Source organism: Lygodium microphyllum, chromosome 5, assembly GCF_053477565.2.
Source record: "Lygodium microphyllum isolate KBCC chromosome 5, Lygodium_microphyllum_v1.1.10, whole genome shotgun sequence".
Taxonomy (NCBI): Eukaryota; Viridiplantae; Streptophyta; class Polypodiopsida; order Schizaeales; family Lygodiaceae; genus Lygodium; species Lygodium microphyllum.
The window spans coordinates 18,344,706-18,406,752 of record NC_141139.1 but is presented as its reverse complement, the minus strand read 5'-3'; the positions used below and the strand labels follow the sequence as shown (position 1 = coordinate 18,406,752).

Sequence of the window (62,047 nt, the reverse complement as noted above, 5' to 3'; positions counted from 1 at the left end):
GCCTTTGCAGTTGGTGTTGTGGCACGCTATATGGCTACACCTTGCAGGAAACATTGGGATGTCGTGAAGGGCACAACAGATATGTGTATTTGCTATGGCAACCAAGATACAGGGGTTGTGGGATACACTGACTATGCAAATAGTAGGAAGTCCACTTCTGGCTATGTATTCACCTATGTTGGAGGTGCTATCTCTTGGATGTCCCGGGTTCAAAAGTGTACGACTTTGTCTACCCACTGAGGCCAAGTATGTTGCAGCCACTGAGGCTTGTAAGGAGGCCATATGGCTAGGCCGTCTAGTTGCTAACCTTGGGATTGATGCTATACCTACACTGCATTCGGATTCTATGAGTGCCATTCAGTTGGCTAAGAATCCGGTCTTCCATGCGAAGACGAAACACATTGAGATGAGGTATCACTTCATACGTGGTGTCATGGAGGACAAGTCTGTTGACCCTGTCAAGATCTCCACTGACGAGAATCCTGCAGATCTGCTCACGAAAAGCCTCACTACTGAGCGCTTTGCCTTCCTCAGGCGATTGATGGTCGTTGGATGCAATGTTGCCTTTCCTCATCCCTTGTACCTATGTACAGTTGTACTGTCTTTTTTTCTTTCCTTTTCTCTCTCACTGGGGCAGATTCGCCTTTAAGTGGGAGGTTGTTGAAGTAAAGACACCTCCGCCGTGCCGCCCCGTGTATTATTACACTGATAGTACCCGCCACTGCACACTGCATGTGGCGAGCGCCCGTCACGTCACTTTATTCTTTACATTCATTTTAGTGACTAGTAAATAACGGCAGGCCCGATCACACATTGTGACTGTTGGAGTTCCTATTTCTTGTCTCTCTCTTTCTTGCTCTTGCTCTCCCGCCATAGCTCGTGTGCAAGCTTCGATCATTCTCACCTTTCAATTACAGTAATCAATCTTTGTGAAAATAAGCTAATCAAGCTCTAAACAATCCAAACAGCATCCAAAAGCATAAACATAACATCTAGACATCAAAATACCATCACTGAAGAGTTAAACTTGCATTATGAAACTCACTATTTATTGTCCAAACTCTGTACAATAGTTTGCCCTAAACTATAAAGCAATTGCTGAGCCATAGCTCTTCAATTGATGCCAAGAACAAAGACAGAGGATGTTAGAGGGACCCCCAAAAACTAGGCAAAGCATTGGGCAAGAGAACCAAAGGAAAATACAGGAAGGGGAGCAATAGGGCAATCCCCTAAAAATGTACTAAATTTTGGAGGGGAGGATGTCTTGGGGCTTTAGCTGGTACAACTAAGCATAAGGCTCACTTTCAAGAGCTAAAATGATGAGGGCGTAATGCTTGGAACAATGTGGAATAGGCTTGAATAAGCTAAATATCAATAGGACTGATACATACCTGGGGGTGTGGCTGCCATGAAAGCTTGAAGTTGAAGCTTTGAATCTAGGCTCAAGAAAATGATGAAGAAGCACCTTGAATGGTAAGCTCTAATACCAATTGAAGGGTGAAGCTCGAGTGGAAGCACAAGAAAATAGAAACAAGAGAGATGTGAGCTATGGTAGGGAGGATGGAGCAAGAAAGCAAGAGAGAGAGAGAGACACATACACACAAGATGTGGGAACTCCAACTCTCACAATGTGTGATCGGCCTTCCCTTATTTAATAGGCACTGAAAGAATAAAGAATAAAGGATGGATGCTTACCACCTATAGTGTGCAATTGCTTTAAAATGTGGATATAGAATATACAACAGTGGAGCAATAATCAAATGATAGAAAAGAAATAAAGGCTTCATAGAGATGTTGCATTCTTACATGGAGAAACACAAAGATATTATTTCTTTTCTTTTTTTGAGTTTATAAATACGTTTTTTTCCCTTTTAACAATTAGATTGTATAACTAGATGAGATTCCTCAATACCAGAATTGTTACATACTACAAGTTTGCTTTTCATGTAAGTTGGGATTTTGAGATCATTATAGCTACATTGCATGACTTCAAAGACAAAATCTTTGCTCGTGTGATGTGCAAGTATGATGACGCATGATTACATCTATGCCCTCCAAGGCTTGATTTGTATACTATTTTGACTAAACACAAAGTCAACTTTACACACAATTATTCTCAAAGGAGATGGAAAATCCAAGCCATTACTTATAGACTCACAAGGACGTCCTCCAAAAAGGAAATGGTACATGATCCTATTGAGAATAGCAAATGATACTTGTCCATAGAGGCTAGATGTATGCCTTGAAGAGGCTAGAAGATAGACAAATGATGTAAGCTCTAGAAAGACGTGCTCAAATCCCATAAGCACAATGAAGGAGAGTGGTACTATCCAAAAGCTATATAATTATATACTTGACACTCATTTCAATGGAATAGTACTATCATTTTGTGTCACTCAAGATTGTGTCTACGAGTCCAAGTTAATTTATCTTGGAACCTAATTCACTTGAGTTACAATTATTTATGTCAATCATGTTTTATGTTTATACCCTCCATCCACCATAGCTAGCATATGCTCTAGATCCGTGTTTCTCAACATGGTATCAGAGCCATGGTGAGCTATGACTAGCTTCATTAGAGAAGAGTCCTTCGTTAGCCCTATTTTACTATGAATGGATAGTAAGAGTTGAACCTACCTCAAGGCCCTGTGCCATATCGATACCTTAGGCTTACTCTTCATGTGATATCCTTCTCTTCACTTAAAATCCACCCGCCTCCACCCTCAAAGGAACCACAATATTAGGGACCCAAACCAAGCCGGTAGCAGAGGAGGCAGAGCTGCTTTGACTAACTCCGAAAGGACGAGATCGTCATCCACCTTCTCGGTCACATGTTTTAAGGGCGGCAGTAACAGAGCTAGAGTGAAGGCATTTGCCCCTCTGGGTAGGGTGCCGACACCACGGTCATCACTCAAAAGGATAAACCAAGATGTCCCCAGACCTTTGAATGTGGTAAATAGGGATGCAGCTTGCATGAATTTGCAGAAGCAAATGACAGTCAATATGGAGGTATCCTATGCCACTTTCAGGAACATCGCAGCGGACAAAGGACATATTCCTGTAAAGGCTCTATTCGCTACGAAGAGCACAAAATTTAATGCCCATCATCAGCAGACTCAGGTGAAAGCAAGTAGTGGGTCTAAACCCAAGACTCCAACCAGAGTAGTAGATGGCGGAGTACAGAGTACAATCAGGCAAGGAGATAAGACGGCTGCACACACAAGTTGCCCTTCCAAGGAGAGAGAAACTATGCTTCGAGCCACACAAGCCTTGTTCCTCCAGCAACTGCTCTGCACGAAATTGATTATGCTTACAGTGGTGGTAGAAATGATGGTGTTGACGTTAAGAATGAAGTGGCCCATGGCATAGAGAACTTGTCTAATGCTTTGTAGGCCAAGCTGATCCTCCTTCAAGGCAAGCCAAATCGGTTAGTTGAAGAGCTCGGCCAAACTAAGCAAACAATGAATATGAATCATCCAACAGGCCTTCTATGTGATATCCAAAACAAAACCACAAGCATAGAAAGAGTTGAGAAGTATGGAGATAGAACTGCACTTGAATCAACAGTCATAACTCACGGGTAGCTTATGGAGCTTCACCACAGCAAGCACCATAATACTTACATCACCAACTTCAATGCTGCCTTGAGTGGAAGAAGATCTCAAAAGCTATCTTTCTGCGTTGTTGATCCCCTTCAGCCTTCATGATCTGCGCGACAAGGAAAACAGTTCCGCCTAAAGCTATAGCTTGACATTATTCTTCATTTCATTTTTTTTCCTAAAGGCTAATACTAAGGTTAAAGCCCTAGCCCTTAAAGGCCATTCACACTATCTCATCCTCTCTCTCTCTCTCTCTCTCTCTCTCTCTCTCTCTCTCTCTCTTGCACTTACTTATTCACACCTATACTTCTCCAAAACCAATCCATTCACACCTTCTCGCATTCGAAAAGAGTTGTTTGCACCACACTCAAACGATCAATACCCATGTAATGATGAGCCATGAGCCCAAGCCAAATAAATCCCACAAATCATGTTTTCCAAAATCTATGTCATGTGTGTCAAAAGAGAGCTTGTCAAGCCAAAGTAATCATAAAAGAATAAAGCAAAAAGATCGTGTCACAAAGACTAAAAGAGAAGTACCATGCATCAACAAAAGGGGCGATGGCATGAAAACAAAGAAGAAGGTAAAGAAATTTCTACTGCTAACAAACTAAGAATTTTTCTTAGTGGATCGTGTTTTTCCCATAGTGGATCTCTATTTCCCATAGTTGATCTTGTTTCCCATAATGGATGTAAAAACCCTTACCAAGATGTAAAGTTTCAAGCCTTAACTTGACTAGCTTGCCAAAGAGCTAGTCTCCGTTACGTCATCATGTAGGGGGGACAAAAGCCAGCAAGGGTAGAGACTCATCATTTGAGGGGGAGTGTTGAGAATAGCAAATGATACTTGCCCATAGAGGCTAGATGTATGCCCTGAAGAGGCTAGAAGATAGACAAATGATGTATGCTCTAGGAAGGGGTGTTCAAAATCCCATAAACAGAATGAGGAAGAGTGGTACTATCCAAAAGCTATATACGCATGTACTTGACACTCATTTTAAATGGAATAGTACTATCATTTTGTGTCACTCAAGATTGTGTTTATGAGTCCAAGTTAATCTATCTTAGAACCTAATTTACTTGAGTTACAATTCTTTATCGCAATCATGTTTTTAGTTTATAACCTTCGTCCACCATAACTAGCATAGCTCTAGATCCGTGTTTCTCAACACATCCAAAGTAAGCATCGCTCAATCAGTTTGTGTTCTCTACTAAGGTGGGAAGCCCAATCCATTAATCTCCCTTAATAACCATGAAGACAATGAAAATATATTAATAAGTTTAAACTTGTTATGCTAGGGTTTAAGGAGTTACATTATTATAGTGAATAAGAAGAAAATCAATGTGAAACCTTTATTAGATTAACAATATAGTGGAAAGCTTTGGTTTGTAGATCCTTTTATTAGAAAAAATATGGATGATGAAAAAATATGTTTTCAATTGTCCTTTTTTTAAAAACTAATATGCAACTATTCATAGACTGCTCTTATAGCCATTGCAAAGGTATGTCCATGCTTAACAACTTTAGAAGAAGAATATACTAGGAGAAGCTATTTTAAGATAAGAAAGAAAATAGAGGAACATATTTCGTAGAAGATTAGACTGTCTTACTAGTTAAGAGCTTAGGCAGACAACACTTGTTGCCAAATGGCATATAAAATATCTTACTCTCAAGTTATGGATGAGTAAGTCTCAACTTGTAATACTTTCAATAAAAATAACAAGCTTATGCAAAGCCAACATAGAGTCTCTAAATTGAAAAGATATTAATAGATTTTGTAACAATATAATAGAAGCCCAAAGATTGGAAAATTTAAGTGGAAAGTTTGCTCTCTAGAACTTTTTACAAGATATACATATACTTGTGGTATAGTCAAAGAAAGATCACCCACTTTACATATGGTACAGTCAAAGAAAGACCAACACCCACTTTATATCTAGCATACATCAATATATCTTCAATGCCATTGCTAAAATACATCAAAATGAGAAAGAAAAACATGCCATCATAGGAAATGTTCTCTTTACTTTGATAAAAAATATGACAACCATAAAGATAAAAATAAGATAAATGTGCAACATTTGCTATTTTGACTCATTAAAAATATTCACAATCAACTTTTAGATTGTATAACATTTACTATTTTTATTGTAGTTGGAACCCTAAAGATCATAATCTTGTTGGATTATTTGACAAATACAAGTTTTCATACCATCAGTGTGAAACTTCATACATGATTAAAGTTGGAGAAGGAAAAGCGGGTTATGATTTGATTGATGATGCATTTGAGACTTGTATCATTTTTGGTGGTTATGCAAGAGTCTTTGGTGCAAATTCTCTTCATGAAGAGCTTTCATACATAGTTGTGGTTACTCATTGCACTTGCAATTGATTTGATGGAAGTTTTTTTCACAAACAATGAACTAAAATGCTGGCATTGTGGGATGAGAAGCTCAAACAAGAAGTAGGTCCTATTATTGGATATGATTGATGAAAATAATCGACAAAGAAAATTAACGTTAGCCAATTATGTCAATAAGCATGGCGTCAAATACAAGATCAGATAGGATGGATGGCCTCTTTCAACTAAGTTATCACACGGAGAAGTTTTGGGCATGTATGATCAATATTTTATACACAATGGAAAAAAGTAAGTATATTTTTGACAAACCAAAGTATCAATTCGCTCTTGATGATGTTTGGGGTACTTCGAATTATATTACCATTATTTATGATTCTTTTCTAATTGATAAGCATGCACTTAAAGAAGGAGATATTAGACAAGATTATCGTGAAATTTCAGTTGCAAAGCACAAAGGATATTTAGTGGGCAAGTCCAATTGAACTTGGGGGAGCTAGCAAACAATGAAAAACATAGAAAAGAGTGGGGCATGGTAGAAACATAAGCTTATCTCAAATTTGTTGGAGACTACATTGATATTTTCTTGTTCCCACACTTAAGCTTGGTAAAGAGATTCCGTTTAGCAACAAAATGACACTCTTTTTCTAAATTTATGGATTATTAAGCATGCCTCGTATACACCATCAAAGAATTTTATGTGTAAGGGAACATTCTTAGATGTGCACCTCTTGTACCACTTTGTTGTACTCCTCATAATATATTTTAGAGACTTTAATCCAAATAGCATGCTTCCAATACATCTCACTCAACTTAATGTGATTGAAATCTTTTTTAGCAAGGTTAGCAGTATAATTGGGCAAGAGCACACTTATGACTTGATGGACATGTTGCACAAAATAGGGATCTTGATTAAGCTTTCACATTTTGAATGCAAGGAGGATGGTGTAAAATTTATGTGGACCCATAAAAAGCAAGAACATATATAGAGAGTTAAATCTCAAAAGAGAACATGAAAGAAACATATTTTAAGTGATTATAAATGTGTTTCAACTAATAGGACCATCAATGCCTTGAAAAGAAGATTACAAAGTGCTTAACAAATTTATAAGGGTTTACAAATAAAGATAGAAGGTAAAGAGGATGGTTGGAGCCTTTTTGCAAAGGCTTTTTGAGGCTTAAGCCATTTCAAATCTATAAGATTCTGATATAAGCAAGGAATCTTTAGTTCGTGCAAATGATAGAGTGGATTTAGATCATGTGGTGGATCATATGTTGGATGAAAAATATAAAATGAGTCCAACAATGGAGCTTGAGAATAGTAGATTTCTTTTCAAGTCTACATTGATAAGCCAACTCAATGGCAATTCCACATTGTCCAAAGATAGACTTACAAGGATGAGATAAGGAGTATATTACAATAAGGAGAAGTATCAAACTCAAACAAACAATAATTTATTTGACATTGGTTTAGATTGTGTTCTCTTCTTCTAAGAAAAGAATACCAATAAAATGACCACAAGGTCATCAAAGACAAGCTCTCCAAGAAGAACAAAAAAGAGACAAAAAGCCAAAGTTTATGGTACTTTGGACGAGCTTAGAAGACAAGAAAAAAGTTGATGATGCATATGTGGAGTACAAGAGAGGGTTTAGCCTCTTAGATAGGCCATTAAGGATAAGTATTCAACTTGGATAGTATCAAAGATCGAAGTGACCAATGAGTTTTACATGTGATTTGATAAACCTTAATATAATAAATATTGAAAGTATTATCACCCTCACAAATCTCATATATAATTATAACAATAACAAATATGAACTTGATGAAAATTATCAAAAATTCTTCAATGAATTTGTAAAGAAACATTGAGAATAGATTTAAAAACATTATTTTTATCTCCTCCAATATTGCTTGCTATATAAAATGACTTTTAAAAAAATCTTGTCCAACTGTTTTTTTACATTTTTCTTTATCTTAATTGCTTGTATTTTTGTTTGCTTCAACAACATGACTAATGGCTTATTGTGATACATCTACAATGTAAGAATGAGGATGAACTCCATTTTGACAATGTTACAATAACGAGTAAAACGCATTTTCAAGCTAGATGAAAATTTTGTATGTTCACCTTTTTTGTGCAACTATATCTACCTTACTAAAGAAAACAATATAAGTATTGTATAGATGCAAACATAAAAAATTATGGTTCTAATTACATCATTGTAATAATTCTAAAATTCAACGATGGGCCACTGAAAGATAATACATTCTTACCTTTAATATGACTACCTTCTACTACTACAAATCAAGCTCACATTCATTGTTCTTTGTTATGGTTTGATTAAGATTTCAAGAAAAGAAAGATTTTGAGAATTTATTTTGTTCTCTAAAATGTACACGTGTGTGTGTGTGTGTGTGTGTGTGTGTGTGTGTGTGTGTGTGTGTTATACACGTGATATGCTCCATTCATGCTTTGTAGACATGGTGGAGAAATTCATTTAAGATGAATTGGATACAAAAGATACAATGATATAGTCCACTACGATCACAATATAACACCAAGACCAATATTACAATTACACAAGCATTAAGATAATAGTGGAATTGTCAAAATGTAAATTGTTGCAATCTAATTCAATTTTTATGTTTAAAGATTCATATTGGCCTACTCTAAAGTAGGCCTCAACAACTAGCTTACTAGCATGCGTGCATCATAACTTGTGCACGCACGCACACAAAAAAGTACAAGACCAACCCTGTTCTTGTGTGTGTGCATGTGCTTGTGCTTGTGCATGTGCATGTGCTTGTGCATGTGCATGTGCATGTGCGTGTGCGTGTGCGTGTGCATGTACGTGTGCATGTGCGAACCATTAGCATATTGCAAAGTATAAGGTGATAAGCTTGTAATTACCTTCTTACTCCATTTTGTTAAATGGAAAACCAACTATTTTGGTAGGCCTAAATTATCAAATTTATTTTTATTGTATTTAATTTTTGAGATTCTCTTTTTAAAAATTAAGTTCTTTCAAACACATACTTTTAAATGCCAAATAGCAATGTCCTCGACATTCCTTTCCAAGCCATCTATAATGAGTTTCATATTTTTGAGTGTACATTTTAGTGCACACTTCTTCTAAGGAGATTTAGAGCCCATAGATAGGCTTTGGCTTTGCATGCTCATCTAAAATATAATCTCATTAATCACACATACTCAATACAAGTCCCAATAGAGATTATATCTATACTAAAAGAAACTGATAGGAGTACAATCAATTGCTATCCTTGCTAGGCCAAACAAACTCTTATCCATTGATAAGTTATGCACACTTACACTACTTCAGGGAGATATTAAAAGTTGATGGTATTAGTAAACATAGATTTTAAACTTTTCCAAACACTCCAAGAAAATCGGAGACCACTTATGAGACACAGTAAAAACTTACATGATTTTAGAAGAGCCTCATGAAAATGGTAGTGGCACAAAACACAAGATTCTATTGATATAATCATGTAAGACTTGATGAGGACGAGATTTTAGGGTTCCTAACTAAGACTGAAATTTAGTCTAGCCAATATAGATAAGTAGACAGCCAATCAACCATTGGATCGATTGAAAAGAAAGAATGAACAGGGAGGTATGCACCCAATGTCTTGACCTACCCCTCTTTAATAATAAGCATGTCATATGATGTATGTATGCAATTAAGCAATATGGATCACTATTATGGACACTACTACATCATTGATATAAATATAAAAGCATAATCTAATCGTGACTCTTAATTCGATCAGTGATCATGCATCTTGTTCTCACTGCAGCCTTGGTCAAATTTGGCCCAGAAATCTGCACGAGTCAACTTCTACTGTTTGGATTGAACACTGAAATTGACAAGGTTGCAAACTGTACACCCACTTTGACACAGGCCCTGGGGAATATTTAAAAGCAAAATAATACATTCCAATAGCTTCTCTTTCAAAATGGAATATGTTACAGAAGGCACATGCAGAAAACATGTGGAGCTGCAACCGCCTTTATTTTTACAATAGAGGTAGATGATCTCAGGTCAAGGGGATTGGGCACCTACAAAAGAATCAGTGTTTCCACCTCCATCAGCTGAGCAGGATTCCCCAGGCATTGCTTGATACATGAAGAAATTTTACAGAATCAAATTCTGCAAAGTGTACGGCAGGACAGCAGGATCCTTTGGCATTGAACACATGAAAACTTCATTGCCTCATCTTGCAAATCTACGAGTTGGGTTTAGCTAAGTGTCTTTCCTTGTGAACCAGCTGAAACCCATAGCTTGTTGCATGAGATGTTTGAATGGACCTGCTTTTTTGAAGACCCAGTCAATGGAAGGTTTGCCGTTTGATGCCAATATAACCAATGGGTTCCTACCAGCAGCCACTACCAAAAAAACCTGTGAAGTTAAACACCACAGATGAAGCAAATCGTAAACTGGGCTGCTCTGCAATAATCTAATCCGGTGTGTCACTTCCGAATCTCTGTTGTAAGAACTCATCCAACTCTGCAGGCTTTTGCACACCATTACTATCAAGATTATCAGAAGGTAGTCCTCGCATACAGGAGAGAATGTGCTGTATATCATAATACAATCTGATGGAAGATATCCATTGTTAGATACAAATCTAAGTGTACCAGTTCCAACAAAGATGATCAAGAGGAAAGAAGAACGAAACAGTAGACCTTTGTTTGACAGCAGGGGAACTCAGATCCAGTTTAGCAAAAGCCTCTGCAAGCTGAGAGTGAAACAATGCCACCACCTGCCTGGAAGTAGATGTTTGTATCAGTTGTTAAAGGCTGAAGGATTGAAAGCCTACATTGCATAAAACTCACAAAAGCTTCTAGCTAGTGAAGTTAACTTATCGTTTATTTAAACAGTTCATAGCATCCTGCATATGAAGGCACAAGAAGGATAGGAGTTTAACATACGTAAAGATGTAGCGTACGTCTGCCTCCAAGAGCAATGGTGACAGAACTCGATGAAGAACACCAACTTCCTATTTAATGTAGGGTTGTAGTAATCAGTAACACTTGACAAATTCACGAGAAATTTTGGCAAGCCTGCCATAGCAGGAATTGTATGCATATGGATACTAAGGATCTGAATTTATTGACATGTACATGAACGTGGAATAAACGTAACAACATGCACTCGTGTTCAGAACTGATTCTATCACATCATTGTTATGAGCACCTTAGTCAAACCACGAGCAAATTGACTTGGCTGTGGGTCTTGATCCTCCGATCTGCTCCATGCTTCTGCAATTTGTGGCACTGTTCTGACGTGTGCTAACAACCTCTCCTTCATGATTTGGACCAACTTTAGATGAATTTCATCTTTGTGCACCTTGTAGTCCTGGAAATAGGGTTCCAAAAACATTGTACGAGTATACGCAAGAACTCCATTATTTGTCATAAAAATTTTGGAATGCAGTGCAGCTGAAAACACAGTGAATGATGACAAATTTGACTTCCTGAAATTCTTAAATATCATATCAAACTTACAAGGTCCAGGAAAATCAACACTTTCTACTTTATGACCACTGGAAATGACCATCCAAGTCCATCTTAACGTCCAGAACTTTGATACTACCTGGCATAGTCTCCAAGCCTGGCTGACTACTGCAGGCCATTGCTGAGAGGGCCAGTGCTTCAAACAACCATGAGGCACTATGCATGTCTCTGTCATATGTTCAACAATCTTGCCTGGTCTATCTTGGTCAGGCACATGGCGCATGCTGGTCATTTTCCTCCTGACTGAAATCCCAGTTGCAATGGAGAGTGCGATGAGACCCTTAAAGGTATACCCACCAAAGTGTATTTGGCAAAGGGAAACGCCCCTAGCCTGCAAAGAACCGGTATCCTAGCAACTCTTGTCATGGAACCATCTTGCACACTAGGGGAACAGGTCCATGGTCATAGAGGAGATCCTGACAGAATGTGAAGCTGACTCTAATGTGTGGACCAAGCTCTAAAGGAGCCAAAGTTCAGTATGGAAGGGTGTTAGCACTTGAGGAAGGGGATCCTCTACATGAGATAAACAACATATTGTATAGGGGTGAGACTCCAAAGATGGAAGATGAAGAAGAGAGGAAAATGGGAGAGGATGTGCTCAACCACATGTAGGAATAGCTAAGTTCCTAAAATTCTAACCTCAACAACCAAACAACCAACCCAAGTTCAAGAATAATAGGCTTAAAGAAGAGTTCAAGGATAGGATCCTGAAGATATGAGAAGAGGTAGAAAAAGGTGGTAGAAAAGAAGAATAAAGAAAGATGTCAAATGGAGCCATCACTAGAATAGAAGAAGAGATGAGAGAAGAAAGGAAAAGAAAAGAGAATGAAGAAAACATAGGCAAAGAGAACAAGATAGAAAAGATGAGAAAAGTGAGAAAGAGACTAAATCAAGAAAACAAGAAGAAAGTAAAAGTGAGAAAGAGACTAAATCAAGAAAACAAGAAGAAAGTTATAAAGAAGAAAGACCACATAAACAAAGGCAAAGAAACCAACGTGGAAGATAGAGCATGAAGCGCTAGAAAGCAAAAGGAGAAGGCAATGCCATCCCAATTCTAAGGATCCATGACACTCCGAGCACATTAAACATGAGCGTCAGTCCAAACACTCAAACGATACTTCTACCTCCAATGCTAACAATTCAGGCCAAGTGTGTTTACTCAATCGATGTTAGAGATGTCATTCCTTGGACAGCCAGGAGTAATGCAGAGCAGCAGGCAGTACAGCCAGTCCAGCGCAGGAGCCATGTCAGCAGCCACATCAGCAATCGGATCATATGCCACGTGGCAGGTGCAGTCCGACTGGCAGCAGCAGTCAGACAGTTTTTTTATGCAGTCGGCTGCATTAAATGCAGCCGACCTGATGCTAGCTATTTTCGTAGTATTTTTTCTGCTATTTATAGCAGTCCTGTCCAGCACTTGATCACTTGCATCTGACACAGACAGCCTGCTGGTGACAGACAGCATGCGGGCTGACGGAGATCGAGGTCCTCAAGGCGGAGACATACGCAGATATTCTCTCTGCACCCGTGTATGTTTCTACATTCCTATACAGCATTCTTCACTGCAGATTTTTTGTGTTTCACTGTCTCCTCTCTCTCTCTCTCCTCCCGTGTTCACTCTCTCTCAGTCTTGGTCCCACGCTTCCGCATCACTGCACTCTAACATGGTATCAGAGCGGTGAAATCGGACTGACTGAGTCAAGAACCTACCTAAAGAGGAGATTTCAGCACGACACAAGGCTGCATTTCCAGCATTCAAGGGCGAGCAGGAGGGCTGCGCATCGGAACAAGGCTGAAGCGAGCGTAGGCGTGCGGGAAAGGAGTCTAGTTGGTGAATTTGCTGTAGGTTGCTGCTGTTTGAAGGAGTGGAAGGCTGTGTTTTAGGCCTTCCATTGCAGATTTACCTTTTCATCGCCTCCGACAAACTGAAGAAGGTTCGGGAAGCAGAGGAAAGAGCCCTAGCAAGCTGCGTCTTCACAATCAAAGGGGGCTGCTTTTGTGTTTGTGCAAGCATTGCAAGTGAAAATGTCTACAAAGACTAACTTGGAGATCCAGGCGATCATGGACTGAAATAAAAGGTGAAAATGTCCTAGTTGCCGCCACGATTCAGTACCTTTTATTCCGCTCTTATTGCATCAAGGGGAGAGTCGATACTTTGATGGGAAAAGTTGGTTCCTATGGTCTTGGACCAAGAGGAACAATTGAAGGAACAGAATGCTTCCAAATCAGAGGCATTGGTTGGTCAAGCCTCTCAAAAGAAGGGAAAGGACCAAAAGAAGGAGAAGGACAACAAATCCAAGAAGGACAAAGAGAAAGAATCGACATGCCATATTTGTGGTAAGACCGGTCATTGGAAGAAGGGTTGCCCCGACAAGGACAAGGACACCAAGAAGAAGGACATGAAGGATTCTGGAGTGGTGGTTGCATCCTCATCAACTGCTTTTCTACACTTAGTGGTCATTAAGGACCCTACACAGAAAACTTCTGATGTTGCAATGATAGCTCCCCAGGCTCGAGAGTGGATCATGGACAGTGGTGCCTCACGGCACATGACTCCTCTCGTTGGTGTTGCCCATTTGCGACCTTCACGTAGGCAGATTCTCATTGGAGATAGCTCTTCTATATCTATTATTACACAAGGTGAGATGCAGCTGATTCCAGATGGACGTGGTGGTACCCACACTTCTAAGGTGTTGCATGTGCCAGGTTTAGGGTATCACTTGCTTTCAGTCCATAAGATTTGTTCTCTTGGCCTCTTGGTGGAGTTTGACAGTGATGTTCGAGTTCTCGATCGTAAATCGAGGAAGGTTCTCTCTTCAAGGTATGAGAAGAACGGCATTTACAAATTGAAGTCTTCCACAGCTCTTACCTCTCACACACAGTCCGAGCTATGGCATGCTCGGTTTGGCCACCTGAACTATGAGTACCTTTGGAAGGTATCACGAGGATCATTTGTTCAAGGTTTGCCGGACATAGTGGTGAGCCAACAACCATGTGTCTCTTGCATTTGTGGGAAATTGCATCTTGCGATTCCCAACAAAGCTTCGAGGCGGTCTACTTCACCTATGGAGCTTGTATCTACGGATCTTTGTGGCCCAACCCCTAAAGGGGAGCTTGTACTTCATGTTGATCGTAGATGACTACAGCAAGATGACATGGGCCTATTTCTTGATGTTGAAGTCAGAGATTTTTTCCCACTTCAAGGATTGGCTTCTCTTCAAGGAGAACTCATCTGGCTGGAGACTGAAGACCTTGCGATCAAACAAGGGTGGTAAATTTGTATATGCCCGTTTTTGTGCAGATATGGGCATTCACCAGGAGTTTACTAACGCCAACACTCCTCAAGAGAATGGCATTTTGGAGCGGAAGAACCGAAGTGTGATCGAGATGGCACGCACCATGATGGAGCACCAACAAACACCTTAGTTTCTGTGGGCTGAGACAGTGGCTATGGCAATTCACATTCTCAATCGATCTCCCACTTCAGCCATTGACAGGATGACGCCTTTTGAGGCTTACTTTGAGACTAAGCCTGATGTCTCTTATTTCAGGATCTTTGGGTGTGACACCTATGTGCACATCTTGAAGATGCAACGTGACAAGTTTGAGGCGGCCTCCCGACGATAGGTTTTTGTTGGATACAACTCCCAGTCCCAAGGTTATCGGTTGTTTGATCCCGTCAAGCGGGATGTCTACACGAGCCGAGATGTGCGATTCATGGAAGTTCCGGCCCCAGATGAGGGTGAGGAGCACCCCGTCCTTGGAGATCCGAGGGAGAGTTGGGCTCCCAAGACAGTTCCTTTGGAGCCAGAGCCTCTTGATGGAGATTCTTCTTCTGATTCAGAGTCTTCCCTTCCACTGGCCACCCCAGTGGAGCTTCCACCGGTGGATGTACCCGAGTCTTCAACAAATGGAGCGCAACGAGGACAGATCCGACCTCCTTGTTGGGCCCGTGATACACTCCGAGATTCAGGGATCGAGGGGGCCCTTGAGGAGTGGGAACCGCAGGATGAACCACGGAGGTCACGAAGGAACCATACACATTCTACGGAGCTTGTTTGCTCTAACTATGATTTGATGACCGTGAAGAAGGCTTTGCAGTCTAGCCATTGGCAGAAAGCTATGAAAGCCAAGTTGGAGGCTATTGAGAGGAATGATACTTGGTCCCTTGTGCCTCGTCCCTCTCACAAGAAGGTGATTGACGTAAAGTGGGTCTTCAAGACCAAGTACCTTAGCAATGGTTCATTGGACAAGCACAAGGCTCGCCTTATTGTTAAAGGTTTTGCTCAGTGCCTAAGCATTGACTTCTATGATACTTTTGCCCTCACTACTCGTTTGGCAACTATTCGAGTTGTTCTTGCTTTGGCTGGCCATAGAAGACGGCCTATCTATTAGTTGGATGTGAAGTCGGCCTTCCTCAATGGTGACTTGAAGGAGGAGATCTATGTAGAGCAGCCTTCTGGCTTTGGATCCTCGAATGGGAAAGTATACAGGTTAAAGAAGGCATTGTACAGCCTAAAGCAAGCTCCGCGTGCATGGAACGAGAAGATTAACTCGTTCATTTAGTCAAAGTTGGGATATCGGCGATCCGAGGCTGATCCGTAGCTTTATGTACACACTTTCAAGGCTGATCGTGCGTTGTTTGTGTCGTATGTTGATGATTTGATTCTTACAGGTGACCATGCACAGAAGGTCCAAGAGACAAAGACAGCTTTACATCAAACGTTCGAGATGACAAACTTGGGGCTTCTTCATTTCTTCTTGGGTCACAAGATTTCTCAGTCTCAGAGGGGGATCTTCATCTCTCAGCAGAGATACATTTAGGAGCTCTTGGTGACTTTTGAGATGGAGACTTGTCAAATCATTTCCACTTCTATGGATCCGAACTCAAAGGCCACTTCACACTCAACTTCTCCCTTGATGGATGCTTCCCGCTACCGTCACCTAATTGGATCTTTGATTTGGCTACTCAACACTCATGTTGATCTTTGTTTTGTTATAGGTCTTTTGATGGGGTTTATGAGTGAACCCAAACAAGTACATTGGCATCCTGCCCTGCGGATTCTTCAGTATTTGAGGGAGACCTCTGACTTAGGGATTTCTTATCCCGTCGATACAGGTGCTTCAAATCTTCTTCTTGCAGGTTGGAGCGACTCGGATTGGGCTAGCAATGTGGACCACCGGCGGTCTACTATAGACTATTGTTTTACCTTGGGTTCAAGTGTTATCTCATGGAGTAGCAAGAAGCAGCCCACAGTAGCCCTTTCTTCTACTGAGGTAGAGTATCAGGCCACGTCTTCCACCACATGTAAGGTTGTGTGGCTTCGGAGATTGTTGGAGGAGCTTGGTTGCCCCCAGACTCATCCTACTCTTCTACAGTGCAACAATGAGAGTTACATTGCCTTGGTACGGAATCCTTTCATTTTTGGTGCTACCTTTGGATCCACTTTGGGTTGCCACTAATCTATGGTAGGCTTTTGTGTTTTTATTTTAAGGTTTGGACTCACTCACACAATTTGTAATTGCTTCTCTTGCATGTTGAGTAGTTTCTCCAAGAAGTTCTTATCCCCTTTGCTACTTTGGGTCGTGAGTAGTGGGTTTGGAGTTGTTTCCTTCTATTTCCCTTTTACAAGTTCCCAAAACTAAAAATGGAGATTACTCAAGCTTCTAGAAAGGTCAAACGGATGCATTTTCAAACTCATCAACATTGCTTTAAAGTCATAGCACAACAAACATTGACCAGCTTGATAGAATAAGCTGCATTAATGAGTCAAGGGCCAAGGCATGAAGCCTTAGATCATTGAGGACAACAATACATTGTATGGGGTTGAGTGTAAGGGTACCCCTCCCTCCCCATTTGGAGCTTTATAGGCATGCTTTAGTGTTGAAGCCAAATGCACCTATATGAAGGTAGTGGTACGCTCAACTGAGGTACTCTACAAGTAATCTCCATACTCCGGTGAACCCTCACGTGTGGCATCACAAGGGTGTACTCCGTAGGCATGCTTGATGTGTTTTACCTTTCTTACAGATAATACAAGATTCCTTATTCATGCATTCTGTCCCCCTTTTCAGTGTTCTTTTCGTGCAACTTTTCATGTTTCCACTCTAAGTCTCACAAGGGTATGTAACACAAAGAATTAGGCACCTAGTCATGAAACAAGCACCATGCCTCCATCATAGCATAGCTAAAGGGATCTAAAATCTCTATGGATAAGAATAGTCATGTCACAAAATCGCCACAAACGTTGCCCACATAGCTGGAAGGAGCACACACATACTTAGAAAGTGGTACAGCCTGAAAAAGAAGAAGAAGAGAGATGGACTATCTGCAAGAACACAAGATTGATGAAGAAGTCAGAAACTTGAGCTCAAGAACTGCATTGATGTCTTGAGAATGGCTAGAATATGAGAGCTACATAAGGTAATAAAACTCTAAAAGATAAGAGGTCATTTCAAGAATAGTTATGCTGCAAAAATTGACACAAAGGTCCCCCACACAGATGGAAGTAGCACATTATGTAGTTAGAAAGTGGTATAGCCTCAAAAAGAACAATGAGAGATATAAACTAGCTGAAACAGTAAGAGGTAGATAATGGAGTCAGAAGCTTGAACTTTAACAGACACTCTAGAGGAGCCAATGATACAAGGCCACAAGCTCATTAAACCAAAAAAATGACCAATGATGCAAGACACAAGGCCCCCTCCCTTGAAGGCCTCCCTCTGGCAGATAGACACTCCAGATAGATGTCAAAAATCACACCCTGAGGATTACTATGAGCTTCGGATCACAATCACACTCCATTCCCAAAATGCACGACTGAAAAAGACCAGGTCTCGGTGTTTTGTATTGCAAACATATTTATTCACACTTATTCTCCTCATGCATTAATTTTGTTACTTGCTTTTTAAGGATTTACACTCGAAAAAATAGATTTCATCATCAGGGGTCACATGTTATCAATTAAACTAAAAGATCAGTAGCATGTCCTCTCTTGAAAACACAAAAAACATTACAGTTTACCTGAGCAACACGGTCAATTTCAGTGAACAGCAAAGCTTTTCTTGTTTCAGGTAAATAACCAGCTAGAAGCTGCTTTAAATCTGCAAAACTATCAATGTTTTCTTTATTTTTGACCAATTTTATAAAACAATATTCAAGCTGAAACACATTCAGAAAAAGAAATGGCAAAAAAATAACACCTTTTGAGCTCAAGATCAACCTTACCACTCCAAGAATTGAGATAGGAGCGCATATTTTGACGAGGAGTCTAAAATTGGACTTGTAAAGATGCAAAAAGTCACTTGTATTCAAAATATGAAAATCATGCTTCTCTCCCTCCCTTCTCCCTATTTTTGTGCTTCTTTAAAAATGTTATTATTTCATTTTCTATTCAGTAAGTTTTTCTCTCTATAGGTAGAATTTGCATCTTTGGAACATGCTTTTCCCTTAAAAATGATGATTGTGTGCATTGTCTCTCCACTCTTCTCTTTCCCATATTTCCACACCATTGTCCTCTTCCCAACAATATGCAGAAGTCCATACTGGTTCAGTCCAGCCTTGCTGTTTGAGTTACTTCTATTTGAGCTTGTCACTATTGTGCAAACACCATTCCTTCATTTCAGTTGCATATTGGCTTGCAATCAAGTTTTCTCCATACAAACAGCACACAAAATGAGGAAAGCATGAATGTGGGAAGGACATATGCATCCAAGGCTGTGTAAACACGTCATATTGCAGCACAATCGTGTTGAGAAGGCCTACACATAAAACTACTATCACCAGGAAAGCTACAGCATACACGTTTCTAATCTGGGGGCCAAACCCAGCAATGCTGTCAGACCTACAGCCTACAAGCTTATAATTATGGCAACCCACCCTGATTGTGTTTTTCAAATAACTACATGAAAAATCGCTCTTGCTTATAAGCAAGAGTCTATGAGATTTGCAGCCAACTCCAGCAGGGTTGTGCAAGAAAAAAGAGAGGGCCTGCAGATGAGCACTCCTGCACCTTGAGAAAGGCCTACACCATGGACACAATCCAACAACTGGTTTCATACCTCATCTGAGGATGTGATCTTCATCCTCCTGATGAATATTATAGAATGGCAGTCCACAATTCATTGTAATATAACTTGTTTATTGCTAGGTTCTTACCAACTAATGCTGATGCCTTCTGATTACAAAGTGCATCCAAGTCCATTATCTTATTTTACAACTATTTTTGCAATTAAACAAATGGATAATGGCAGATGCTAGTACAGGGTCCTGGTTTTGAACAAATTGTGGTAGGACTCAGGAGGCAACTGCGTACAAGCAGCAGCCTAGTCTGCTGATGGTCGTCAAGGATCGAAAACATGATCCATATAATCTGCCTGTCATCATGCATCTACAATCATGTTGGAAGGAAAGCAATTGGAGTATGTGTACCTTGTGTGTCTATCATGGATTTCTTAGTCTACTTCACCTTCAAAGTAGCCTTCATATGTGTTTTATCAATTCAATATTAAGTTAGCACTCAATTGGTATCAGATCCAATGTTAGCTAAGTCTGGGTGGATTAATGTGTGGTTCATTCCATCTCTCTCTTTTGATGTGGTGTCTATATAGAAAAAAGTATGGCACGCTCAACTTTCATTTGGAGTTTCAAGGGTTATTGCTACATCATATTGTGCAGTTACAAAGGTGTTGCTACAAAGAGATTTCTGCATCAAAATGGTAATTTGTTCATATATGGTTGGCATATTTGCTTCATACAAAGGGTGCTTTATTCAAAGAAGCACTATAAGCTACAATGTTTGCTGGTACAAAAACCGTGAGCATGTTTGGATGTCTTCAAGAGGAGGCATGCATTTTGTGCACAAGAGGAATACACAAAGTTCATTGCACAAAGAGATGCAACAAGATAACCTGGACGAGCAAGCTTTAGAAAGCAAATATACTCTAATAAGATGGTATTTACAGTTTCCATGTTGTTTGTTAGGTCTATTAATATTATGTTAGTGAATTCCAAAGGGCAATGATTGTCCAATAATTGTAAGAGATATGATCACCAAGATGACCAGACTTGTAGGTATAGAATGGAGTTGGTGGAGCAATCAAGGTGCATGTGTACATCATACTAGTTTTACAATTAGAAGTGCTTCTACCAAATTCCGACACATATAGGTCTCTCTTTTTTTTTCCCATAATCAAGTGGCTACCCTAGTGGTAAGCCACTTGTTTTTACTAGCACACCAACCTAGGTTTGATTCTCCTTTTGTAACAACTATATTAAATGACCGTGCAAGATGTAGAAGTTGAACAAAAGAACTTCTAGTCACCACCTTGTTCAACTTAACCAACTGAGCTACATCCATTTGGTCACATATAACTCACACACTTACACACACTCTCTCTCTCTCTCTCTCTCTTTTTGTGAATAAGTGTACATTAATATATGGAAATATTTACATCAAGCCTTTACGCCAACCAAACAAAATGGTAACAATTCACATGAAGCAGGCCTTCTGGTCAACCAGAAAATCCTAAAAATTCACACATCAAGCCAAAAGGGTACCAAAACCTAGCATACAAACATCATGTTGGTGGCACAATAGAAGTAGAGCAAACAATATCCAGCCAAGGAGCAACCACATCAAGTTGGACTAGGTTTGTTGAAACCATGGAATAGATCTGCCGTAACAATGATCCTCGAACATAGGCCACATGACCATAGATGCTCGAGACCAAATCAAAAATGAAGGCATTATGGGTGCACCAAATGTGCTAAAGAGCTATCCATCATGATAATGAGTATTCAACTAACACATTCATCATGTGCATTGATTATTGAGCCCTCAACAAAATCACTATTGAAGAACCAATTCTGTACTCCTAGAATGAAGACCTTTCGATGACATTTATGTAAAGGAGCTCTTAATGCTGGTTCATACTTTGATTATATGAAAGCATTATCTTCAAGACAATGAATTTCTTGTAAAAAAATGATCATCAAAGCTTTAAATCGTCCAAGACTCAAAAGTATTTATAAAAGAAACATGCAAGATGGATGTTTCACTTTCAAATTATATGCACTTTTCGAAAGCATAATGTAGTTGCTAATGCAATTCTAGAATGCCTTAGATTGCACCTATTACAATAGCTCATCATGAACATTCCTAAGCAATGAGCCATTAGTTATAGCCATAGTTACTTGGAGTTTCGGAAACGGCGAAACGGAAACGGTGGGGAAACAGTAGAAATGGAGTTTCGTCTCCAAGAAGAAACAGGGAAACAGGGAAACGGGGATACAAGGAAATATGTAACCCCAATTTAATATATAATATAGATAATAGATGACAATAAGCCACACTTATCACTTGATCAAGAAATACTTACATACATGATTAACATACAATTGATTATTGACATTGATATTTGATACTATCATACTAGGTCGGAGGTCCTAAATCCTAACTTCTATAACATGTTACCTATAGCCTGCACCAATTTCCAAAATCGAAAGATACATCAGGATTCATACAGTATACTTAAACTTTGAATTGGCAAGTGCCAAGCACACTCTAAAGATATTCATAGATCACACTTGAAAGATTAGATCATTACAATTTACATGTAACATGATAATAGATATAGATGAATCACAAAAACACTTGGAGGCTGGATCATATTCATGAATCATGAAAAAAATATACAAGAGCATAAAAGATAAGTTGATAACTAATGATCCATAAAACACCATGGTCCACTGAGTCCTCAGTCAATGACCATAAACATAAATGATAAGACACAATCACACGAGAGCATCTATCTGAACTCTGAAGAGTCAAGACTCAAGTCTCATCAGTGATCACCCTCCTCGGCATCTACATCACTACCACTAGCACTGCCAGATGCACTGAGAGAAGCAATATCTGACTCAGAGTGGTCATCGGCACTACTAAATGAGGGCGAGGGTACATTTTCTGAAGTGCTGGCACCCCTGCTTGTCGACCTTGACCTTCGTGATGAAGCTCGTGTGTGCTGCATTGGAGTTGACATCTCCTCATATAGCATCGTATAAATGTCTAGCTCCTCTCTAGGAATGTCTGGAATGTCCTTCATTTTCTCAATGTCAAACTTGTCAACATTCACCTGGCAAGGCTCAGGAGATGAAGATGTGTGCTCGAGGAGGCGAAGATTACAATGACAGTACACAAGTCTCTCAAGCTATGTTGTAGTCAAACAGTTCCTCTTCTTTGTGTAGAAGAGGGCCCAAGTGCTCCAATTTCTTTCACAAGGACCTGAGCTGTAGTCTTGTGAAAGAACTCGAATGGCAAGACGTTTCTACCAATCACATGACAAAAACAAGAAAAAAATATTATAATTGATTCTTATATCATGATTCATGTTTGTCCTGAAGCTTGAAAGTTGAGTCTACACTATGGTTTATGGGTTAGCCTACTTACCAAGGTAGGTACGGATGTCCCATATTTCTCCCACCAAGACACAGGCTACAACTGTCTCTCGAAGCTCTGTTGTAGGGCGACCAAAAGAGAGACTCCTATTTCGAAAGAGGAAAAGATCATCCTCTAGCCTTCTCAGCATCTGCACGTCTCCTCCTACCCACTTTGAGAAGTACTCCTTAATGTCATGCTCTAGCTCCTCATTCTCGTATTGCATCTCATCATGCCATAGAGGATGCAATACGTGTGCAACAGCATGGATTGGTCTATGAAACCAATCCCATCGCGTGTTCCACACACATTGAAGCTCCTCAATCCTACATTGACACATGTATAAGTTTATAACAAATCACAATCATAAATACGTACACAATTAGTGTCTTCTAGACTCTAAAAATAAGTTAATACCACAATGGAAAAAGTTAAAACTTTAAAAGGAACTTACTTTGAGCGAGAAAGATAGACATTGCTCTCAAAAGCCTCTCTGATCTTATCCATGTACTCATATAACAATCCCATGGTACTCCCCTCCATGTCAGTGATGCATAAAACGGAGTAGATAGGCTTGATAGACTTCAAAAAAGCTTCAGCCTCCAAGAACCATGTCTCATCCATAGCCTGTCATGCAAAAGCCCTATAGTGTGTATCTTGATGCTCAAGCATGGCTGACCACTCTCTGAACACAACTATGTGCATCAAGCCTTGGCGCACGCACGCAATCCGCTCAACAACTATAAACATATACGCAAAGTGTGTGCTAGATGGCTTCAGCAACTCAAGGTCACTGTGTGCACGATAGATGCTCAACACTTTAGGCTTCTTGGTGACAAAGTTTACCATGGACTTTGCGGTAGTAAGAATAATGTCTACCCAATTCAATTTTTGCGAGTCGTCCATCAATAAATCAAGAGAGTGTGATGCACACGGAGTTCATCTAATCTTGGGATAGGCAGCCTCAACCATTTGCCCCATGGAAACACAATTGAAACCATTATCTGTAATCACTTGCACCACATTTTCTGGCCCTATCTCCTCAATGGCTGTGCGTATATGCCCATAGATGTACGAGCCTATGATCACTGTACCAGGAGCTGAAGCATCAATGGCTCTCAAGAACATTGTCCCCTTGCATGAGGACACTAGAATGTTATAGACACTGCGTTCACGTTCATCTGTCCACCCATCACATAACACAATACATCCATACTTTACCCAAGTGGCCTTCAATGGTTCTAACTGAGCTTGTATACGCATCTTCTCATTTTTCAGTTCTCGTGTACGCATACTATCATAGGATGGACCTTCCCACTCGCATCCAATATGGCTAACAGCCCTCATGGCTGATCTCCATCGTGGCGTTCACAATACATAAAAAGATATAGCACATTGTATAAAGCAGCGAGTGAGCTCCCTAGTGGCCTCTTGAATAGCTTGCTTTTGCAAGCTTGCCTGAATGCTTGCCTTCTGAAGTGACCCTTTTGCCAGCCCTGCCACTGTACCTATGCCAACTCCACTTCCACTACTAGTGAACCTTGCCAATGGAGTCCTATGCACCCCAGCCCCTCCCACTGAAGCTGCATCTGACTCCAATGTAGCTCTACTCCTCTTTGATGGCCATGTTGCTGCAAAAGCTACATCATCTACTCCCCTCTCCCCTATAATTGATGCACTTTGATTGCCTAATCGACTAAGCTTCCACGCTTGAAGAGAAGCCTTCACATCTGTGGGTACATTTGGGCACGGGCCTATGTCTTTATTTGCCACATGTGCAAGATGATCTTTGATCCTTGTGGCTGCCCCTCCTCTTTCAATGCCACAATAATTACATCTCCATCGCTTGGAGCCACCACCACCTCTATACTCGGTGAGAATCGTCATATGATCCTATGCAGCATCCTTCACCATGATGAGTGCAGGGCCCAGGCTGCAACGTGAGATGGTCACAGCTTCACGAATCAGAATCACGATTCACAGGCTACAACCTACAACCACACAGAAATTTGAGATAGAAGATTCGAGATGTGAGAGAGAGAGAGAGAGAGAGAGAGAGAAAGAGAGAGAATGTGTGTGTGTGTGCGTGGCTTTGGAGTCCTCAGTCGACAAAGGAGCAAGCCCGACAGAGTGGAGAGAAGAAATGTAGGCAGGTGAAAAGTCGACTGGAATGTGGGAGTCTGGGGGCGCTCACGTTCGGGCCAAAGTTTTGCCCCAAATCGCAGTCTGCAGAAACCCCGTTTCTTGGGCATTTCCGTTTCTAGAAACGCTGTAGCGTTTCGTGTAACTATGGCAAATATGTGATTTATAGTAAATAGGACCGATTTACCATAAGATGGTTCTCATCCAAATTATTCCATCACAAACAACTACCTTCTCATGAATTACCACCTTTGTATTGCTCTTCTTATTCAGCAAAAGGTACTTAAAGAAAGTCATGAATCTCTTGATGTATGATATAGAAGAAGGCCAACCACTCTTAAGTGCAATGGAATACTTCTTTTATTGGCTACTAGCACTATAAAGTGATATACACAAGCTAGTCAAAAATCCAAGTGTGACAAGCAAAAGACTCCAAGATTACTACAATCTCTCATGGTACCTAATGCGCCATGGAAATCTATCACAATGGATTTCATCTGAAGTATTCCTAGGGAATTGTCCAAGCAGAAAATGCAGAGTTGAATGTGTGTACGATGTCGACAGCATCCATAAGTTCTCCAAATGTCAAGTGACCAATAGCGTGGCAAGTGCAGATACAGCAGCTCAATGACCACCACCAGCACAGAGACACAGACCTGATGTGAAAGGCAGCAGCTGATGGAGATGTCAAGGAGGCTTAGCTGCCAGAGACTGCAGTAAATGCAGCAGCTGGGAGTGCTGGAACAGGTCATGAGGCAGTAGACAGCCTGCTGCAGGATAGACGAGCTGGTAAAGATGATGCTGATGTTAAAGGGGCTCTCCAAACTAGGTTGCAACCAGGAGATGGACACAAAAAGACATGACTGCAAACACCCCCACCATCGCTCACAGCACATCAGCTCAAGATTAGTTCCAGCATGCCACAACTTGGATATTTCACAATAGTACTCATGAAACATCAAGTCAGTCTATACAGAGATGCCGAAGCTTGTTTTGCCTTTTCCAATCTCTTACAATTCAACCTTTGAGACTTTAGATCTTTATCATGGGCATCCTGTAACCAGTCATCGGGAAAAGACCCTGACTGGGCTTATTTCAAATCCTGTCCATGCTGATGCCACCACCTCTTTACCGGGTCGAAAGTTTCATTAAGGAGGCAGTACATTACCACTTCTTGAATCTTCAAGATTCATTCCAACATGCCACAATTTGGATTTTCACAGAAGACTATTTGAAACATCAATTCAAATTATACAAAAATGCAATAGCACTTTCTGTCTTTTCTTTATCCTTACCATCAAATGTTTTAGTCTCTAGACTTTCAGGGCACACCTTGAACTCTTTTACTTTTTCTGTCTTTCTAGGGGAACCAAGGAATGGTTCTCCTTCAATGTAGGACTGTCCCTGCACCCTAGAAGTGTGTCTTATACCTCTATTTCCTAGGGTTTCCAGTTATTTTGTTTGCTTTGATTAATCTAGTATTATTTAGAGAATGAATAAGTTTGTCACACAGCCCTGTCGACATGGCACAAATAGCAGCAGGAACAGAGAAAGGAGGAGACGAAGTAAAAGGGCCCAGGTGTACAGAACTATTACAATTTCAGACATTTCAACTTTCTATGGAACTCTCTCATTCAGACATTGCAAGAACCTTTGCGATAAAGCATTTAGAACCACTGAACCTAAATTTATGTCTGTATGGTGCTACCTTGCAGTTGTGTATACACTGCATAGCTGCCAATACATTTCTTTCATTATCTTGGAAAATATAAACACAAGAGTAGAAACGGCATCATACCTGCTATAAGGAGATGGAAAAAACTTATGCTTTGACTTGCCAGAGCTAAGTGCTTTGCTGTTATTGACTTTAAGCCTGAAACCTGAACTTGCAAGAGTATACCATAATTTGTGACATCATTCATAAGCCATGACAGGGAAACAAATGTAAATTCTTTCTTTTGAAGTCATTAAGCCAAATTTTAAGGTGACCTGATTTTGAAGATACCTGCATAGCACCAGCACCTAGCACTAGCTGGCAAGTGCGGGCATTGAATAGCTTCAGAAGTTCTGCTACTCTGTGTACAACTTCAGCAGCCAGACTGGGAAGTGCTATGCTGATGTCAATGTACTCTGAGATCATTTTTAGTAAGATCAGCCCGCTGCAAAAAGGATGGATGGACTTAAATACACTCAACCATACATAATGTTTGACAAAAGAGATTATGATTTCTTAACAAAAGCACCAACTATCTGAGCCTTCAGAGCAGACCTGTTCACCATGTGGAAGCCAACTCCTCGAATCTGAAGTGTTTTAGCTGTTGATTTATCCCGACTCTTCTTTGATTTTGCAAGTGGCTCTTTAGTTAGCCCATTTTGAGGAGGAGGAGCGCCTTGAACCTTTTCAGCCCCATTTGTTTTGTCATTCTGTTTAAAAGAAACTACAGCATCAGATTTGGCATTGGTAGCCATCTGTGCATTGTCTGGGTCCTCATTGTCGTTCACATCTGTAGACTGCTCTGAATATAAGATCCCATTGTTGCTCTGCTCACCATGTGTAAGCATGTCTACAATAGCCTGGAACTCATCAGGTGCATCTATACTGGCCCATGTCTCCTGTTCTAATACAGCACCTATCTTCGACATCTGTTAAGTCCAAGTATTGAAGTTAACTAGGTAGGCATAACTATCAAGTTTTCCACATCACAACAATCAATATTTCATATGCTTACCCGCATGCTATGTTGCACATCAACAAAAGCCTTTGATTGTGATTGCAGCATGCCTCTGATGCTTGGTGCATACCGTCCACCAATCTAAGATCATTCATGTAGTTAAAATGTAACCAGACTCTCGATCATATGCACTGACAAAAAAAAATGCAGGAATATAACATACCTTCTCCGTAGCAACCATGAAGACCTGAGTGATGTTATGAATAGTAACAAACTCCTGCAAACGAAGCTTTGGATGAATCACAGCACGTACACCCAAAAGCTTAGACCATCTTTCATGAGCTGCATGGCAAGCCAAGCATACAGCTTCTGTATTCTCACGAAGTACATCTGCCCTGCAGGGAGAATGGAGTATTTTCTGAGAAGTATTTTATCACCAAGACAACTGGGATTAACTGATTTTCTGATTATCATACTTAGATTTCTGTCTATAACCCACCAGTTTTCAACATCTTTGGAGAGTACTTTGAAGTACTTCAGATTCAAAGAAAAGCAGGAACTGATCTCAACTGTAAGACTTGAAATGATATCAACTACAGCCACAAAACACCACAAGAGAAAGATGCAAATGATGTACCTGAAATTTCTTGAGATGGTAGTTGGGCTAGGTGCTTCCATTCCTTTCCCAAAGGATGACCCTCGGTAAGAACTAGCCTTCTCAAACTGCACAGTCACTGCTGGCTCCATTTGGTCTTCCTGAGCAGCCTCAGCTGCAGCTGCAACTGCAGCACCAGAAGCAAATGCAGCTGCAACAGCAGCCTCAGCATAGCTACCTTGAAGACCTCCAATAATCTGTTCAATTATTTTCCGTATCTCTGCAGCACGTAAAAGACGGACCTGGGGGAAAAGAAGTAAAACATTTTCAAAGCTTTAAAATGCTGAAGTGTGGTCCGTGGAGCACATGCACCAGCTAAAACCTTAGATTTGACTTAAAGAGAGAAAACTATAAGAAATCCTGGAGACTAGCTCTCTACTTTGCACATTTCCATGCAGTATTGCTGTCAGTTATGGGACATCCACAAGGAAAGGTCTCCTAGCTCTGCATTAGAGACAGGGTGTCAACTAGAGAGAAATGTCCATGTTGGAGTTTCGTGCCCAAATTGAGAACCCGTTTTGATCTTTACCCAAAGAAAATGCTGACTGGTGAAATAATCATCATTAGTCAACAATGAAAACAGAATTTGTTTGCTCACACTTCCAAACTTATTGGAAGTAACAGTTAACAATTTCAACCCAATCCCATGAACCATGCCAGCCTTTGATTTCAATTTTGAATCTCATGAAATAGGAGAGAAAAGCCTCGGAAAACTATACAAGTTTAAGACTGAGAATAGAAGCAAAGGACTCAATTTGTTCTAGAGTTAAGTGTCTGACAGTTTCAGGGTTGAAACTGTGAAATCTGAGGATAGAAACTGGAATGGGAAGGGTTTGCTGCTGTTGGGGCCTGTGTTGAAGGAGGCATCACAAGACAAAACTGATGCATGAGGAGGATAGCAGCGCATGTAACATGCCTGAACATCAAAGTGTGCCTCCACGTAGTGCTTCTTCATGGCAGACTGTTCTCCACTATCCTAAACATGCCCTTCTTAACTCTTATGATTGAGTACTTGTCACATGTTATTAGTGTTGCTCCACTATGATACTATCCCGTAAATCTAGTTTTTCCATTTCTCAATTTTCCTTGAAAAAATCGTTTGTTGCATCTAGTCATTATGCACTCCAATATTGTATGCATGGCTCAAGTTAATGCTTATTAACTTTTATGATTGCATGTTCATGTGGGCTCTGTAGTTGAAAAAAGGTGTCACCAGTCTATACATGGCTCATATTAATGCTTCTTAACTTTTATGATCGCGCCTTCATGTGGTTCAGTACTCTGACAAGGACCCAGATTGCAAATATTCTGAGCATGATGCACTTATCTCAAGAAAAATAAGCCTATGTTATTCCAAGTACAGTCAAGGTCATGATACACTGCCCAAAACACTGTTGTTAACCTCCACTTGTCCCAAGGGAAATAATTAAGATGCATCATAGAAAATATTAAACATTCTTGCTGACTCTGCAAGGTTATTAAAAACATTGTACATCCAAAACCACAAGCATGGAAGATTTATTTCACAAGATTCTTGACATGTTTTATTCTGTCTGGTATCACTTATGATGCCCTTAGATGAGTAACTATAAGCTGTTTGGCTTTCTGAATGAAAGTATCAGCTCCAAATAATTGTATTACATATTATGAGTCATGGTACCTGTATCACATCAAACACCCCTGTTAGAAGCTGAACAAAACTTTCAGCCGAAAGACTCCGCAACTTGCTTGCAAGTGATACGCCTCCACCTGCAAAAAGCTATCAATAACCTTGACACAATTGGCTCTAATCATCAGAGAGATGAAGAGCAGTGACAGCTAACAACTAGAGCATGTAACACAAACAGACCATGCTACATATTGCACCAAGCATTTCACTTACTTTCCAGGTCAGTTTGTCTTTCGTTAGACTGTGTGTCAGTATCAATTGGTCTGACAATCAAAACAGACAATAACTCTGCCACTACCACTTTGATGGCTGCTTTGATGTCTGTTATGAGTGTGTCCCTGTAAACCCTCAGAATCTCCGGCAGTTTTGACTGCAAATCAGCTGCAAGCTTTATAAGATCACCTTTCAAAAGACACAGGATTTAAAGCCACCACAGAAGCACAAAAACACAGTGGGACCAAAGCTTGCTACCGTTCTCAATAACCCAATAACGAGAGGAAGTAGTTGATCACGTAGGCCTGCTTCATCATCTTCGCTTTCTCTGTTCTCCTGCAGGAACAAAATGATGGATGACACCTTCAGAGGTAAAGTCAGCAGTATGCCTCAGACATTCAAAGTCTTATCCACCGTTTAACAAGTACTGACTGCACTTGACCTGATGGCATCTAAAACATGGTGTATACAGTTCACAGACATCATGTTACAAGGCTCAGAAACATCATGTTGCAATGCTCAGAGACATCGTGTTGCAATGCTCAGAGACATCATCCAAAACATGGTGTATACAGTTCACAGACATCATGTTACAAGGCTCAGAGACATCATGTTGCAATGCAAAATTGCAATTAGTGTCACCGGACATGACTTATTGTATTGTTTGGAAAAACTCAGAAGTGGAACGTTAACGTTACCATATTAAAACAACACCAGCAAGTCGCAACCCATTGCTAAAGGCATATAGAGCCATGATAAAAAAGAGATGCCAGAAAAACACGGGCATAGTTTATAGCTCTAGAGTGGGGACAATAGAACGTACAAAACTGCCCAATCACAAACTTGCAGTACTGCAATGAGACAGGGAAGTTTGAAAGGTTTACAGCTTGTGTATTGGTTTCTGAAAGATAGTCAAACTGGTCAAGCTAACTCTCAAATTGTGCCAACATATCATATTATAGCCTTTTTTTCATGACACAGATCATAAGAATTTAAAGATTTTAAGGATCCCATTTTCTGCTATTTGATACACTTGAGCACATATCGTAATACAACAATTTACAATCTTCAAACTTGCTTCAAGAAAGCCAATCCTAGCTTTTGCATACTGCCCATTTTTTGGCCTATCATTCCAAGCACAGCTTCAAAGCACTAGGAAATGAACCCCGTAAGTATTGTTTCCTTCTCTTGTAAAACTCGTGAGTGTAAAGGAATTTTAGATGAAAATTCAATGATTTGCACACCACAAAGCCAATTTGAGGTTTGACATACAATTAACTTTGAGCTTACCATTCAAGCCCCAGCTACAAAACAACAGAAAAGGAACAAAACATTACACAATTTCCTTGCGTTCATATAGCAGAAAGGATCTTGAGTATTGTAACCTGCAAAATAAAGTAACTGGTTTTCTTTTCCTTTTTGGCAGGCGGACATCATTTTTTACCTCAACTAAGAAATCCTCCTTGGAGTTCATAATGTAAGTAATGTCTCTTTTTTTGAACTTCGCCACTATCACCGAAGACTCCAAATCCTTTGTATCATGAATTGCCACCCTGACGAAGTCAGCAGCAAGCATACTGTGCACAAAACAACAGTTACTTAAGCTTAGACCTATCTTTGCAGACTACACTATTATTATAAAGCCATCCAAAGCCATGGATCAGAATCCCATAAAAATCATTTCAAGTGTTTATATTCTCCAACCAAAGATAGAAACATGTTGTAAATAACAACTAGTACCTATTCACTGAATCCATGAAAGTTGCAAGCCGGCTTCCCAAGTGACGAAACGAGTGAAGGCCAACTAATTCACCACTTTCCTGCAGGGAAAAGGCCAATAACAAGAATGTGGGCAATGTGCATATGCAAACCTGACTTACTAGTAATAAAAGGTTTGTCCTAAGACTTTTTGACCCTTACTCTTGGCAAATCTAACATTCCTGTAATTAATATGATGAGCATGGCCAAACTTCTAGCCAAGTTGATAGAGAAATCTAGTCCATTTCAATTTTGAATACTTTACAATAACAGCCTTTTGTGCATATCTATACAAGGCATGCTAAACTGAAGATTTTTATATGTGAGGTCCAGCCACACATCTATCCACAAAGCTGCCTAGACAGTGCCAACACGCCAATGAGGCTTCACTGACAACATGACGGCCACCTTGCCCATCAAAGAGAACACAAGCTACACCCACAACATAGAACACAAAGAGAATGGACATCACACTCACATCCCACCCATACAGCCAAACAGACTCACCCACTAGCATGTGGCTGCTGGGTCATGACCATGTCCCAAGTGATAGCATCCCATACCACTAGCCCACTATTCAATGTACAAACGTGTTGGCCAATGGGCCTAAGTCCAAGTGTAGTGATCACACAATGATGTGCAAAATGAGCCTCAAGTCCTATGAATAGGACTTAGTTGTCCCTAGTGCATTTACACTAGGTCACTTTATGACCAACGTGACCGATGCTACTAGCGCCTGTCTAGATGTCCAAGGATGTAACACTTCCCCCCTTACGAATGATTGCTTCCTTACGGATGAAGTGGGGAGAACAAATCTTCAATGACCATACCAACTGCCAGGTTGCCTCTACCTCCAACCGGTTCTTCCACTTGAGTAAATACTCAAGATAAACAATCTGACAAGATTGTTTAGTCCTACAGCTGGGAACCAATTCAGTTTTAAGTGAAATGTAGCTAGTGAAACCAGCCTTCCTTCTTGGCAAGGGTGGTAGATGACCTAATTTAACACTAATTATAGCAAGCAATAAAATTCATAAACCTGAAATTTAACTTTACCAATCAATCTTGACAACCAGCTCCCAATTAGCTTCAAAATTGGCACCCCTTGCAATATTTCTTTAACTTGCATTGCTATGAATTTGTAGTACATTGAGATGTAGATTAATCTCTCTACAAATTCAAATACTTTGGGCTGTCACCCATGACCAGCAGCATCAAGATCCAGTTTGCCGTGTGATTGTAACACAATGCAGGTACAATTCGAATCGAGAACACTTACATGTGGGTCAACTTCAATGTGGATGTACAATCTCTCTCACATCTACTGTAATTGCTTCAATTCCAGCAACTGCTCTGATCTTTGCACTTCTATTTAATGAGCATGTTCCCTGAGGTGGCTGAGAAACCCTAATTTTTGTTGGGGGTGTTGACAGCATAAATACTACTGTCAACAGCTGAGCATAACTGAGAATGGCTGAGATTCAATGGCACACTTCTATAGAAAAGTGCATAGACCTAATTGCAGCAGTAATTAGGTCTGGATTCAGTAAAACAGTGCTAAGTATCTTGAGATTTGCTAAGATGAGGGAGAAGGACAATAGAGGAGAGAGAAACCTTCAATCTGCTGCCAACAAAGTGCTGTAACAGCAATCCCTTCCTATTTTAGACAGAGAGATTCAGGTCACCTGCTGGTTTTTAGGGATTTGTTGTTGTTTAAAACCCTAATTTCTGCATCAGCAACTGTCAATGACCTCTTTTTAGGGTTTCTTGCTGTTTAAAGCCCCAGAATCTGTCCCAAATCAGGTTGCCCTACTGTCCTGAAGCTTCAGCAGCCGTGTCCCTTCTCACAGCTGAGCTCTTCACCCTTGGATCCACCCCAAACAGCCTTGAATGGGAGAACAGCAGCCCAATATGGAAGATGCAGTTGCATACAGCCCAAAACTAATCCAAACTTGACAATTGGCAAATTTCTATTTCCACTCAAGCCTTCACATGCAAAAACAAGTTGCCTAGCCCTTTGGTCATGCCCTCATTTAAAAGAACATTAAGTGCCCAACCTCAATTATAAATTGCTAACCTCTTTGAACTTATTAGTGTTGAAACTTTCCACAAACCTTAGTTTAGAACATTAAATTGTTTAAAACTCTCACCCCCATACACCAAAAGTCATTTCTACCAGGAAATTCAATGTCCTTGACCAAAATTTATCCTAGGCACCTCATTAGCATATGTCCACAACTACTTTTGCCAATGTCACCCACTGCATGCTTAGGGTGCCTAGGTTATCACCATGACTTAACTAACTTGCACTTCACATGTGCACCTCACATGTGCATAACTAAATAATGCCACAATGAAGCATTTAAAATATATATCCCCATGGCAAACCTACCCCTTGAAATCCTTGCAATCATCCCTGATTGCACCACCTTGACATAAAGGCATCAGTGACCATTGGAAATACACATCAACATCATAGTCAAACATGTGCATCTATCACTTAACCATACTCATACCCTTTGCATGTCTCAAATTCCAGCCACTTAAATCGGTTGTGGTCCACACACAACAATCATAACTACTATCAAAACTATGAGGGATGCATCCACATGTCAAAACCCAACACTATTTTAACCACCAAGGCAAAGTAATGCATAAATTGGGTATAAACAATGGCTCACAACAATGATGTACCACATGGTACTCATGTCAAGCATACATCAATTGCAAACCACATGTATCCTATATTTATCTTACATGATGTGCAAATATATGATGCATATCATCCATGTGCCCCATACATGCCTTGTGACTACACATCACATCCAAATGTACATTCCATGTATTCCATACATGCAAATGTACATTCCACACATCACATCCAAATGTACATTCCATGTACTCCATACATGCAAATAGACTTGCCTTTGTATATTTTCAAAGCCTAGGTGCAAACCATACACATTGCATTATGCATACCAACACAATGCAATGTGCAAACCATACACATTGCATTATGCATACCAACTCATAGTGACTAGTATACCGAATAGTGATCCGATGGTAAAAATATTGTCAACATACAGTACCCTACGTGTAAACCTTGTACATCCAAGATCCACTACATAAATTGACTTGTCCATCACCATGGGAGTGGAGGTGTAACCGCTCCCTTGATGAGCATCATGCAATGCTATGGACACTCTCATGCTTTGCCAAACCTGAATGAGCCCGATCCAAAGTTGGATCTAACCATAGTTGATAACATTCGTCTCATACTTCCATACGTATACGGGTATGAAAGTATTATTAAAGTATGATTCAAACACCTGTGTTAAATCATTCGTTGCCCTAATTTTTTCTTAAAAGTCTAGAAAAACATAAGAATGATAACTTGAACCTTAATATGAATTGTAGACATTTCAAAAGAGCTTACACTTTGAAAAACAAGCATAAAAGACATTGAAATTTCACAAGGAGACTATATGAATTTTGAGATCATAATACATCATAGTACTCTAGACTCTATAAAGGCAACTCAAGAGACTAAAGATACAAGGGTTAACTCCAAATTGTAGACTTGCTATGGCATGTGCTACTCAAGTTGACTCATGAGTCATTTTCATCTCCAACATCCTCATCCTCATCCTCCTCACCCTCACCCTCATCTTCATCCTCATCCTCCTCATCCCGTGGCAGACTAGAGGTACCAGCACTTGATGCGCCCACTATCACAAGAGCTGAATTCTCATCATTTTCCCCTCTCATTTCTTGCAAAGCAAGAAGCCTTTCATCATCCTTTTCCTTGTTTTAGCATTCTAAGGGTCACTTCTATCTTCTCAAAACCTCTTTCTTTCAACTTGCTTACGAGATGCTCGCATGGTGAAGCACAAGTGCCTTGAGATAATATCCTAAAAGTGCCAAGCCCTATAAATTTGGTGTCTCTACCCCAAAAGTTTCCCACCACTTCACACCTTGATGCATCCTCTTCTCATCCTTTGCAATAGGGCGGGCCAATGCACTTCGCTCAGACTTATACTTATCCAATTCATCATATAACTCCCCTTAAGCACTTACATCATAGTTTGAAACACGTTCAACTACATCCATCCAACCCTTACCTCCCTATCATTGTCATGATTCTTTGCTCTCCAAATAGAATGGAGCACAAAAGTAGTAACAAGCAATGGAGAGTGCATCATGTTCCATCGGTCTATACAAAGTGCCTTGACTTGCTATAGCTTGGAAGCATCAAAATCCTCCAGACTTTCTTTCTATCATGCAATTAGTGAGCTCATACACCAACCCCATGGTGGTATCCTCTCTATCAACAAGATACAAAATCTTTAAAATTGGAGCACATAGCTTTATAATCATCTTGGCATTGGTCCAAAATGAAGAACCCAAGACAATAGATGAAACTTGCAAAGCATTGGCACTTCCGCTAACTTTCTTTCTACAATACTCATCACTAACCACCATGTGGCACAATCCATTGAAGACTCATCCAACATGTTTGCCAAAACAATAAACATATATGCAAATCGAGTTTGTAATGGTTTGAGCAATTCTTTTGAGCTAAATTTTCTATACAAAGCAAGAACTGTATTTTTTCATGTAACAAATGTCACAACCTACATAGCTTCTTCCAAAACAAGCTTCACCCAAGAAAGTTCTCCAATATCCTCAAACAACAAATCAAGGCAATGGCATGTGCAACGGGTGTAAAAAATGGTTGGTCACTCTTGCTCAACCAAGTAACCAGCACGAACACAATTGGCTACATTATCCATATAAACTTAGACTACATTTGAGGCCCCACTTCAAGAATGGCACTCTTAAGAATTTCAAAGATGTACTCTCCTAAATTATACTCACCACTTGTATCAACTGATTGTAAGAATGTGGAACCAAACATGCATGAAACCATTACATTGATAATGGGCTAACACGTGCATCAGACCATCCATAACAACGATGCTACAACCATATCTTTTCCATGTCTCTTTGAGATCAAGCAAATCTCTTTGCATACATTTGACATCATCATCCAATTTTTTAGTGCACAAGTGATGGTATGAGGGGGCCTTGAAGCTTGGGCCAACATTTGCAATTGGCTCATCATGTCAAGAAAGTAAGGACTCCTCATCTTCCAATGAGGAATGTCCTCTACATAAAAGAACCAATAAAGGCCAATTGATGTGGCACTAACACTTCCTAATGCATCTCCCTAATCAAAAACCTTTGCATCCAATGCATCCTGTGAACTCATGAGAGCACTTACATGCAATCTACAAACTGCATATTTTACATCTTGGGGTGCACTAGAGCATTTATCAAACCCAAATCCCTTCAGCCTCAAGATATGGGCATGAATACAAGCGGGGTCACATGTGTGAGAATGATATTTGCACTGCATAATACACTGTCCACTCTTCAATTTCTGCAATTCAGTCACAAATTGCAACTCCTTTTCTTACTTTCGAACCATGCTGACCTAGAAAACTGAGATTAGAGAGAGAGAGGATGGGGCTGAGTACTCAATAGTGAGCACACTACAGTCTGCACATGCTGCCCTCTCATGAAGCTAAATTTCTGCGTGAAACAATATTAAAATCCTGCCAACTAGCACATGGAAACTTCACCTCTAACTTCACTTGCCTCAAAACCTCCACTACGTTCTAGGCCTTTGTCACTCTAGACCGCACAAAACCTTGGAACTTTCACATTGCTGCCAAAATAGACATAATATGCACTTCAACGGTACTCATCAACCAATTAGAAACAAAAGTGTGGACCATCACTGTGATACATTTCCTTTCAAAAATATGGCTGCCTTTCGGATCTTAGAGGATTCGATAAAGTTACCTCTGAAGTGTGCCACATCAAACTGTTGAATGAAATTCAATACCTTCAATCTATCTTACACACCATTGAAGGTCTCAAACTTTGCCCCTTTACCACCCTCATCATAGTTCTTTCCTGGCCCCTTTGGTGTCAAACTATCAAAATTGGTGGCTACAAAAAGAGGTACGTTGTATTTGCATTATGATCAGCACCATACAAAGCATTTACATGACTAGCATTAATTCTTTGAGCTCCATACACACCAAGGGGTGCAAATGCATTACAATACATGAAATAGTGTACCCGAGGCATCATGCCAACATTACTATATGTAGGGTTTCGCATTGCACTTGCCATACCTAAATTCATTGGGTTTTGCATTCCATGCATTGGTGTGAAGAAAGTTGTGGAGTAGCTGCTAGGGTTTGCATTGAGAAAACACAATGTATGACCACAACAATACAAACACAAACGTAGCAAACTCAAACTCTAAAAGCAAAACTCAAAACTCAAACACAGAAACAACAACAAGCAGGAGAGAAAAAGAATACAACTCTAAAGTGAATGAATGTTGTAAATGAATGCAAGAGTGTACAAAGTGTCCAAGGATAGAGCAGTAGTGTTGGAGACTGATGTCCACTAGAGATGAATCCCAAGTACTGTAAGCACTAGTCGGAGATGAAAGAGTAATGAATAATGAAGGGCAAAAGGCTGGTCACCTACACACAGCAGTTGGAGACTGAATTTTGGTAAATGCAACAGTGTACCATCAACGAAAGCTAAAAACTAATCACCCAAGGCAAAGGACTGTCAGGCAACAACAAGAGAGGTGTTTGCTGATATAGATAGCCTGCTGGAGAGCAAAAATGTAAGTACTACATCGCCCAGTGGGAGAGATGGCAGCAGCTTGTCACCCAACACCAGATGCTGAAAACGTAGGCTAATCAAATGCTATGATGACACAACCGATGAAGACCTACAAACAGTAGGCAATAGCTAGAAACATGCCACCTAGGGCTAGATAGTGATGGGCTGTAGTCAATGATGGTTGGAGAGCAGATGGTAGGTGGCTGATGGTTGCAATCTACATGGTAGAGTGAGAAATCTGCATAAAAGGATAAAGACCGGGTCAGCCTATCTATTTGTATATGTGGGTGGACCCTCTCAAATTGGGGTTTCACTAAAACTCTCTCGAACCGCGCACTTTGTTTGTGTTTTTCATTAAATAAGCATATTTTGGGGCTGTTTAAAAGTCTAATCAGCATGTAATGCATTTCTTAGCTCAACACCCCCTCTCATGTCAAAAAGAAAGGGCAACCCAAATTTACCCAAGGTGTCCCATCCCAAAGTAGCCAAGGCATTGGACAAAGGGTACATGGTGGCTACCCGATGACCTACCAAGACTACACAAAGAATGGTTATCTTACCAAGGGAGTCCCACTTGTCACCCCAAAAAAGGACAATGCATCGAAAAAAGGGTGCTCATCGATTGCCCGATGGTCTACCAAGTCCCACAAAAGCAAATGGAACCATAATGAACTTTTTTTTTTGTTTCTTATTTGTTTGTTTCTTTTCTTCTTTTTTCTTTTTAGGGGGGAACATAAAGGTGTTTTGAGGGATGGTTTGTGTTCAAGCAAAGAACTGTACCATATGGGAGAATGAGAAGGGATGGTTAGATTCAACCCATCACAAAACAAACAAGCTACCCAACCACTCAAGGGTGTCAATGATGAGGGAAAAGGGTGATGAAGTAATGGTGGTATGGTATACAAACCGCCAATGGAAACAACTTACGGTCCATCTAGTGGTGCTTTGCACAATGAGTATACTACAGTCTACATGCTATGAAATGCTCATGCGAGGAGGTGCAACAGGGGGAAAAAGGCCGATGTTAAAGACAAGTGCTGAAACCTCTAGACTACTAAGAAGGGTAGCAACCCCCTCTCAACCTTTAATGTCGATACCGAAGGAGGAAAAGAAGCCAAATGTTAGTCTTCGTGCAATGCCAAGAACCATGATGTGAGAAAGCGTACCAACTAGAAGAACAAGATAGAAATCACCGCCACGATAGCATCAAGAGAGATGCAACACGATCCACCTCGGGAGGAAAAGTCCCCATGCTGGTAGAAGAGCAAAACTCCTAAGATGATGAAACTACAAAGTGGTACATATTCAAAGTCTCCAACCCAAGTAGGACCGGTGCAAACTTACATAATGCCTACACTAAAAACAGAACTCTACAAAAGAGACGAAGATTTGCGAGCATAGATGCCAATAGTGAGATGCTCCCAAAAAAAAAACAAAACAGAAATAAGAAGGTAACTAAACGAACATGGCAATGATGCAAATGTGTATGGATATGTAAGTAAATGTAGCAGAAGATTGAAGAATAAAAATCTAAGGACAAATGTGTATGGGTATGTAAGTAAATGTAGCAAAAGATTGAAGAATGAAAATCTAAGGACAAAATCCTATGGACCTAACTCGATAGCCTAAAGACCTAAGAGTGCAAAGATGGAGATAAGCTAAGGATGTGGCCACATCATGACTTCAACCCATTTCGCTCGAGTATGATGGCATGCTTGCTGAATTGTACTCAGCTGATCATAAATTCAGCAATGTGCAACAACTCTAGCTCACAATCAAGTACCACAAGGCCACCTGCTTGAAGGAATTGATGTATCCCAGCAATGGAACCATGAAACAACATTCATTTCAATCAGTGCAGATTTCTCTTCCTTATTTTCTGCTTTCTCTCTCTCTCTCCCTCCATGTTCGTATTCCCTCTTCCGCAGCGCACTCTCACATGGTATCAGAGCCGAAGGAGAGTACATGGAGCTGAGATTTACGAGGGAGATCACCCAAAATCTTTGTGTTTGCTGCTGGCCTCATCCCCAACAATCAAGGCAGCCCTTCCAGGAGGTCACCATCCTTGCGTTTGCTGCAGGCCCCCGCTCCAGAGGCTGCCACATGTCACCAGCCTTGCGTTTGCTGCAGGCGCCCCCCTCCAGAGGCTGCCACGTCATCACAAACCACTTCCTGCTTGCGTTTTCAGTCAAGGCAGCCACTCCTCAAGCTGGGCGACACTCCTCCAACCTGCGCCTTGTTGTTTTGGCTGTCGTTCCATCTCCAGGTGGCTCTTTTCCTGCTGGCGACCTATTCCCAGGCTGCGTTTTGGTGCTGGCGGCTTCTATCTTGGTGCTATTCATCGGACAACCTTGCGTTTTGCAGCTCCAGGTGTCTGTAGGCCTCCCCCGCCTGTGTTTTGGTGATTGGTGACCATACTGCTGGTCATTATTTGGCATCGGCAAAGTTTTCTTTGGTGTTTTGCAGATTGGAAGATGTCTCATCAGCTTACAGGCTTTGATGACTCAGATGACGAGCGTTTGTCTCGACACTCATCTGAACGGAGGCGTGATTTCTATCACGAGGAATGTCGTCCGGAGTCTATTCCTATTTCATGTCCCCCTTCTATTCATGTATCTCGGCGAGCCCCTTCCAGTGGGCCGAAGATGCAGCCTTTGGTACCCCCTGTACAGGTACCCGTACTTCCTCAGCTGCCCAAAGAGGACCGGTAGGATGGCTCCAACTTTTCTTTATGGTCCTGCAAGGTGGAGTGTATCTTGGACTCCTTCGATCTTTGGGAGCTTGTTTCTGTTCCTATTCCCCGACCTCAGGTGGATCCCGTAGATGGGACATCTATGGATCATGCAACCTTATGGGATCGGCTCAATTCTAGAGCCAGATCTTTCCTCTTTCTGAGTTTGCAGGATTCTGTCCTTCTTCATGTTCACAAGTTGAAGACTGCAGCAGACGTGTGGAGAAAGCTCGCGTCTCTCTATCAACAGAAGACGTTTGCCCACCAGATATCTCTCGAAAAGAAGTTGCGGATGCTCGCTATTGATGATAGACCTTCCATGAAGGACCACATCAACAGATTACAGGATATGAGGGATAAGCTTGCATCCCTCGGTCGGACGATATCTTCCGAAGACATGGCTATGATTCTCTTGACTCAGCTGCCATCGTCTCGGTTTGATGTCTTCTACACCAGCCTTCTTACATCGAGGACCCGTGAGAAGCTTCTATGGGAGGAGCTATCCCCGCTTGTCTTGGAGCATGACGAGCGACTCAGAGAGGTCAGTGCTAGTGGATCCGACTCCACTAGAGCCTTTGTTGTAGGTTCGGGAGGACAGAAGAAGAAGAAGAAGTCAAAGGCTAAGAAGAAGGACAGTTCTTCAGGCTCTGACGCAGATTCAGAGAGCCCGAAGTGCACACACTGTGAGAAAGGGACACATCCCGAGGAGAAATGCTGGAAGAAGTACCCTCACCTTCATCCGAGAGAGAAGGGTGGATCTACATCGGAGCCTTCTTCTACCTCTACACCAGCTGTTACCCATGAGTCAGTGTTCCTTCATATCCATACTTTGGAGGAGGATCCTTCTTCCATTGGCTGTAGTGTCTTCTGCGCAGCCTTGGTTAGTGGACAGTGGTGCTTCGAGTCATATGACTCCCTGAGGTGATTTGTTACAGGATCTCCGTCCATCAAAGGGTTCAGTCACTGTTGGTGACATTTTATCGGTGCCTATTAGTGGTGTTGGCACATTGCCTTTGTTTACCGACCGACCTTTGAGCTCCTTTTCACAGGCCCTACATGGTCCGGATTTGAGCCTTCCCCTCCTCTCAGTTTATGGCCTTACGAGGCTTGGCACATGAGTGATCTTCACCGAGCATGCCGTTGTTATTGAGAATTCTTTTATAGGAGCTGTCTTATCTATAGGTTGGCAGGAGAGTAGGCTTTATAGGCTCCATTCCCCTTCTCTTATGCAGGGACCTCCGAGGCAGTTGTCTATTGCTACACCTGTTTTCACTTGTGCACCCTCTTTTCTACAGGTTCCTTCCCATCCCCCACCCTCTCCTCCGGTGGTTCCCTCGTACCCCCATCCCTTTCAGAGGGGGATGATATCAGTGATGCGGCTGTGGATTCCCTGGCCCCTAGTGTTTTAGAGGGGGATTCCCAGGATCGTGAGAAGCTCCTTCAGCGGCAGTCTACATCGATGGACTTCATCAACATTGGCATTCCTCTTGCCAACCCAGGATTTATTTCCTCTTCGGCCTTCAGCCACATCCAGGATCTGAGAGGGGGTGTTAGCAGTCATGTTTGTCATGCCTTGTCATCTCCTGCCTATGAGCCTCAGTTTGAGTCAGACGAGGACATTAGGAGCTCTGACATGTCTGTCATGTGTTATGATGGGGGAGGCTAGTCACTCTTGACTGGCTGTCTTAGGATGTGTATTTCTTTTTGGCCTCTTTTAGTGGGCAGCCACTGGCTACCCGGCCACTTTTTGGTCACTGTTGTGGGGCGTCCATTTTAGGGCATTTTTAGGGTTTGCGCCCATTTTAGGGTTAGGGTTAGGGTTTGTCCTTTGCCTATTTATAGGCAGCCCCCCTCCCCACTTGATCACTTGTCTTCTTGCAGATTCCAACACTCCTCCCCCGTGATAGTGCTGCCATCATCATCAGCCTGATCTGGTGCCCTCACTGACGCTTCGGGCTGCGTGTAGGGACTGATCAATCCATTTCAGTGTATTCAGCATTCATTTCAGTCAATGCAGATTTCTCTTCCTTATTTTCTGCTTTCTCTCTCTCTCTCCCTCCGTGTTCGTATTCCCTCTTCCGCAACGCACTCTCATAGATTTATCCTAGGTACACCACTTGCATTTGTCCATAACAACTTCCACCAATGTCACCCACTACATCCTTAGGGTACTCATGCTATCACCATAACTTAACTAACTTGCACTTCACATATGCACTTCACATGTGCACAGCTTTATAATGCCAAGGCTAAGCATTAAAAATGCATGACCTTGTTACAATTAGCAATACCTTCCGATTGTGGGACTTCCTCAATCGGGATGATTAGTTCATCTTGTGCAAGTTTCTTTCAAATGACTCACTGGAATGAGAGATGAAGTCAAATGTCCAGTGAAGCACACTGCTGATCTGCTTGGTAATCTGGAAAGGTCCATAATACCTCAAAGATAACTTACAGCACTTGATGATAGTTATTGAATCAGAATCATTTGGAACTTAAGGGTAAATCCACATCCCTTTTTGAGCTCTCGATGAGTACAACTTTGGTTAGCATAGAAAGTAGCACGATCCTAAGCAATTTTAATGCTTCCTTAATGATGATTAACATCTGCATATCGTGGCAAAAGTCAACTATGGACTGCATACTTACTCCCTTGAACTAGATGGCAATCGGTGGTTTTGGCTCATAATCTACATCACCATAATGGGCTATATCCAGTCTCACTGAATACTTAGCCTTGTTGGAAGAAAACTTGATCATGAAAGATAATGCTCCCGATCAAATTGTCTTTGGGAGACATATGCACATAGCATACCTCCACGATCTGCTTTGTCCTCTCAATGTGTCCAACTTTTAAAAGACTATTTGCCAGAAATGACCAATGGACTTAGATATCACGGTCACTCACTATAGACTTGCCACTCATGGCTTTTTATGGCTCTCTCTATAGGAATGAATCGAACCATTTTTGCCATCTAGCCAATCACAACCCAAATTGTGTTGTGAACTCAATTAGTACAAGGTAATCCTACTACAAAATCCATGGAGATACTACTCCGCTTTTTAATCGAGCCCATTGGCCGACACATCCATATACTTGGATGGTATGGGCTGGTGGTAAGGGACACTAGCTCTAGGGACATGGTCGAGACATGGTATGTTGTTGGTATCCACCCAAATGTCCAAGGATGTAATAGATTGTTTTCAACCATTTTGTGAAAAACACTCCCTTTGGTCCAGCATTGCCTACAAGTCTTCGTGGCATTAACCACTACCGTATACACCATGAGGTCACCTCCCTCAAATCCAACCAATGTGGTGGCCTATAAGTTTTGGCTGCCCAAAACAAAAGCCATGGGTTCATTAACATGGTATTGCACAAATGGGGTGCCATCCACATTTTAGCCACCTTACTAGCATAAGCCATGTGTTTGGCAACCGAGCATTGCCCCAAACATCAACATTTAAAGCCCACTCACTCCTATGTGATCTCTTCATTCATGATTTGTTTGCCCCACCAACTATCATCATCAGGGATTTGCCTACCCACTTGCCTATCAAGCGTAATAGTCATAATCTCTAGCGAGGCATAGATTCTCGAGGTCTTCCACATCGAGGTGTTGCCCACCCAACCAAATGGCCTTCAAGGCAAGCCAATTGAGCCATGACCAACTATCATAGAAAGATATCAAGGGAGCTACCCAATCCTATGTCCAACATGCGGACCCCTTGTATTACTATTACCCTTATTACTACATGTCATTGTGAGGCTGTCCCAAGGAGTAGTCTACCTTGGTCCTCAAGATTGCCCACCGATATGGCACCACCTTTGGGTTTCAAGCCCCTTGGCCCTTGCATGGAAAGGCATGATGCATCAATTTGGCCCTAACAAAAGATGAGCCCACATAAAACTCTATTCTTTAAATAGCCACCACCAAACTAGCTACTCACAAGACATAGTCCCAAGTGATAGTGTATAAGGATAGGGATGAGACAACGGACAGCCAAAAGCAAGAAATGAGGTGGAGGCAATGAGAATCGCATTAAAGAAATACATATTAGACTTGAACAAATAATGTTTCAAAAACTAATACAAATTTGAGAATGTGAATCATTATGTCATTTTTTATTAAAAATGTGCGTGTGTGTGTGTGTGTGTGTGTGTGTGTCTCTCTCTCTCTCTCTCTCCTTCTCCATGGTTTCATTATCATACTATTATGTCACGCATGTGAGTGCACACGTGTGTGCGTGCGTGTGTGCACGCCTATTTGTGCTGTGGGCTATTTAAAATCAGACTTTTTGGTTGAGTTTGTGTGCATGTGTATGTGTAAAAGGAGACAAAATGGTACATCTGAACTAGCAAAAACATTTCGAGAAACACATTTTTTGTAAAAACATTTGGTTTTTAATTAAAACACCCCCCTAAGGTCCCAAATAAGGGGACCGAAGGACAACTATGAGGGACACATTAGGGAGGATTTGAAGCCAATCTTTCTCCTTGGAGAGGATGGTAATAACCTAATTAATCAATAATTAAAGCAAGCAATAAAAGCACATCAACTAAAATGCACAATTTTACTACTTAATCTTGGACAATGGACAACCTACTACTTAATCTTGAACAATGGACAACCTATTGGCCCTAAATTTCTTTATCTTTTATTGCAAATGGATGGAGTATACCAAGATTCTTCAATCTTCTTCACTGATCCAAGTGCCTCTTGCTGTCATAAATGACCAACAAGCCTTCAAACCAATTTTCCCTTTGATTTGCTTGGGGATTAGCCTTCAATTGTGCTCCTTGGGTGACAAATTCACTCCTAAATCTTTGCTAGTTGAATAGCCACTCGAATCTCCTCAAGTGCCCCAATTTGTGACTGAAATTCAAGTCTCTAAGCCTTTAATCTCTAGGCACACTTCCCCGAGTGGTTGTCAAACCCTAATTTCTATTCTAAATTAGGGTTTATAGCAAAGATTATTCCAAATCTCCACCTCCAATGGCTGATATTGGTGAAAATATTGAGGAAGAATGAGAATAGGCTAGAGGATGAGAGAGAATGCTCATGAGAGAGGAAATTTGATTTTTGTTGCAAAGAAGTGGTGAAATCTGCTGCTTCCCTATCTGGGCAGCCCCAAAAGTTGTTGTCTACAGCCATGGGGTGCTCTAATGCAACCCCGTGCTGCCCACAATTGTCGCCTATTCCAATAAGGAGTGCTAATGATGTCACCTGCAGCTTGTTGAGCTAAAATGCATTAGCTTTGCTAAAACAGCCCTAACACTCAATTGATTAGAGAGTGTGTGAGTCCATAAGCAGAAACCCTAATTGGGAGGCCCAAAACCTTCTATAAATAGGCATGCTACCCTCCAATCAGATTTAATCTTGTTTTTGCAGCTTGCAGCTACCAAAGCTTTGCTGTCCACACCCCATACACAAAGGATATCTCAGTTGGAGCGGTCCGAAATTGTTGTCCACCTATTGGCACCTGCTGTCCAACCATCCCTTGCTGTTGGCGACTAATTTCTGCCCCGATTTCACTGCTGTAGATCAGGCAACTATTGCTGCCATCCATTTCTATTGTCATCCACTATCAGTTGCACCCAAAAGGCTGTGTTTGGTGTTCTACTATACCTGTTCAGCCTGCATTTTCTGCACAGCTGCTGACATCTTCAGCTAGTGACCTCCAGACTAGCTGTGTTTTCATCATTGTGCTATTGCCTACTGTCTGCCACATCAGCTGCCATCTGAGTTTGCAGTTTCTCTCTCCTCTCTACCTGTCTGACACTAATCAGCTCTACTCTACTGCATTTGCTGTTGCCAAACACTCACGGAGACTGCCTTGCTACATTTCGAGATCCCTCAAAGTATGATGTACTCTCCAGCTCATACTCTTTGCCCCAATAATCCACACACCAGAGTTTGTGTCACTATGTTAGCATTAGAGTCATCCCCTGGACAAGCTCTGTAAGGGTTTCTGCACAATTAGGGTTGGGTACAGCAGACAGATTAAAAAGCCACGTCAGCAGCCAGCCACGCCAGCAGACTGCGCAGGTGCCACATGGCAGCCTGCAGTGCAGTCAGACAGTATTGCAGTCGGCTGCATAATGCAGCCGACCTGTTTATTTTATGCCTTTTATTTATGCTTTATATAGCAATCTTCCAACACATTACTGACAAATTATTCAGTGATTTCAGATTCTGATCTTGAGATCTGTTGGCTGAGAGGGCTGACGGAGATCGAGGTCATCAAGTCGGATACATACACAGATATTTCCTCTGCCCCCTTGTGTATTTCTGCACTCTTATACAGTATACTACACCACAGATTTTCTGTGTTTACACTGTCTCCTTTTCTCTCTCTCTTCTCTCTATCTTCACTCTCTCTCAGTCTTTGTCCTACCCTTCCGCATCGCTGCACTCAGACACACTATTCTTCACTGCATAGTATGTTTGCTGCATTGAGCATTCTAATTGAGTCTGACGGACTAGCATTGATATAAGAAGAGGAAGAACGGTTAATTGAGGACATGCTTGAGAGGTGGGGCAGATCATCATTCTTCGTTCTTCATTATTCACCGTCTTGATTGTCTCTGAGTTACCCTAACCCTAATTGTGTTATGTATCAGTCTATGCATTTGTCATACGATTGTTTTTGTATTTTCTGTGGTAGAGCATTTCTTTACATTGTATCAAAGCTAGCTACTCTCTAAATAAACCTAAGCCCTTCATTGCAAAGCTCACCTCGAAAGTAAGACTACAGAAGAAAAGATGACATCCACACATCCACACCTACTCAATCCGAGTGGCATCCACTACCGACTATTGAGCTAAAACACGCTTTTCAGCTGATTAGCATTCTTAAACAGCCCCAAAACACAATTAATTAATGAAAAACCCTAAAAAGGGGAGCAGTCCGAGAGAGTTTCAATGGTCCCCCAAAAACCCTAATTTTTGGGACACCCTTCAACATCTATAAATAGAAAGGCTGCCCCCATTCAGCCCATCTCGTTTTTGTGGATTGCAACCATTAGGACACACAGATGTGGCAGTCCAGCCCTTCAATTACTGCCTCTCTCTCCATTAGCCCTTGCAGTGCCCTGGAGCCTTCCTCTAGGCAGTTGCCCACTGTCTTGCACCCTCCTACTTGCTGCGTTTGGCCATGTTCCTCATCACCAGCACCTCCACCTTCATCTGCACCCTGCATTTGCAGCTTCGGGCTGTAGGCGACAGTTAGCAGCCCTCCTCGATCAAGCGACCTGCTACTGAGTTTGGAGCTCTCCATCACCTAGCAATAGCTAGCGACCATCTTCCTCCACTTGGCAATTGCATTTACAGCCTTCTGCTTGCGCTTTCATCATCAAACATCATCCTCTGCAAGTCGCCTACACTCTGGTGATCAGCATTTGGTGTTCTTTCTCTCTCTTCACAATTTGACTGGTGGTCACACACTCGGGATCCGTCTCCACCAGACATCACTCTCCGACACACTGCTCTACCCTTGAGTATCTGTACACTCTTACATTCATTTGCAGTATTCATTCACTTCAAAGTTGTGTTCTTCTCTCCCTTCTATTCGTATTTGAGTTTCTGTGTTTGAGTTTTGTGTTTTTGTGTCTATGTTTCTATTGTGTTCGTACACTCGGTGTTTCCTCAGTGCAAACCCTAGCAATTTTCTTCACACCAACTCTGCAATGTTCCAACACAATCGCAGATCCTTCTAACTATATTGGAGACATGCATCATTATTCCATCACAGATTAGGAGCTATAACTAATCTTGGCTCACATAGCCAGGAAGTCCAAAGAGCCACATCAACAAGCCTTTAAACAAACATTGTGTGAACAAGATATACTTGATTCTTTCTCATAAAATGCAATCCACAAATCTGAAGATGTTGCAAGGCCGTCAAGACATCCATTAGGGATAGACTCCCCTCTTGGAGAAAGAGATCTAGAGTATGTTCCCTATTTTCAGCCTCTCTCTCCTACTTTAGTCCAAGGTACACAAGTTCCTACTTTTGTCCCTTCTTCTATTTCTTTTGCTTTCCCACCTTTCCAACATGTTGTTGCAGATCAAGATGAAGCTAGAGTGACATATATTGATCACAGCAAATCTTCCATTGAAAATCCATTCGTATATGTTAATAGAAGAAGGAGTAACTATAAGAAAAAGCGCTTTGAAATGACCACTATAGACAGTCACCTTTTCACCTTGTCTGAGTAGCAATGTGCCATTAGTTTGTTGGGTAATGATCCAACTTACTACGATTCAACATCATTATAATTGATCCTTGAGGCTTACAAACTTGATGCACCTAAAGAGTTGCTCCATCACCTACTATTGGACAAGATCCTAACCAAAGAAGAGCTTCATAATACCAATCGCTTTAATGGACCCTCATTGCTCAATGATCTCGCAACTTACCTATGTGTCCTTACAGTTCAACCAATTGATTTGAATACACTTGTCAAGCTCGCTTGTAACCTGGCTCATGCACCTTTAGGGGAGGCTCACTCTCCATCCCTCGTATCTTTGGGTTACACCCAACATGGGATCCCTACCCTTGCTTACCCAAGTGTCGACCAGTTGATACCACAGTTTGCCTCCATGGCAATTCCTAGTGGAACATCTGGTTATATTATTGTGCCTCAACCAACAATTGCGTAGAGTTTAAGGTCCTCGTGCCCGCACCATAGGTAGTTGTGGGTTCCTCTCTGACTTTTTCTACCAACCCACCCTATTCCCCTCTTTATCCTTACTATCCTCCTTATACTCCGACACCTCAAAGTTCATCATCCTCATCTGCCAATCATTCGTTTACTAATAAGACTCATTTTTTCGAGTCTAATAGTACAACTTGGTCGAATTTGATGAGACATGTTCTTGACTCACAAAACTTGTAGCATCTTGTCCAAGGGCTGAAACCCCAACCACACCTGCGACTTGTTTCACCTGACATTTCTGTTCATGGAAAGCCACAAATGCCTCCACTATTGTCGAGCTGATGTAAGATCCTTTACCTGAATTTCACGTATAGCTACAGCACTTTGACCAGTTTAGCAGCAACCTCAAGAAGCGTGCCAAAAATTGCAAGCTCCAAGACTTGGATTTTTCAAGCTGAATGTGAATTTCAGCTAAATTCAGTTGGAGGACTAGCCAGCCATTGAATTTGGGGCATTTCCATCGTCTATGAAGTGGGTAAAGACCAATTACGTGCCCGAATCAAGGGGTAAATCAAATTGAAGACTTGCTGGTCACTTTGGACAGCAAGGGAAGTTTGGATTGCGAAGGGGATCGGAAGAATCCCATTGTAAATCAACTTCTTCAATAAAGCTAAAGAAATACTGAAAGGGGCGCCAATTTTGGAGGTGTGCATTGTCCAAGATTAGTAGGTAAATTTGTATTTATTGTTTGCTGCTGTAATTAAGTTGTAATCGGGGATTTACCACCTATCCACGGAAGGAAGGCTGGTTTCACTAAGCCAACATTATCAGCTTGATGTCCATACTGTGTGCACCATCCAAGATCAGGCATTGCATTTTTCCCAACACTTTGTGAATTTTCAGACGGAGAGACATCATCCCTACTTGATTCCATCTCACTTTCTGAAGACCTTCTTGCTATAATGCTCAGCTGAATATAATTTCAGCACTAGAATAAAGTTTCTAACCTCCAATTAAGTACCTCAGGCCCACCAATTCAAGGAAATTGATGGTATCCCGGCAATGGAACCTTGAAACCATTGTCCTCCTCGGATAGGATGGTAAATAACTTGATTAAGCACTACTTACAGCAAGCATAAAATTCACAAAATTGAAATGCACACTTTACCACTTTAATCTTGGACATTGGACACTTGGTTGGCCCCAAAATTGGCGCCCTTCATAGTACTTCTATATCTTATATTGCAAATGAAAAAAGTACAACTAAGATCCTCTAATCTCCTTCACTAATCCAAGTGTCTCTTGCTATCGAAACTAACCAACAAACCTCCAAACCAATTTGCCCCTTGATTTGCTTAGGGATTGGCATTCATCCTACTCCTTAAAAGACAAATTTAACCCCAAATCTGATATTGACTAGCTGGTCTCTTTGCACATTTTACCACTTTGATCTTGCACATTGGACACCCGATTAGTCCTAAAACTGGCGCCCGTCGCAGTATTTCTATCTCTTATATTGCAAATGAAAGAATACAACTGAGATCCTCTAATCTCTTTCACTAATCCAAGTGCCTCTTACTATTGAAACTAACCAACAAATCTCCAAATCAATTTGCCCCTTGGTTTGCTTGGGAATTGGCCTTCATCCTGCTCCTTGAAAGACCAATTCAATCCAAAATCTGATACTGACTCGCTAGCCTCTTGAATCTCCTTGAAATTCCTCAATTTTAACTACTCAAATTCAAGTTCTAAACCCTCAATTCTAAGCACATACCCAAGCAGCTATCAAACCCCTAATTTCTGTTGTAATTAGGGTTTACAACACAAATTAACTAAAATCTCTTCCTCTCATGACTCAAACTACTAGAAAATGCTAAGATAACTTGAAAGATCGCTAGGGGATGAGAGAAAATGCTCTAGAGAGAGAAATTTCAAAGTTTCATTGTAAGAAATTCTGGAAAAACTATTGTTGCCCTGCTCAAACAACCATCGAAGCTCTCACTTATAGCTTAGGACCACCAAAAAGACTATTGCCCTATCCTATATGCTGTCATCTGCACTAGAAGGACCTTGGGCTGCTATCACTTGCTCTTGGAGGAATTCAAACTACTGTTACATGTTGTAAGACTGATCCCTAGTGGCTGCAAATCGCATCAATAGCCTCTTTTTGCTCTCTAATAGCCTCCTCCTCTATTACAATGGCTAGAATAGACTCCACTAGCCCTTGAAAATGTTTTTCCAAGTTGCATGGGCAAGTTTTGCCAAGTAGAAACCTTCTAATCCCATTTTCCAACATTATCCAGCTTGTTACATTAATTTTGATAATATTAATTTTGAAATTTTATTTAATATCTACTCTAATACTCAAAAAATTAATTTCACCAACCAATAATTAAATTGGCTAGGCCAATCTGTCCTCCAAGTATCCCTAAGCAATTCTTGACCCTTAGACCATAATTAATTAATGTCTAGTCTCTCATGTCACCACCCACTAACATTAGTGGCCAATAAATCGGTCTAGGCCTAAATCTAACAATACGTACCACCTAGTACCTGTCAGATATAACTTATTACAACTTTTGCCTTTGACACCCACTACATCCTCAAGGTCATTGGCCTATTACCATGAAATAACTACCATGTGCATCACATGTGCTAAACAATGTTGCATATTTACTTAATAACTTAATCAAATGTTATCGACGAGATTAAAGCATCTCAAAATTTCACATCCCTGTGACAACAAGGGCAACCTTTGGGAAGTGACTAGCCAACACCTCATAAACAACAATATATCTGAAACCCAAGGAGAGAGAACAAAAGCTATTCACCAATAAGGTGGACAACAAGACAAAGTGTAGAAAAAGTAAGAAATGGGCAGGTGCAAAGAAAGACAAGTATGGGAAGGGGTAGAAGCAGCAAGTGATGAAGGGGCCGCAGCTCAAGGGAAGGTTGGGTGAAGAATAGAGAACTCAATTGAATACTAAATAAAAGCCGAATGCAATGATCAGCCCCACTGCCCCCCAACCACATGCTAAAGTGTGTAGCTGCAGTGAGGGCACTAGAAGTGAAAAGGCAAGTAATAACGATAGATATGCCTATAAATAGACAAGAGACCCTAAAGAAACCCTAAAATACTCTCAAGTGGTGTCCAAAGCCAAAAGATGGACAGGACCAAGAAAGGAGACACAGGACAATAAGTTCAAAAGTGACCAAAATGAGTGCTCAGTGGACCCAAATAGAACTCCAAATGTCCCTCACTAACTCCAAGTAGGGCTCACAAATAGGAGATGACCATGATCACTAGTAGCACGAAGCTTCTAAGAAAGTGAAGATAGATCTCCAAAAGAATCGAGCAAAGCAAAAGAAGATATTTGAGCTTCACAATAAAGCTCTTGAGTTTGCAGGGGGGGACTCTCTCTCTCTCTCTCTCTCTCTCTCTCTCTCTCTCTCTCTCTCTCTCTCAATTGGAACACCCACAACCTAATTTACTGCAATAAGTTGCACGAATCACAGGTTTTGGACAAGAGCTGAGAATCAGCTGTAGGAATGCATGGACTGAACCGTGCATTGCTGGAACAGCTGGGTATGTGCGACTTGTAGCAAGAGCCACTAGGATCAATGGGCAACAATAAAGCACTAGCAACAGCATCATATTGCTTGCTGTCTATGGCAGCGTTTGGCTGTGTTTCCTCATCTAGTGCTCATTGGACTGTTTGGATCAGTAAAGTCTGAGCAATGAGTTTATTATTCATTCTCAGCATTCTTGTCTTCTGAGAGCTATCCAAACAACTTTGTGGCATGAAAAGTCCTAGCTTGCAAGAGGATCAATGGACAAAGCTGGACGGACTTTGGAGAACATTGCTCTATGGATCTGGAGTTACATTAGTGGTCAGTTTGCTTCTAAAGAAATACCACAATGGGTGCCAACCTTGGGGCTAGAAAGCGTCATCATACCAATGTGAGAGCACTCTAGCTCCAAGTTTATCAGTATTGTGTTTGCTGCATTCTGAGTTTAGTTAATGTGTTTGCAATGTTAGGTTTCAACTGACCTTTAGCACCACTGAAGGCCGGTTTCAAATGACCATGGATGTTTTATTTGGTAAAAGTTATTGCACAGCATTATTAGAATCATCTTGTTGGAAGCTTCAATAAACAAAGTCCACCTTCTCCTAGTCATATACAGCTGTCAAGCCCTTTTCAAGTACCCCAGTTCAAAATGCAACCGGATGTTTGGACTCAGACATAATTCAGATACTTGGGAAGTGAACTATGCAAACAAACCCTCAAGCTCATGTGATGTATTTTACATGTTTCATAGCTGTACCACCAGTGGCACTTCCAGCACAGTCAACAATGTCTCTCTCCTCTTCGATTCCCATGTGTGCATGTACATGGGTGAGTTGAAAGCTGCAATGGGACCAGGCACTTTTGAGTGTTATTATATAATAACACCCAATCTTTCACTAATCAGTGAAGAGAACCAGAAGGGAAAACAAAAGTCAGTGCAAACTCAACCTTGGTCTCCACCTACAATATCTACCCTTATAGAGCCAGTAAAGGTTAAGGATATGTATCTGGACGACTAATCTCATGCATCTGCGGTGCTAGCAATTTTGGCTAGCAAAACAATACCAGTTTGTTTACGACTTTAGGCCTAAGCACACCATCATTAAGCATTTTACATAGCTGCAGACATACGCACAACATCATCAAGCATTTCACATTGATGCAGGCTAAACACACCATCATCAAGTATTTTACAACATTATATGATCATATGATGGACTCTTTATGTACAAAGGACATGTATTGTTATGAAAGAAGTATGAAATTACCTTTCACTAACCAGAACTCACCAGTAAATGTTGTAGCACATCAATCACATCCAATGCGCCCCCACAATCTGCTGCAGCTATGAGCTGTTTGCAAGCAGAAACAGAAAGATTCAAGGAAGCCAGTTTTTAACCAAGACAAAGGCATCCAGTTTCCTGTCTTTCAGTGCTCCAATAACATCAAGCCCCATATTGGGAGCATGATTCACACATAAATGGCAGCCAATTCAATACATGCTTCTCTCAAAACAAAATTCCTTGGGAGTTCACTTCCCATGTGCATATAGATTATCAATGACATATTTGAACATGTTTAGCTCCTGAGGCCACAGTGAACAGATGACAACCAAAAAAACAAAACAAAACAAACTGTGTACACTGCTCTGACAAAACCACACCAACATATTAGCACACAATTTCGCCACTTGTACCAGTACATACTGACCAAAGGAAGATCCCCAAGAGCTTGATTGACGTAGGACATCAGTTTGAGTTTCTGATGTAAAGAAAGTAAGCTGTCACGCTGTTGACTCAGATGTTGAATACATTGGGCCGACTCCACCACATGCACTTGTGAAAGTCGGACAATACCCTTGAATTCATGAATTTGCTGGCAAGCTCCTAGTATTTCAGTATTTAAGTCCTCAATCTGGCCTTGAGCTTCATAAAACAAATCTGAACGAGCAGCAATCTCTTTCACCAAATGAACTTCGATGATGTCCAAGTAGTGCGACAGTTTCTCTTGCAACATCATGTTTTGCGGAATCGACGAGTATGGACATGCAGCTTGGAAGGTTGGTCCATCTTCCAGAGCGAAGCCTTCATCAAAATATAGGGAAGGGATCTCCCTAAGGCAAGCCACTAACCCTTCACCTTGTGCGATTGCTTCATCTCCGCCATCACTGGGAGCAGCTCCGCTCTCCTGATTGCTCCTTTCCAAGTTAAAATGCTCCCGCACATCAGCGAATCTGTTGTAAGGTTCTCTTACTGCCCCAAGGTAGGTCTGAAAATCTGCCCGGGTCACCTCAGGGATGGGCTTGAGGGGGATTGATGGTGTGCTGTCCGGGACATCGGCGGGTGTAGAGAAGAACCATGAGCCCCACGAGCCATCCGAGCTGTAGGCACTGGTCTTGCCAGAATGCGGATTGTTGAGAATGGAGGCAAGGCTTTGGCCAGCACTGTAGACCGCTGGATCATATCCGGCATCCCTATTCCAATCCGTGAAAGAGGTGGAGGCTTGCAGGGAATCATTACCTGATGCTCTGGACGAAATCGATGAATGCGCTCTGGTGGGAGGAGAATTGGCATCTCTCGCCGCCACGAAGGACCTGCTGGAAGAGGGAGAGCTTGCCATCCCCCTTCCTGTCTTCCAGTTTTTCTGCTATTCTGGAGCTTCCACCATGGCGATCTGATAAAATCAACCACGATGAAGAAGAAAAGTGTGATCGATTGAATTCCAACACAAGCCTACCGCTCAATGCAGCCACCAGCACAGTCCCGAATGCAGATCCAAACACGCCAATTTCTTTCTCATAAAGCATATATAATAATGAATTAATTAATTATAACATTTTAAGGGTACCAAGCCCCCTTAAAACAATAACAGCAATAACAATAGTGGCATGCCTTTAAACCAACAAAAATAACAAAGAAAATAAAAATATATATTGACCCTTTTCAAAAGCAAATAAGGCAGTCAAAGAAAAAAACACCTAGTAAAAAACTAGGTGGCCCTGCCTCGAGGGTTGCTTCCCTAGCTGCACACACTAGTGTTGCACCACCCAATAACATTACTATTGAGACTCACACCTTCGAACACATCTCATCAACATGAGTTTGTGCTAACATCACAATCCAGGGACTATTCCTTGTTGGTGCTACACCAACTATTCAAATGTTATATGAGACTCGAATACGTCTCATCCCTATGTGTCAACACATCACAATTTCAAAACCAATCCTCTAAATGCTATATGCAATCACTCCAAACTTGTGTTGCGAGCAAGATTGACCAACCTATTACATACATTTTAGCCATTGAAACCTTTGGTGATTGAAACCCAACTAGACAAGTCATGATAATCAAGATTTTTGTGCATGATGCTTGATATAATCCAATGTTATGCCTAAGTACTTTAATAGTACCTTCAAATTTGCATGTCAGTAAGGTAAGGTGAAAGGTGTGAATAACTTAATGGGACCCATAAGAATTATTATGTAAGTGGAGGAAGCAAACCATAGGAGAGGGGAGAGTTCCCCGAATTGTTTCAACCCAGCAAAAGAAAAGCTTTGGTGCATTGTTTTAAAATGAGGTTAAGTGGTGGTTTAGCATGGAGGTCTACCTCTCGAGAAGAGGATCAAAGAAATGAGGCCACTTTTTTTAGCAAGTTAAATGTCTTGTTGTGGAGGATTATGCTAGGCAACTTGCAAGGTGGGAATTTTTTTTCTCTATATCTCCATTACATCCCCCATATTGCAAAAGGAACGAAGGTTATGCCTTTCGTGTTTGATGGGAGTGTATGCAAGTAAGAACATTAGGATATACTTGCTATTTGTTAGGCTTGGTAGAAATATCCATTAAACAAGCATGTTGTTGGGAGATAAGCATAGAAAGGAAGTAAATAATTTCAAGCATCGAGATACCATGCTATGAAGTTGTAGCAACATCTTACTTCATTCTCCATTTGATGAAAGGAAGCTTTGATTTGCTCATCAATGGAAAAGGAGGCATGGCATGTCTCCGATATAAGGGTTGCGACAACTATTACCACCCCTCTAGAGCATCGGCTTTGTGCCAATTGTATTGACTCCTTCAAATGAGCACAAGAAGAAGACTAGAAGAGGAACTTTTAGTCAACTTCAAAAAGCAAGTTTCCTTCATCAAAGATCATATGAACCATGATGTTCACTAGCTCTTGCATTGTTGATTGGCCACCTCGTTAGCAGTGCAAAGATCGGCTTAAACAAAGACATATAGATAAAATGACCTGGCTCTCTCCTCCTCAACACAACATGGCTTAGCACAATGGCACATATCCTTCATGTTGGGAATCTTACATGCAGGCCAACCTGCTCTTAATGGTATTTAGACGGAGTATTGCACGACTTCGAACTCGATCACACACTTTATTGATCGAGACAGATGCATGGAGTGGACAGGCAAGAGAGACGAGGTTATGCAAGCTATGTGAACTACAAAGTGTAGAATAAGAGGAGCACATGATTATGACATGCCCAACATATGCACACATACAGGTTGGCTTTGATATCCCTTTACAGGGGTCACTTCACCAATTTTTGACCACTACTCCTATATCAAAGTTAGGGGCTCTCATCACCCGCATGTTACGCTTTTAGGAGAACCACACTGCATAGATCATTCTTTCGCCATAGCTACCCTTTCCTACCATGGGGGAGGAGAATCATTGTATATCTGGAAAGGTCCCATGGGTCATAAATTGGCCTTGGACGATAATAAACTACTCCATTCTACTTTCTCTCTCTCTCACATAGTTGTTGTACCCTTCATGTAAACGCCCCAAACAACGTAGTATGCTTAACAATTATGATATTCGCTTGTTTTCGAGATTTAATATAAAAGAGAATGAACACTTAAAGCTGAAAATGAAAATTACTCACAAAATTATAGCCATAAAAATGGAAAAGTAATGGAGACAAGATTGAGGGTTGAAGATGGGCAACCCCCCCCCCCCCCCCCCCGAAGGAATGTATTTCTGCTCAACCCAAGTCCCTTAGGGAAGAGCTCAGTTACAATCAACCTGAGAGTGAGAAGAAGTAATTCTCACTCTCACAAGATAATGCAAAGATGTACAAACACACATGCATTATCTATTATGCAATGATAAGAACTGATTTCTTTACAGTATGAGAGAAGAAAAAGGGGAATTCAGCCTTTCTCCATCGCTGATCAGCAGTACATGGATAGAGGTTGCTTCTTGTAGCTAAAATGGAAGAAAGAGCTCAAGAAGGAGGTGCTGTAATGAATTTACAAGCTTGCTGTCTTGTAAAACAGCAGTGATAGAAGAGGGAATATGGAGGAATTTGATAATGGAGAAGTGGGGGATGATGATGGGGATGGATGGGGCCAGTTTCTGGCTATCTGTGGGTGTTGTACATGAGTTTACAACAAAGAAAAATGATGTTGAATGAAGAAAAACGAGCTCTTATTTATAAGAGAGGGGAGAGCTAGTACAAAAGGGGAAAGTGGAGTAGCACAAGACAAGTGTCCAGCCACATGTCATGAGATGTGACAAGTGGTGGGACACTTGGAAACTTGTGTGACAAGTGTCTTGACACTTGTCTCTTCTTTATGGCCTTCCTTTTTGGGTTGAATACTGTCAAGAATAGAAACAACCAAATTTAGTAAGCACAGTCAGAGTACAGAACTTACTATTTTTAGAATGACATCCCTATTTTTTAGGACTAGCATTTTTAGGCTAATTCGAGGCTCCTAAAATTTAGGGACCTCCTAAAATTTAGGGATCTCCTAGAATTTAGGGACCCCCCCAATATGGGTATCATATGAAAGCTTTTTTCGTGTACATCGCAAAAATGGTATCCGAATCTTCATGTGACTTTCCTATGCAAAGAAATGTGCATTTCAAGCTTTCAGTCCACACATGCACATTATACAAGCATTTCATGATCATGCCATCTTGTTGATTGTAATTGTCTGTTCTGGTGGATCTAGCCCACACTTCAAGGCATCAATCCTTTCTGTGTGCGAGTCTAACCTTGATATGCGTGAGTTCTAGTCACAGGCGCCCAATCGGGTCATATAGGTGGAAGTGTGAACTATATTTTCTCTAACCCACCATGTGGGTCCACCATAACCTGTGACCACTCATCAGTGGCCAGCTCCAATGCACTTTTCTTTATATCTAATTAGTGCAAAGGAAATAAATTTAATAAATCATTATATAGATAAATTAATGAAAAAGGATACAAATTCTGTTTCTATAGAGTTGTGACACTTCAGGTATCCCATGGTACCCTTGACAACATCCCAATGCTGTCTATCAGGTGTAGCCATATAGAGTGCCACAACTCCCATTGCAAATACTATGTTAGGATGAGTGGCTATCATGGCATACATCAAACTACCCACTATGAATGTATAAGGGATCTTAGCCATCTCGGCCCTGCAAGCAATCGTCCTAACTAACCTTCAAGTGAAAATGTAAAAGATAGTCAATAGGCTTAATATCTCTTAGATGAAACCACTCAAGGACCCTCTCAATGTACTCCTTCTGTGACAACTAGAGAAGAGACCCTTAGAGTGATCACACGTAATGTGCATCCCAAGAATATGTGAGGCCCATCCCATGCCCTTTATCTCAAAGCTTTTTTTGAGTTGACCTTTCAAGGCATCCAACTCATCATGAGCATTCCTAACCATCAACATATCATCCACATAGAGGATCAAAATCATAAGACTACCATCATGATCCTTCTTAGTGTATAAACAAAAATCTATATCACTACAAGAATATCCATGTGAATACATAAAGGCATCAAACTTGTGGTACCATTTCCTAGGTGCCTGCTTAAGGCTATAAAGGCTCTTCATCAATCTGTACGCTAGGTATTCCCTAACATGTTTTGCAAAGCATGTAGGCTGCTCCATGTAAGTCTCATCATGCAAGTCCCCACAAAGAAAAGCTATCCTGACATCCACCTAATAAAGATCCAAGTCAAGCTGAGCAACTAAAGCCAGTACCAAGCATAGGGGTACATTTCAACTTGTACACTCACTTGCATGGCAAAGCATGCTTGCCACTAGGCAAAGGAACCAAATCCCACGTATGATTTTTCTATAGTGAGTCATACTCTAACTGCATGGCCCTCTCCCAAGAGTAACTATCACCTCTATGCATGGCCTCATCATAAGTAAGAGGCTCACCAGTACTTGCTACCATAACATAATCCATAGAGGGCTCAAACCGTGTAGTCATCTCTAATAGATTACATCAAAGCTAGTTGTGGAGCTCGTAGATCTTGTGGAGTAGTAGGAACTTGGGCCGCTAGGGTATCAATTGCTATTGCAAGCTATCTAGCTCTAGCTATACAATAGCAAGACGTTCCTCTTGCAAGATCGCCCTACGTACCTCAATGACATGCTCAGGTTGCTCATGCATTTTCTCCTCATGGAAAATAACATCATGGCTATGGATAACCTTCTAAGTGCTTGCGGATCCCATAGGCAATAACCCATCTCAAATACATCCCCATAACTAAGAAAGATACATTTTCTAGACTTAGGATCCAGCTTATTGCGCTTGTCCTTGGGTACATAGCAAAAATCCTCATAACTAAAGAAATGCAAATGAGCATATGAGGGAGGTTTTCTATACCATACCTCCTCTGCAACTTGATATTCAAGAGTAGTATGTGGGGACTGATTTACCAAGTGTATGACAATAATAAGTACCTTAGCCCAAAAATGGTGTGGGAAGCCTACCTAGCTAAGCATAATGCAAATTCACTCCTGAATTGTCCTATACATGTGCTTAGCCATACCATTCTGGGGTGGGTGTACAAGGTAGTCAACTGATGCTTAATACCCCTCTCATCACAAAATTGCTCAAAGGCTTTAGAGATATACTCGCTCCCATTATCTAATCTTAGGGATTTTAGTCTATAACCAAACTAGTTCTCAACCAAAGTAAGCCAACGCTGAAATGTATCCAAAACTTCTGATTTCTGCTTAATAGGATATACCCATACCTTATGTGTATAATCATTAATGAAAGTAACAAAATACTACATGCCACCTAATGACTTGTAGGGCGACATGGGGCAACATACATCCGAATCAACAAGAGCCAATGGCTCACCCATGCATGTCATACCTGATTTTTTATGTGTATTACGTGTTTGCCTCCCATATAAACAATGATCACAAGACTCAATGCACTCATAGTCAAGGGTGGAAGGTACTAAAATGAGTAAGGTGACGATGCCAAAGAGATACATATGGAACTGTATCCACTGCCAAAATATGGTCAACTAACCCAAATACAAGCAAGGGGTAGAGAG

At 41.1% G+C, this 62,047-nt stretch overlaps 2 protein-coding genes and 1 pseudogene across 5 annotated transcripts; all 3 read right to left on the bottom strand.

Moving 5' to 3' along the window:
* Positions 1–9,896: 9,896 nt before the first annotated feature.
* On the bottom strand, positions 9,897–56,510 carry VPS54. Of its 3 annotated transcripts, none has more exons than XM_087677516.1 (18): positions 55,434–56,509; positions 55,013–55,075; positions 32,029–32,108; positions 31,733–31,865; positions 30,547–30,624; positions 30,289–30,445; positions 30,067–30,155; positions 28,389–28,648; positions 27,975–28,146; positions 27,809–27,892; positions 27,349–27,722; positions 27,085–27,238; positions 26,878–26,959; positions 18,524–18,603; positions 11,180–11,341; positions 10,915–10,982; positions 10,669–10,749; positions 9,897–10,578 (listed from the first exon to the last, which is right to left on the bottom strand). In XM_087677516.1, exons 1-18 carry the CDS (start codon positions 56,340–56,342, stop codon positions 10,440–10,442), a joined length of 3,165 nt encoding a protein of 1,054 aa, XP_087533642.1. In that variant the 5' UTR covers positions 56,343–56,509; the 3' UTR covers positions 9,897–10,439. The 3 variants fall into 3 exon arrangements, 2 of the variants coding, with proteins under 2 accessions (XP_087533642.1, XP_087533643.1); XM_087677517.1 differs by having other exon boundaries at positions 10,442–10,578; positions 10,669–10,745; XR_015690838.1 differs by lacking the exons at positions 9,897–10,578; positions 10,669–10,749; positions 10,915–10,982 and adding an exon at positions 18,728–18,770 and having other exon boundaries at positions 11,314–11,341; positions 55,434–56,510.
* LOC148035557 (uncharacterized) lies at positions 22,345–23,277 on the bottom strand (annotated as a pseudogene). The gene is made up of 2 exons (XR_015690839.1): positions 22,950–23,277; positions 22,345–22,827 (listed from the first exon to the last, which is right to left on the bottom strand). The product of XR_015690839.1 is annotated as an uncharacterized LOC148035557 (transcript).
* Positions 23,859–24,424, bottom strand: LOC148035556 (uncharacterized). The gene has a single exon (XM_087677518.1). It carries the CDS (start codon positions 24,282–24,284, stop codon positions 23,877–23,879), a length of 408 nt encoding a protein of 135 aa, XP_087533644.1. The 5' UTR covers positions 24,285–24,424; the 3' UTR covers positions 23,859–23,876.
* Positions 56,511–62,047: the final 5,537 nt, after the last annotated feature.

What these genes read in the sequence shown, in the direction of transcription:
- LOC148035556 (XM_087677518.1), bottom strand. Translation starts at nt 24,284, where the DNA reads ATGAGGGCTGTTAGCCATATTGGATGCGAGTGGGAAGGTCCATCCTAT.
- VPS54 (XM_087677516.1), bottom strand. Translation starts at nt 56,342, where the DNA reads ATGGCAAGCTCTCCCTCTTCCAGCAGGTCCTTCGTGGCGGCGAGAGAT. An exon ending in AAGACAAACTGACCTGGAAA is followed by an intron (nt 30,156 to 30,288) that starts GTAAGTGAAATG and finishes AGCTTTTTGCAG; the next exon opens with GTGGAGGCGTATCACTTGCA. An exon ending in TTGCTCGTGGTTTGACTAAG is followed by an intron (nt 10,983 to 11,179) that starts GTGCTCATAACA and finishes TACATTAAATAG; the next exon opens with GAAGTTGGTGTTCTTCATCG.